The sequence below is a fragment of the Cupressus sempervirens genome, chromosome 3 (genome assembly GCF_028749045.1).
Source record: "Cupressus sempervirens isolate cs-2001-9-10 chromosome 3, ASM2874904v1, whole genome shotgun sequence".
Classification (NCBI taxonomy): Eukaryota; Viridiplantae; Streptophyta; class Pinopsida; order Cupressales; family Cupressaceae; genus Cupressus; species Cupressus sempervirens.
Window position 1 is genome coordinate 87,402,893 of NC_143120.1, and position 72,089 is coordinate 87,474,981.

The following is a 72,089-nucleotide window of genomic DNA, read 5'->3' on the forward strand; positions in this document are numbered from 1 at the left end:
ATAAGGTTGAATATGTTGCAACAACAACTAATAGTTCAAACATTGTGTGTATCAAGTAATTGTTGAAAGGTATTAAGGAAGATATTACTAAAATTGTAGTGATATATTGTGATAACACAAGTGGTATAAACATATCCAAGAATCTTGTGATGTACACATAGATAAAACACATTGTAATAAGGTATCATTACTTGAGGGAGTTATTACAAGACAAAGAAGTGAGATTGGAACATGTGAACACAAAGGAGAAATTATTGTTGGAAATTTTTTTAGCACTCCCCTTGGGATTTGTGACAAGTTTTTAATCACTTCCTATGTACTATAAGTTGAGTGGTTGTATCAAGCATTGATAAATCAATCTTTTGGTGCAATGACAATGTCACTCTAACAATTGGTACCATAATAGAGTTACTCAAAAGAGACTTACTAGGTTGAGTAAACTCCATATGGATTTGGAATAGCTGATGAAGAACCTTGAAGGGGCACTTGAACAAATTTATATCCTTACTAAATAAAGAGATAAGTTGAAGGATAGATATGAAGAATCCAAAGTATACATTAGACAAATGAAGGAAAAGATCAAACATCTCAAATCCAAGCCTGAGTCTACTGAATCTTAAACTAGTGATGATGAATATTCAAAGTTGAAAATAGAGTACAAGATCTTGAAACATGAGTTGAAGATTACTAAACTAAAGTTTGTAATCACCTAAAAATGGTCATCTAGACTATTAGCCCCCTTCTTAGCATTTTGGCTAATTTAATTTAATCACTTACCTAGGCCAAATTGCTAATAATCAATTTATTTTATTATAACCTTTAGTTTGACTATGTTATCCTAAGTTCATTATTATATTAAAAGAACATGTCCCCTTTTAATTAAATAAAACACCCCATTCTTCTAACCCACTTAAAGTGCACACATAAAGTCCTTTTTCTATTTTACAATTAAAAGAAAAGGCTTGTGAGACTTTTGTCTTATATGACAAGTCAACTTATATTCTATTGGTTGACTTGTGTGCGCACATGGATCACACCTATTTTTGAATTCCACCATTGATCATCCACCATCTTCATCTTGATCTCTACCGTTCGTATGACTTTAAAATGGAGAGAGCTTTCTCCCTCAAAGGATCCATCCATCATTTGAATATTGTTATACTGCAGGTTTTCTAACAGGTTTCTTTGGAGCTTTGTGGAGAACTTCTCTTTCTTGTCTACATTCTCTCATCCATGGCATTCTAGCTTAGCTTAGCTTTAATTTTTACATTTAGCTTAAATCATATAGTCTAATAGTTGGATTGCAACACTCTCATACATGCTTAGCATAGCTACACTTTACATTTCATTCTAGCTTAATCTTCATTTGCATTGCATCCTTGAGGAACTCCTTGGGACATTTTCATTCTTACATCTTGTCTTTGAAACCTCCCATTGCATCGTTTACTAGCAAGAAGAGTATCTCTAAGGCTCATCTGAGAGCCCTTGAACTTGAAATACACTCTCTTGCACTCTGTGGATAGGGAGCTCTAAGCCGGCATCCAAGCATTCCGAAATCATGGAATCATTTGGATAGAATGGTTTAGAGTGGGACACTTTCGAGTGTACATTTTTGGCACCCACCATATCACACGGGCTCAGAAAAACTGTCGCGCGACACTTTTTTCAAAAAAAGTGTTGCACCGTTCAAAAAAATATGTTGCCCTGACGATACCCAAATGTCGCACGACATAAAAATGTCACACTCATATGTAAAAAGTGTTGCACGACTTTTTTTCAAAAAACTTAAAAGCATGCGAAAAAGCTCACAAAAAGCTCGAAAAAGTGACAAAAAGGTAGTTACTTACCGGTGCCCCATATCGCTCTTGCTGGTTGTGCAATCAACTGTGCTCGAAATGGTGTCGATGAAGAGGAATGTTCGCCTGAGCCATGATGCTATGTGGACCACACAAAATCTCTCAAATCACAAAAAGAAAAATGAATAGTGAAAATGTTACTTGGACCCCTTTTATAGCCTCCAACCTCATTTTGTCCTAATTTTCAAACTCCTTGGAATTGCGCAAAAATTACACCCCTAGCTAATTTTGAGTCTTGGATCCATTTTTGGGATCAAAATCAAAATCTGAGTTCATCTTGATGGTCAAAATTGCATTTTAAATTTTTACCTTCTTCTGAGCAGTTAGCTGACCGTTTGAGGTCTAATCTTTGAATTATCGCTAGGGCATCTTCATTTCTTCATGTCTTCATCATTTCTATGCTTCATATCTACTTCTAGTCACATTTTCACATCTAAATCATCTCTCTACTAGATTTGACCTAATTTTTATGCTATATCCTTCAAGGTCAACTCTAGTCAAACTGGGGCATTTTATCAATTTCTTATAGTCATTCTTGGGTTCTAATCATTTATCTGTCATATCAAACATTTCTATATCTCAATTTTCTCATATCTAGCTAGTTTCTGCTTCCTCTTACCTCATTTCAATTTTGATCCCGAGGGGGCAGAAATACTCTATTGCTGATTGTTACAGCTATCTATTTTCTTTGCTAGGTGTTAGAATTCTTTTTGGATCCTAACATCATCTTCCTAGTGTTTAGTACTACCACTGTCAGGTTGTGCATTCAGGACTTGCTATCTATTTTTACATTTCATTCTTTGGAATTAGACATCTATATCTACTACTGCCTACTTGGCTTCGATCTTCTTTGACATAATGTGTTCCCAGATCGATCACGCATTAGTCAAAGAGGGGCAAATGTAATCACCTAAAAATGGTCATCTAGACTATTAGCCCCCTTCTTAGCATTTTGGCTAATTTAATTTAATCACTTACCTAGGCCAAATTGCTAATAATCAATTTATTTTATTATAACCTATAGTTTGACTATGCTATCCTAAGTTCATTATTTGATTAAAAGAACATGTCCCCTTTTAATTAAATAAAACACCCCATTCTTCTAACCCACTTAAAGTGCACACATAAAGTCCTTTTTCTATTTTACAATTAAAAGAAAAGGCTTGTGAGACTTTTGTCTTATATGACAAGACAACTTATATTCTATTGGTTGACTTGTGTGTGCACATGGATCACACCTATTTTTGAATTCCACCGTTGATTATCCACCATCTTCATCTTGATCTCTACCATCTGTATGACTTTAAAAGGGAGAGAGCTTTCTCCCTCAAAGGATCCATCCTCATTTTGAATATTGTTATGCTGCAGGTTTTCTAACAGGTTTCTTTAGAGCTTTGTGGAGAACTTCTATTTCTTGTCTACATTCTCTCATCCATGGCATCATGGCATTCTAGCTTAGCTTAGCTTTCATTTTTACATGTAGCTTAATCTCACATAGCTTAATAATGGTATTGTAACACTCTCATACATGTTTTAGAATAGCTCCACTTTGCATCTCATTCTAGCTTAATTTTCATTTGCATTGCATTCTTGAGGAACTCCTTGGGACATTTGCATTCTTGCATCTTGTCTTTGGAACCTCCCATTGCATGGTTTACTAGCAAGAAGAGTATCTCTAAGGCTCATTTGAGAGCCCTTGAACTTGAAATACACTCTCTTGCACTCCGTGGATAGGGAGCTCTAAGTCGGCATCCAAGTATTCCGAACTCATGGAATCATTTGGATAGAATGGTTTAGAGTGGGACACTTTCAAGTGTATAAAGTTAAGTTTGAAGAGTGATCCTAACAAAATTGAATTTGAATTGAGGATTAAAAATTCAGATCTTAGAGCCAATCTAGCAAAGTTGAAATTTGATCTTGAAGCATTAAGACTAGATCATGAAGAACATCAAAAGTACAACATTATTGTAAGAGGTGAACTAACTCAAAGTAAGGTGTAGCTTGAAAATCTTTATTCTAGCAGAGAAAAGCTTGATGAATCTATACCAATACAAAGACATACCTATAATACTTGACTAGTCTTGGTTACCTATTTAATATATCCACAAAGAAACATGAAAGTGGATCAGATATAAAAGAAAAATATAAATCTAATGATAAGATTGAATCCAATCAATTTTACGATAAATCTAAAGAAGTTGAACCAGAGAAGGAAATTAAGAAATTGGATGAACCTAAGAAACTGCAATCTCCTAAGGAAACCTGGTATGAATTTAGAGGTAAGTGTTTTACATGTAATGAAATAGGTCATATGAAAATAAGTTGTACAAATAAGTCATTTAATCATGTTAGAAATTTTTATTGTCATAATTTTCATGGTATAGGTCATAAAGAAATTGATTGTAAGAAGCCTAAATATGATAATGATATAATTAATAGTAGAATGCCTAGAAAGACTAGCCATACAAATAGAAGAAGATCTAATGAGAGAATATCAAGAGAAAGAAGACCTTTTGATGATAGCAAGCAGATCATGTGTTATAAGTGTAACAATTTTGGACACATATCCTAGAATTGTCAAACACCTATTGATCAATAGAATTCAAGACATAGAGCTTGAGTATGTCAATTATGCAACAAATTCGGACATACAACAAAGTACTATTGAATGGATAGAAGCAACAATGGAAGAATATTTAGAAATGATAGAGGGAATCATGAAAGAAACTTTGGGAATAGAGGCAACAATGAAAGAAACCTCAAAAATGATAGAAGGAATCATGAAAGAAAGTCCAGAACTAAGAAAGACAATAAAGATCAAACAAATGTTGTTAGTGAACTTCAAGATGAACTTGATGAGGGATTTGTAAAAGGACTAAATATTTTTGATAAAAAGTTAGATGATGCAGAGATAGAAAGATAGAAAGAACTAAGTTGAATTAGGCTTGCACCTAAACTCAAAACTCTAGGTATAGATAGAACTGTGAGTAGCAAGGTTAGGAAAAGGTTTATGTAGATGAGTCTAGACTATGGCTAAGCTCACTTGGAATTTAGAGATTTTAGTAACAAGTTATGAAAGAAATAAGAGTTATTGTTGTGAATAAAGAAGGTTGATTCTATAATAGTAGATGGAATCTATGGTTATACAATAAATTTCATGAAGAAAGGTTTTGTGAAGCATTGTTATGATGGATGGAAGCTACAATTATCCTTAGGTAGCATTTAAATATTAGCTAGATGATCTTGAGTAGATATCTTGCTTTGAAATGTAATTAATAGCTTTTTTGAGTTAGCAAAGTACACAATTAATGCAAGTTCAAGTTGGATAAAATAAGTACAAAACATAATTATTTCCACATTGTGAATCATTTCAAAAAATAAGTGCATAGAAAAACAATTTGTGAAGGTGATCTTTAGCAAAACCTTACTTTTGAAAAGATATTTTAATCATTTCTCACAAAAAAATTGTTGGATAAATCTCTATTTGGTGTAATTATGGATATGTCAATAGTTTAGAATGTTGAGAATGTTAATATGCCCAAAGTGAATATTTTTCTTGTGAAAACATTAGAGGAAAACCTTAATTCAACTATATCTATTACTATAAACAATATAGTATATTTGGAAGATGTAGGAAGCTACCTATCTAAAAACATTGAGACTATTGGAAGTGAATTCATGAATAAGGATATGGAAATTGTTTTCAATTAGGATATGGCTATAAAGTTTGGATATGAGCATCTGAAGAATTTAGACTTAGTCATATATTACTTTTACCATAAACTTGATAATGTATAATGCTCTAAAATTATATTTAAGTAGAATTCACAGTGGAAAGATTTGGATGGGAGACGATGTAGTTGACATTTCTACTAACCTTATACATGAGGATACTAGTCTTAGAAAACTAGGAGGTGTACCTATTAGAGAGAAACAAGCTAAAACAAAGGTGGAACTTAATATTAAAGCAATTTATAATGGTAAGGCAATGGTGATCAACACCATCAGAGAACATGATGTAAGATTCTTGAGCAAAATTATTACACATTCCATTTGTGCAAGTTCCAAAAGTGATGAGTTGTCAATAGGCTTCATTTATGCAGCTTATAATATTTGCATTGAGAAGGAACACGTGAATTTAAGTGATATTCTAAGAGTGCAACTTCTTGAGAATTTGGAAAGGATTAAGAGGACTAATAATAGTGTATTTAGATTTCAATCTCTAATTAATCATATTCTCCTTCATGTACTTAAGAGAATTGCATTTCTATTAGTTGCTGATATTATGAGTAGTGAAAGATGCACTATGGACAAGATAATAGTTGTGTGTAGAAGGCATCCTGTAGAGAAAATCTTGGACAATGAAAATTTGATTATGAGGAAATTTTAGAATGAGATGAAATAGATATTTAGAATTGCACTTGTAATTGTTGATGGATTTAAAAATGATATATGTTTTATGGTGGATATAGATCTAACTTATATTTAAGTAGTAGAACCAAGGGAAACATTTCTCGGGCCCTTAGGCTATGATTTGAGTGATGATGTAGCTATTGTTTACATTGATTTAATGTTGAAATCCAAAATAGATCAAGCTACATATAGATTTGGAACTTATGAAGAGATAACTCAGTCAACCTACTAGGCATCATTAGAGAAAGCATCTCATAAGAGAGTTTAGACTACGGTGAGGAAAGCACTAAGTGAGGTCAATATGATAGAATGTGAGTGACAAGCAGTACAAAAAATGGTCTCTAGACTAAAACATAATGGAAAACAAGGTGTGATGTATGTGATACCCCTATTAGTTGGTGAAGCATCTGGTGTATCTATTGCAGAAACTCCTATAGAATAGAGCATTCCATATGTTGTTGTATCAGCAAAGCAACCTAGTGAACCTAAGAGGAAGTTTGATTGGTTAGTAGTAGCTAAGATTCACAAAGAAAAGAGAGTCAAGTAACAAGTTACTGGACCTAACAATTCTTGTGAAGAAGAAGTAGAAGAAGAAGAAGTCAAACAACTAGAAAAGTTTATTGTTTCCAAGTAGCTAGTAAGCAAGACACGAAAATCATGGAGACCAAAGATAGAGAAGATAGAGAACCATTTTTAATGAAGGAAACTTTTTTTAGATGAACAAGTTCTATGATTTATACAATGATATTGAGAAAAAACAGATAGATGTCTTCAATGTGAGATATATGATTCTTAATAACTTGAAACTTGAGAGTATTAAAGACATGACACATCAAAAATTCTATGATAGACTTATAGCTAAGAATGTACCAGTTCATGAAGAGGACATGGAACTTCAAAAGAATTAGTAAGTGGTGATACTATGCAGATTAATCAAACAAATGTTACTGTTAACATTGATGAAAATCCTTTCAATTAGCTTAAAACTTATTAAGAAGATATTTAGGATCAATTGAGACTAATTGAACAAGACAAAAGACAACTAGAAGAAGAAAAGAAAAAATTTGAAGAGGCCAAGTTGAAATTTCTTAAGGAGGAGAAGAAGAAAAAAGAAGAATAAAAGAGGAGAGAAAAAGAATAAGTTTTGAGAAGACTATCCAAATTTAGAGAGTCTATTTCTTTGAAGCGATCAACTATTGAGAGATAGTTGGAGGAATGTGTCAAAGCAAAAGACACTTATTCCAATTTTACATACTCCATCCTGGTTAAGATTGCATCGTATGCCTTATGTGCAATGCTCACTTCTACCAACATAGAAAAGGAAATGTGGGAGAAAGGTATGAGCAATTTGAAGATAAATTTTGATGATTGCATAAGATAATATCAACTTGAAGTAGCAAGATAGAAAGATTTGATAGTTTTGGATAGAAAACAAAACAATTTTTTTATAGTTTTTAGAATTTCTGACCTTTGTCATTGATGTCAAGGGGGAGAAGTTGTAGAAGAAAATTGTAGTAAGTTATATATCTATTAATCATATCGAAAGGGGGAGAATTTGTAGAATGGAGCATTTTTAATATGAAGCATTTGTAATAGATGATAAGTAATTTAGATTTCAAAAAAGTTTTTTTTGTTATTTAGCCAATTTTCCTTACTTTGTTGCAATCACTACCAAAGGAGGAGATTGTTGACAATTGGCTAAATGCACATATGTAAATGTTGTCATTAATGGCAACACATAATATGCATACTTGTATGAAACCTTAGAAATAAAAGTACTTAGCTTTTTGGTACTCAAAAAATTGTCTAAGTATGAAAATGATTTACAACAATGCATTGTTTTATATGTAAAATTTTGCTAACATCATATTATGACTAGAAAAGTTAGATAGACATAGTATACATGTTGATGATGATGTGTATAACCTCATACATCAGTACAAACAGTACAAAAGAAAGATAATTAAGATGTAGAGGACATCAAAATGAAAGGTAAAAGAATTATTTTATTTACAAAATAATTACTTGACCAATTAGGGCCAACAGATGTTTACTCTAAGTTGGAAAAGTATATTGTGGTCTTAGCTCACCTAGTAAAAATTTGTGAGAAGGCATGGTATTTATGCAAAGGACATCTTGTGAGGTTAAGTATGCATTTTTTATGTGAAAGTGATATGCAAATTTTTTGTGAAGTAATATATGCAAAGTTTTTGAGAACCTCATTTTGTGATCCAAGATGAAGTTGAGGTCAAAGATCATTTTAGAATAAGTTACAACATCTATACTTTTGTATTTGGGGAACTTAAAGTTCAGTTACTTTTTTTGGAAATGATCTCTTCTTGTATTTGAAAGTGCATGTTTGGGTAGTGAGCTCTTCTTGCATACATTACATGACAACTCCTAACTAGGTTGGAATATCCTAACAATGTCTCCTAATAGGGACTCTATATATTGAATTTTATTATTAACTTCTAATAGGGTCCATCCTCTAACAAGGAACATATATATCAGTATATCTTTGTGCACATCATTCCCATTGGTGTTTTCCCTTGGCCAGGGTTTCCCTACTTAACAAAATATGGTGTTATGAGTTTTCTTTGTGTATGGTTACTTTTACTATTTAGAATTTTTTATTTACTTTCTTATGCATTACCCAAAGTAATTAATAATATCCAGTTAGAAAATTTTTTTTGTAGAATAGCGATTCTCCCCCTCCCCTAAGTATTCCCTATTTTTTAACAAGTGGTATCAAAGTCTGGTCATAGGTTCAAATCCTCAGACCCTTGAGTAATGATGAGGGGGAGATTTTTGGAAATATGTTGAACACTCCCCTAGATATTCATAACAAGGGCTTAACCACCTCCTATGTACTATAAGTTGAGTGGTTGTATTTGGCATCGATAGATCCATCTTTTGGTGCAATGAAAACCCCACTCTAACAATTAGTTGATATATTCAATAATTAAGATATTACCTAAGGATGTATTTGAGTATCTAAAAGGTAAGTTGGGAGTCATTCCCCTATCTAAAGAAAACTAAAAAAATATGTAACATTAGATCAATAGTGATGATCAGAATATCTTACACATTGATGAATGAGGCCACACTTTATGAGCTTCCTAAAGCTATGAAAATATAAATGGAAGTCTGAGAAAATGAAGTTGTAATTTAAGATGATAGAGAGAGTGATATTTTAAAATCATTTAGGTAGTACCAAAGAGGATGTGATTTATGAAATGGATGATGTCTTTGGCATTTTTTTCAATGAGGGAGATGTATGACAATTACCATACAAATTATAGATAAAGAGTAAGATGTTGTGTTACCATCTAGTTTTAGGAATAGATGTTAAAGAGGGATTCATTACAAGTGATAATACTATTAGTTTCATAATGAAGAGTCTAAAATTGGTATAATAGAGGGAGAAGTGTAATAAAAGAAAAGAGGAAGCATGTTGGAGGTTTCATGGATGAGAATCTTAATGAGACTAAGAAGATGAAAATCAAAATGAAACTAAGGATGTTAATGGATATTTGATACAATTTAGAGAGGGCTCTAATAGAGTGAAAATAATGAGAATTTATTTTGCATTTGTGTCGTAACAAAGGTGTTTCCATCAATGACAAAGAGGTAGTTTTTTGGAAACTACAATTGGAATGATTGTTATGGTATCATTAATGTCAAACCTTAGAAGTGAGTAAAATATAGGACAAAATAAAGTAACAATTGGGTGTAGTGAAGACTGAGTGAGCCAATATAATCCAAGAAAGACAATATTTGAGACTGGCCTACCTAATGATGACTAAGTTGAAGAGCACATTTATGACCAAGTGTCAAAAAAGAAACAATTTTTAAAGAATAAAGTTTGAGGCTGACATAGTTAAAATTTTAAATTGGTCAAAACACATAACTGATAAGGATAGATGAGATGCAATATTTAATGCATGAATTAATTTTTTAAAGAGATATATGGTGAGGATTAAAGGAAAAGTTTCCAAAATTTTCAAGAAAGGAGAAAAGGATAAAGTAGTGGATAAATTCAATGAATCTAATCAAACCTAAAGATCTAGAGTGATGTTTAAGTGGAAATAGATAAAAGGTACCTTTTTAAAAAGGAAAGGAACAGGAGATATTTTATGGTTTTTGATTGTCAAACTTATGAAGAAAAAAGTTACAAGAGAAAATTGTGAAATTGGTGAAGAGTGGTTTCTTCAAGGGTTGCCAAGAAAATTAGAGATGGAGTATATGATGAGGTCCTATCAATGAACTAGGAATAAATCAAATTGATATATGAATTTGCAAAGTGAGTTGTATTTTAACATATCAAACTTGGTTGTGAATTTCTAGCCACTGCAGTAGTAAAATCCTTTAATCAAAGTTGACGTAAAAGTCATTTATAAATATTTTAATCAATGTGAAATTGTAATAGGATTATCCAAAATCCTCTAACTAGGATACTCCTAACAGAGTAATTAAATCCTTTAATAGGGTCACACCTAACAATATGTTTTGTAACCTTTAGCATGGTTGTCGCATAACCAAGCTCATTTTTCAAAAGTGTGAAAAAGTGGTAGCATATCACTTAGTGGCTTTTCCCAAATTGTGTTTCTATGCTAAATCCTAGTATCATGTATGTGTGAATTTTGTATTTTGATGCATGTTATTTATTGTTATTTATTTCTATTATTTGGCATATACTAGACATAGAACAATGATTTAATGAATAAGTTAAGTTATTGATAAGTTTCTATATTGGCTAAGTAGTTTTATGAGTATGAATAAATTGTTTGAATTTGTTAAAACTTGAATTGGTAGATCTTTACCTTAGGATAACTGATTAACCCTCCTCCCCATTTCAGTTATTCTATATATTCTACCACAAGGTTGATAAAGGTCTCAGTTTGAAGATGTCCATTTTTCTTTCTGGCATATAGAGTACAATTCTAAATGTAGCTCCTAATATCCTTTTTCATATTAGGCCAATAATAAAACCTTTGAACTAACTCCATGATATTATTCAAACTATAGTGTCCTCCTAGGCTTCTACTATTCTTTTATTGGATTAGATTCTCTCTCAGTGAATTTGTTGGAACACACAATTATTCACCTCTAATAGTAAACCTTCTTATAGAGGGATTGGTTTTCAAAATTCTCACATACCTTATGGGATGCAAAGAAATCTGTATCCTCTTTATATAAATCCTTGAAACTATCAGTGCCAATGCTTCTCTATTGGATTTCTTGTGCAATAAATCATTTCCTACTTAAGGAACCGACAACCTTGTTAGTTTGACCTTTCTTTTTACTTAATGGTAAAGATATAAACTTGTAAATATTCTATCCACTTCTTATACCTATGGTTAAGTTTTTCTTTGAGAGTTAAAGAAATTAAGAGCTTATTTTTTAGCATATATCATGAACTCTTAGGGAAATAGATAGTGTCTCCATTTTCTTAGGGATTAAAGAAATGTGTATAAATACAAGTCATAGTATAAGTACCTTATTTTTTCCTCATTGATATTTTCACTAAAAAGGTCACTTGTCCTCCTTTATGAGTTGAAACTACTCCTACTATAACATTTCTTATGTCATACTTAATAGTGAAGATCTTGTCAAAAGTAGGAAACACTAGGACTAACTGATTGACTACCTTCTTTTCAAAAGTTTCAAACCCAATTCTAGATACTTTATTCCACTAAAATTTGGTCTTTTCATCTCCCTTTATTGTATCCAAAATGTGAGAGCAATTCACACAAAAATTCCATATATGTATTTTATGAAAAATGAGCCAACCCATGGAAGTTGTTGACTTGCAGATTTAGGAGTAGGCCACTTTAGGATTGCCTCTACTTTGGAGGAATCCATCATTAAATCATCCTTTAAAACCACAAAACCAAGGTAAACTAGCTCATGCTTCATTAATTCACACTTATCCAAATTGATGGTTATCACTTCATCATAAAATTTCTTCAACACAAATTCTATGTGCTTAATTTTTTCTTCCTTAGTTTTACTGAAAATCAATATGTCCTCTATAAAACAACCATAAATTTCCATACAGAGTACTTCAAGACCTCATTCATTAACCTTATAAATATGCTAAGGAAACATTTTATCCAAAATGGCATACAAAACCATTCATATAATCCTCTTTTATTTTGAGTATTATCTTCCACTCATGTCCCTGCTTAATTCTTATCTAGTAGTATTTACTTTTGAAACTAATCTATGTTAAATACTTTTCTCCTCCTAAACAATCCATGAGATGCTCAATTTGTTACGAGCTAGAGTTATTGTTGCACTAAAAGATTGAATTATTAATGCCTAATACAACCACTAGACTTATAGAACATAAGAGGCAGTTAAGCCATGTCATGAATCCTAAAGGGGAACATTGGTGGTTAGTCCAACAACCCCCCCTTAACATTCTTTGATGAGATTTGAACCTGTAACCAAACTCTAATACTGCAAAAAATTGCTATGTTGACATCAATGACAAACTCAGTCATGAATGTAACATATCATCATAGTAACATATCATGATAGTAACATATCTCCAATACTCCCTCATAGGAATATTATCAAAAATTCATGCTTCCAACAATCTCCCCCTTTGGAATTGATCAAAACATATATGAAAAACATCTAGTGCCATGAATACCAACAAGAGACTATTCAACTTCAAATCATCTTCATCAATCATTCTCCCCAACTGATATACCTCAATGTGCTTTTGAAAAACTAGCATTCCACATTGTTCTTACATTGAACATACTATACTCATGCCAAACATCTCCAACTATCATGCATACTACTTTACCATGCTATTTCTACTATGTTTTTTTCATGCCAAATATCTTCCCCATTGACATCAATGTTAAAGGTTTCAACAGCTAGCTTTACTGCATCAAACTTAGCAACTGATTCTTACTTAGCTTGACTGTCAAAAGAAACTATTCAAAATAACATCCAACAAGAGTCCTAGATGACTTTTTCCATCACAAATACTCCCCCATATAGTAAGCATCAACATTCAGTCCAGACAACAATGGTGCTCTATTACACTAGATTGATGCACTCTTACATCTTCTTACTCTAATTTAGGAAGGGGAGTAACCCCAAGAACACCTCACAAATACTCAAAAGACTCTTTCAAAAGAGGCTTGGTGAATATATCCAAAATCTACTCTTTAGTACTCACATACTCTAATCTAATTTCCTTTTTTGCAACTTTCTCTCTCAACATACTTAATGGAAATATGCTTGGTCATAGAATGCAACACCAGATTCTTAGGAATATTTACCTTGCTTCTATTGTCATAATGTATGACAATAGGTTCATTTATTTCTATCCTTATATCTTTTAGCATCTGCTTCATCGAAATGACTTGATTGCAATTATTTGCTACTGAAACATACTTTGCTTCCATTGTACTTTGTGATGTATAATCCTACTTCTTGCTTAACCAAGAAACCAATCTTCCTCCAAGAAAGAAGGCTCCACCAATGGTGCTTCTTTTTTCCATCCATTTTGCTTACCCAATCTACATCTATATAAGCATTTAGAGTGAAATCATTAGATCTTTCATACCATAATCCAAATTGAGATGTTTCCTTTAGATAACTAAATATCCTTTTAACTACTACATAATGTGCTTCTCTAGGATCAGCTTGGAATCTTCCAATAATTCCAACAACATTTTCTATATTTGGCCTTGTGTGAGTTAGATATTGTAATCCTCTAATCATAGATCTACACTTCTTCTGCTCAACAGTAGGTGTCTCATCCTTTATAGATAACATGTGTCCAATTACCATAGGTGTTCCAACAGGTTTGTATGTTTCGAAACCATACCTTTTTAGTAAATCCTTCAAGAACTTAGTCTGAGAAATAAAGATTTCTTCTTTATTTTGTACAATCTACAATCCTAAAAAATATTTCATCTCTCCTATCATACTCATTTCAAATTTTTTCCTCATTTCCTCAACAAACTTTTCACTTTCTTCATCATTTCCTCCAAATATGATATCATCAAAAAATATTACCAAGATCACCAAAACATCATCAATTTCTTTCCAATATAGATTATTGTTTTTTATAATTTTTCTATATCCATGTTTTGTCAAATGTTTGTCCAACCTTGAATACTAGATTTTGGGTGCTTGCTTCAATCAATACAATGCTTTCCTTAATCTACGTACAATGTCCTTGTCATCTATCAAAGGACATCCTTCAAGCTACTCAATGCATACTTCTTCTTCAAGTTCTCCATTTAGAAATGTTGAATTGATATACACTTGATATACTTTGAATTTCTTTTATTTTGCATAGGCTAAGAATAATCTTACTGCTTCTATTATAGTCATTGGAGCATAGGTCTCATCATAATCTATACCTTCTTGTTGTAAGTAACCTTTACATACCAATCTTACATTATTTCTTACAAATTCACCTTGTTCATTTAGTTTGTTTCTAAATACCCATTTAGTTCCTATCACATTCTTGTTTGCTTGTTTGGGGACCAATTCCCATATCTCATTTTTTACTATCTAATCTAGTTCCTCTTTCATGGCTTGTTTCCAATAATCATCTTTACATGCTTCATCTGCATTTTTATGCTCAACTTGAGATATCAAGAATAGTTGTTACTTTACCATACTTCTTTTCATAACACCTTTATCTTTTCTTGTGATGATCTTCTCAGATGGGTGATTATTTATCATATTGTTTCCTAAAGTAGGAGTTGCTATCTCAACTCTTGGATCTACTAAAGGTTTTGAGCTTTGTTCCTACTTTGCCTCTCCTTCATTATGCAAATTATTGATAGTCTCAAGAGATACCTCATCATTCCTTGTCTTAGTAACAACATCATCATCAACTATTCTCTCTTGTATTCTAAATTTCTCATCAATTCTCACATTTGCACTTTCCATAATAGTCTTAGTTCTCTAATTATAACATCTACAAGTCTTTATTTTCAATGACTAACCAAGAAACATACTATCATCACTTCTAGCATCAAACTTACCAATATCACCATCTCTTTTGATATAACACTTACTCCCAAAAATTATGAAATACTTAACTGAAGGTGAGTGACCAAACTATAGTTCATAAGGGGTCCTATTTGTGTCTTTCTTAACTTGCACTTTGTTCATAGTGTAGACTTTTGTATTTACAGCTTCTCTCCAAAATATTTTGGATACATCATCATCTACTAACATAAATATTGTGGCTTCTGTAACTAACATGTTCAATCATAATCTATTTTGATATAACACTTACTCCCAAAATATTTGAAATACTTAACTATAGGTGAGTGACCAAACCATAGTTCATAAGGGGTCTCATTTGTGTCTTTCCTAATTTGTACTCTATTCATAGTGTAGACTTTTTTATTCACAACTTCTCTCCAAAATATTTTGGATACATCATTATTTGCTAACATAGTTCTTGCAACTTCTGTAATTGACCTGTTCCTTTAGTCTACAATACCATTCTATGTAGGGGTCTTCAAATCAACTCTTTCTTTTTCTCTAAGATCATATCTCTACTCCTCAATCTAAATCCCATTGTGAAAATCATTGCTAATGATAACTTCCTTTGAATCAATAATAGTTACCAAAGCTATCTCTTCTACTACTTCCTTTTGCTTAACCAATTCAAGCTCATTATCATAATTACTCAAGAATCTTTCCATCCTTATTTTAAATTCTTCATCTTCATCAGAAAGAAAACTCTTTCTATATTTCCTTATTCTCTTAGGGCATGTAGATGCATAATGACCAAACTCATTACATATATCCAACAATAAAATAAATCTATACCTTCTTTTTCTCTTCTCATAACTAGATCAATACCTTCCTTACTCTTCATGTCTTCTTTGGATAACTCACTAAAATTTCTATCTTCTATGTCAAAATTTCCACTATCTGACTTAGGACTAACTTCTCTCACTATGATCTCCCAAAGTTGTTAAACTTTATCTTCAAGGACCTAACACTTTGATACCAATTGTCACAGGCTAGAGTTTTCATTGCACCAAAAGTTCAACCTATTAATGCCTAATACAACCACTACACTTATAGGTCATAGGAGTTGGTTAATCCATGTTATGAATCCCAAAGGGGAAAATTGGAAGTTAGTCTAAAAATCCCCCCTCAGCATTACCTAAGGAGATTCAAACCTATGACGAAACTTTAATACCATAGAAAATTTCTATGTTGACATCAATAAAAAATTTAGTTACAAATGTATCATATCATCATAGGAAGGTATGGAAATTTCTTCTTGTTGGATATGTAATGAGCTTTGTCATTATGCATCTACATTCCCTAAGAGAATAAGGAAATATAGAAAGATTTTTCTTTCTAATGAAGATGAATAATTTAAAGCAAGTATGGAAAGATTCTTGAGTGATTGTGCCAATAAGCCTAAATTGGTTATGGAATAGGAAGTAGTAGAAGAGATAGCTTTGGTAACTATTTTTTATTCAAAGGCTAACCATGAAAATATGGAAGTTGTCACTAACAATAATTTTCAAAATGAAGGAGAACCAAGGTAGGAACAAAACTCGAAACCTTCAGTAGAGCCAAGAGTTGAGATAGCAACTCCTACTTCAAGAAAGAATATGATAAATAATCACCCATCTGAGAAAATCATCAGAAGCAAAGATAAAGGTCTAATGAGAGTAAATCAAGAACTATGCTTGATATCTCAAGTTGAGCCTAAGAATGTAGATGAAGCATGTAAAGATGATTATTGGAAACAAGCCATAAAAGAGGAACTAGATCAAATAGTAAAAAATGAGACATGTGAATTGGTCCCCAAACCAGCAGACAAGAATGTGATAGGAACTAAATGGGTATTCATAAACAAAATGAATGAACAAGGCAAAGTTGTAAGAAACAAGTAGGGGTAGATTATGATGAGACCTATGCACTACTGGCTAGAATAGAAGCAATAACATTATTCTTAGCCTATGCAGCACAAAAGAAATTCAAAGTATATCAGATGGATGTCAAGTCAAAAATTTTGAATGGAGAACTTGAAGAAGTATACATTGAGAAAATTGAAGGATGTCCTTTGGCAGATGACAATTTCCTAGTGTGCAGATTAAGGAAAGCATTGTATGGATTGAAGAAGGCACCCAAAACCTAGTATGCAGGTTGGACAAACATTTGACAAAACTTGGATATAGAAAAGGTATGGTAGACAATAATCTATATTGGAAAGAAATTGATAATGGTTTGATGATCTTGGTAATATTTTTTGATGATATTGTACTTGGAGGAAATGATGAAGAAAGTGAAAAGTTTGTTGAGGAAATGAGGAAAGAATTTGAAATGAGTATATGATAGGAGAGATGAAATATTTCTTAGGATTGTAGATTGTATAGAATAAAGAGGGAATTATTTCTCAAAATAACTACTTGAAGGGTTTATTAAAAAGAAGGTTTGGTTTGGAAACAAGAAAACCCATTGGAACATCTATTCTTGTTACAATCTATAGAGTTTTAATTGTACCAAAAGATTGACCTATTAATGCCTAATATAACTACTAAACTTATAGAACATAGGAGGTAGTTAGGTCATGTCATGAATCCTAAAGGGGAAGGTTGCTAGTTAGTTGAACAATTTCCCCCTCAACGTTACCCAAGGGGATTCAAACCTATGACCAAGCTCTGATACCACTTGTTATGAGCTAGTGTTTTCATTTCACCAAAATTTTGACCTATTCATGCCTGATAAAACTACTATACTTATAGAACATAGGAGGCGTTTAAGCTATGTTGCAAATGCTAAAGGGGAAGGTTGTTAGTTAGTCCAACAATTTTGTTAGAGGATGGACCCTTTTAGGAGTCTATTACAAAAAATTAGTACATAGAGTCCCTATTAGGAGACTTTGAATCCTTGTTGGAAGATTCCAATCCTCTTAGGAGTTGTAGTACAATGTATGCAAGATGAGCCCATTACCCAAACATGCAATTTCAACTATAAGAAGAGCTCACTACTCAAACATGTAATTTACTATTATGTTCTTCTTTCCTTTCTTATATCAAATAAACCAATCACTATTATACCTTGTAGACTAGATCATGAACCTCGAATCCAAATGTCAAACCTCAGATCACTCAACAAAACCTTGGCAATGAAGTTTCCTTCACTTCCACACTACTCTATTCAACTTTTCATTCTGCTCTTACTATTGCTTATCATCAATTATGAAACCATATCATTTTATACCATGATTAATGGAAATTTCCTTCCTTTATACCAAATCCTCAAAAATAATTCCCTAAGTCAACTATAAGAGCTTCTCAATTAATTATTATGGGAGCACATTAAGGACACATTACACTTAGCAATAAAATTAATCTTTTTCCTTGCAACTTAATAACTTGTTGTACATGCAATATTATGATTAGGAAATTTAGAAACATCATCATAAAAATGTCTTCTTCATGTCCTCAACCTTGATTCTCAAAATATCAACTTTTCTAAGAGATATTGCATGTTTACCAGAACATGCCTCTATAAACTCTATCTTAGAACAAACATTACCAAAATTTACATATCTTTTTTCTAGTCTTATCCTTTCTTCTTCTGATATTAACTTGATATACTAGATACTCAAAATTATCTCCCATAACCTTAGATAGTTCAAATTCTCAACTAGTCATTTGTACCAATTGATCTTTCCATTGTTCTTCTATTAAATACCAGAAAAAAATTGCTATGCTGACATCAATGACAAACTCAACCATGAATGTAACATATCTACAATACTCCCCCATAGGAATATCATTAGCATTCATTCTTCCAATAATCTTCCACTTTGGCATTGATGGAAAAATAGATGAAAAACATCTAATTCCAAGAATACCATCAAATCCTCTTCATCAATCATTCTCCCCAATTGATATACCTCAATGTTCTTTCCAATGAACTATCATTCTATGTTGTTCTTATGCCAAACATCTTCAACTATCATGCATGCTACTTTACCATGTTATTTTTACCATACTATTTTTCATGTTAAATATCTCCCCCATTGAAATCAATGTCAAAGGTTTCAACAACCATCTTTACTGCATCAAACTTAAAAAAATTGATTCTTACTTCGCTCAAGTTTCAAAAGAAACTATTCAAAACAACATCTAACAAAAGTCTTACATGACTATATCCATCACAAATACTCCCCTTTGTAGGAAGCATTAGCATTCAGTCTAGACAATAATGGTGCTTTGTTACACTGGACTAATGCACTCTTACATCTTCTTACTTTGATGTAAGAAAGGGCATAACCCCAAAAATACCTTGAAAATACTCAAAAGTCTCTTTGGGAAGAGGCTTAGTTAGTATATTTGCAATTTTCTATTTAGTGTTCACATACTCCAATCTAATTTCCTTTCTATAAATTTCTCTCTCAACATATAATACTCAATAGAAATGTCTTGGTTTTAGAATACAACTTTGGATTCTTAGACTTATTTATTGTGCTTGTGTTGTCACAATGTATGACAAAAAGGTCATTGATTTCTATCCTTATATCTTTTAGCATCTGCTCCATCCAAATTACTTGATTGCAATTATTTTCTGCTACAACATACTCTACTTTTGCTATACTTTGTGATGTAGAATCTTGCTTCTTGCTTAACCAAGAAACCAATCTTCCTCCAAGAAAGAAGGCTCCATTAGTGGTGCTTTTTCTATCATGCATATTGCTTTACCATGCTACTTTTACCATGTTGTTTTTCATGCCAAAAATCTCCCCCATTGACATCAATGTTAAAGGTTTAAGCAGCTAGCTTTACTTCATCGTATTAACAACTAATTCTTACTTAGCTCAAGTGTCAAAAGACATTATTCAAAACAACGTCCAACAAGAGTCCTAGATGACTCTCTCCATCATAAATACTCCCCCATATAGGAAGCATCAAAATTTAGTTCAGAAAATAATAGTGCTTTGATACCCCTTGTTACAAGTTAGAGTTGTTTTTGTACCAAAAGATTGACCTATTAATGCTTGATACAACAACTAGACTTATAGAATATGGGAGGTGGTTAAGCCATGTCATGAATCTTGAAGGGGAAAGTTGGTGGTTAGTCCAATAATCCCCCCTAAACATTGCCCAAGGAGATTCAAACCTATGACTAAGCTCAAATACCACAAAAAAACTTCTATATTGACATCAATGACAAACTCAATCATGAATGTAATATATCATCATAGTAACATATCTACAATACTTGCACATAGGAATATCATCAGAATTCATGCTACCAACACAATTGTAGGTGGGAAACTTGTATCTTATATTGATCCTATTGATTTCTCTTATGTTAATACACAATCTTTAGATCATGCCTACCCATCTTGGGTGCTAAAACTATGGGCATTACACAACAACTTATGGTCTTCCTCATTAGGCCATTGTCTAACAATTATTTCACTTGTCTAGGCACTTTCTCATTATATTTAGGTGTTTTCTTGTTTGCATCTTTATTAGTCAAATAGTCCCCTAGTATGAAGTCTATTTTATGGCATATACATCTATGTGGAGGTAATGTAGCAGGTGTTCCACCACTCACTATGTCCTTGAACTTTTTTATGAGAAATTTCCCCTCTATAGGGACTTCTACCTTCTTTTATATATTATCCCCCCAAGGATTAAACACTAGGGAAAACACAATGATGTACCCTTCCTTTAGGTTGTTTTATGACTCATTTCCTTCAACTAATTAAATATTAGGACCTATAGACTTTGTCTATTCCCTATCTACTATGGTTTGAACCCTAAAAGTGATGCCATCCTTTTCGAATACATATAAACTATTTTTCCCATCATGTATTACTTTCATATAAAATATTTTTTGAACACATATGACCTCTCTAATAATAGTATATATGGATATATTGAGAATAAATCACAAAAATTCTTATCTTTATACCCTCATATTGTAAACTCTACTCAAGTTTTCTTTTTTACCAATACATGGTCCCCTTTGTTGAGACAAGTTAATCTATAGGGATTATTATGAGTGATTTTATTAAATTTTAACTTCCTAATTTCTCTTAAAGAATATTATAATTGGAACCAAAATAAATAACTACTTTACATACCTTTTCTAGTATCTTGCAATCGATTTGAAATAGAGATCTTCTATGTGTAGTTTCTTGCTTGTGATGTTCCTTGATCAAAAAAATTATCGTCTTTATTTTTTTCCCATCTCTATATCTAACTGAACTTTAGGTGACTTGACACTTACAACATCCTCTTGAATAATTCACTATCCTATCCCTTTCTAGGTATGAATAAGCCTTATTAGGGCCTTTAAAGGTAGGGTAATCAATCTTGTTGTAATTGTAACATTTCATACTAGAGAAATAAGATTCTCTTATTAATCCTCCATACTTTCCTTTACTTCTATTATATACATAACCTCTATAGCTACCCCTTCTACTTGACTCTACAATCTACTATGTTATGTTAAACTCTCATTGGGATATCTACCATATATTTCTCCCTCCATTACCACCTCTACAACATCTACCATCCCTAACTCTCCCTCTATGGCTTTGGTAAATTCTCTTCTTACTTTTTTCTTCAACCTTACATGCCAACTAGTAAAATATTTACACTATTGTGGGCTTCAACATATTCATATCATATCAAATGTTCCATCTTAGTTCATTCAAATACATATCCAACCTAATAATCTCACTTGATGCAATACTAGACCTCAAGCATAGATTTTAGAACTCTTTTGTATAGGAATTGAGATCAAGGACCTTTCTACCTCAAACTATGCCTCTTTCTATGTAGTTGGATTTTATAATCCTTTGGTATGTTTGTTTATCCTCTACTAGAATAAAATTATATTAGGTTACAAAAAATCATCTTAATCAAGATTTATACACTCACCTTTTGGGCTTCACCAATACCTTCACATTATGGAAGCAATTTTCTAACCCTTATATCCATTCCATTACAAAAATGGTTCTATATTTCTTTTTGAAAGAGGTATTCATTCCAAATTTTTAACATTTATTAATCTAAGGGCTATTATGAATTTATCTTCTAGTATCATTGGATCAAGTTTCAACTCTTCATACTCATCTACAACTTACTTTCCCTTTCCCTCTTTATTGGCCACCTTTACAATCACTTTTTTAATCTATAATTATATACCTCCCCAAAAATTTTCTCTAATTTTTGTAGCCTCTCTTTTAGAAATATATTATGTTCTTCTTCATCTTGGATGTTCTTGGTCCATTCTTATGTCTCCCACCAATTCTTCTACTACCATGTAGCACCCTTCTTTCCCAAATCTTTTTTCTATAATACAGCTTTGATAGAGAGCTTATAGGATTTTTTTGATCCCTTAACTTATTTATAATACTTTCTACTTGTTCACCTTAACCTAGTGGGTTCTGATGATATTTTGAAATCAATTATACTTCCAAGATTCAATCTTAGAAGTTCTTAATCAATTAGAGTTGTTTCACCTTACTCTTTAGACCTATTTGCCTCATACACAAAGAACAATATCTCATTAACACCAAAGAAAAATTATGGGTTTAATATATTCAATTATGTGTTTAATTATTATAAATAAAATAAGAGACTTTTGAGAAAGGTGGATAGTCTAGTGGAGAATGTGGAGAAGCGTTGGCTGCCAGCTGGGCTAGGGTTTTTCCCTAGCCTGTTCTTGGTGTTTGATCTTTACTATTTTTTTGTTTTGTTTGGATTGCTAGCTACTAGACATAATTTGCGTCGGTGTTTTTGGAAATCTTCTGCAGTCAATTTTGGATTGGGGTTTTATTTTTTGCATGGCAGGGCCTAGGATTTCTTCTCCGTTGGTGAGAATAGATGGTTCTTCTCCAACTATGCATGCAATGCGATCTGAATCGTTTTATTTAGTAGAGAGCTCCAAGCTGAAAAAAGTTAATGGTTGTTTTTCGTGTAGCCATGATCGCTCTGTTCTGGTTATTCCTCCAACGGCTATAATGGAGGACATTGATTATTGGACCAAGCATGCTTTGATATGCAAATTTCTTTGAATCTGGATCTCCCTATCCGCTCTTGAGGCATGGATCCGCTGCTCATGGCAGGTGAAAGGCGATATGGAGATCATGTTGGCAGGGAATAGTTATTTTTTTGTTGTATTCTCTTGCATGTCTGATCGGGATCGTGTTTTTGAAGGAGGCCCTTATTTCTACAACCATGTGGGGTTATTTGTCAAACCTTGGCATTCAGGTTTTAATTCTGCTGAGGATCTCCCTTCAACAGTGCCAGTTTGGGTTTGCTTGCCTCGTCTTCCCTTGGAATTTTGGCGTGAAGACATCCTTCAACAAATTGTTGCTTTGTTGGGGAAGCCGGCTATGATCGCACGTCAATCCCTCGATAAAAAGGTTATTTCTTATGCTAGAATTTGTGTTGAAATTAATTTGAATAACCCATTACCAGATTCTTTGGAAATTTGTATGGGGGATTTTTATTGGGTGCAGCAGTTAGATTATGAATCTCTCCCTTTTCGTTGCCAGATTTGTCATGAGTATGGACATTTATTGTGTCAGTGCCCCCGTAACTCAAGTTTCTAAGGAGTGGATGGTTCTACAACTGGCAATACTAGTGGTTTGGCAGATACTACAGGGAAAGGACAATCTCAAATGGCTAATACTACCAAGGGGATGAATCCGCAAGATGCTACAGGTAAGGGTAAGGCTCAAATGCAGGATAAGGATGGATTTACCCCTGTTCGCCCTCATGCTAAGGGTTGTAGTCAAAAGAGGCCTTTGAAAGAAAGATTATCTGATTCAAGTTTTAACCGCTTTGAGGTGCTGGATAGTATGGTTCTAGAGGAGGGTATTCCTCCTCCTATCTCTTCTAATCCAGTTTTCCCAGATGAGAGATCTGTTCCTAATGATGCTTGTGGGGCATCCCAAGTTGTAGTATATCAGAACTATGAAGTCCCTGTACCTCCTGTGATAGAGCCTCTGGTGACTCCTGCAGTGTTGGAGGATAATGATGTTGTTTTAGCTAATTTGGTTAAGGATGTGCTACCATCAGGTAAGGGCAAGGGTTCTCCTCTCCCCTTGGGGTTGATGTCTCGACCCTTTAAGTGGTCTTCTTCTACTCCCCCTCTAAGGAGTGGGTGCAAAATAGACCAAGAGAAGATTAAACTCACAGGATATATATTGATTGAGTCTGGTTCAATGAAACCTTTGGATTCTCATTTTCCCAATTCTACCCAATGATGATTATTCTCTCATGGAATTTCAAGGGGTTGAATATCATCAATAGACAAAAGGCTATTCATAACTTGGTGGTTGATCATAGCCCTGATGTTTTTTTATCCAAGAGACTAAGCTCTCTGTGGAGTCTATGGTCCAACATGCCTCTAGTATTTGGTCTCGCGGCCAATGCCAGTGTGTTGGGGCAACAGGCAGTGTGGGTGGTTTAGCTATATTTTAGGGATCCTCAAAAAATTTCTCCTCTTGGCTGGATGTCTTCTCGCTTAGCTCTCTCTATGGTAGCTTCTGCTCTAGACTCAGGAGAGGTAATCATGGTTACTAATGTGTATGCACCTTTTGATCTTGTGGGAAAGGAGGAACTTTGGGAACATATTCAATATGTTAGAAATTGTCATCCTTATCATCCTTGGGTGTTAGCAGGGGACTTCAATTCAGTTTTAAGTCTGGAGGAGAAGCATGGTGGTTTGGCTAGATTGGGGCCTTCTTCTACTCTTTTTCAGCAACATATATCTCTTTTGCATCTCTTTGATGTTAAGCCTTCTAATGGTCTCTATACCTAGAATAATTGTAGGACTGGTGTTGCTGCTATCTCAGAACGTCTGGATAGATTTCTTGTTTCTTGCTTCTGGGTTAGTGGCACCCTTACTATCTCTTCAGAAATCCTTGATTGGAAGGGTTTAGATCATTGGCCAATCAAATTTTCTGCTATAGGGGCTTATGTTCTGAAGCATCCTCTTTTTAAGTTCTAGTTGATGTGGCTTCGGGACTCCTCTCTTCATGATTGTGTTTTCTATTGGTGGAAAGATGGTGCTCTTGCATATGGTACTGCAATTTTCTCATTTTCTAAAAGGCTTCAATATGTTAAAAGGCAGCTCAAGATATGGAATAGGGAATGCTTTGGGAACCTTCACTTTATGAAGAGGCTTGCTCAAGAAGATCTTGATGTCATCACAAGGGAGATTAGAGATCGAGGTTTCTCAGAGGATCTTGGCAAGGCTGAATCCCTTGCTTCTAGAGCTCTAGAAGAATGGGAACTTTGAGAGGAAATTTTTTGGAAGCAAAAGGCTAGAGTTGATTGGCTCCAGGAAGGTGATTGTAACACTGCCTTTTTCCATAAAACAGTGCAATCTCACCGAAATCAGAGCACTATCTCTTCTTTGGTTAATTCTCAAGGTATCCAACTGAATTCCTTGCCAGCTTTGTTCCAGGAGGCTATTTGGTACTTCTCTACCTTCTTCTCTGAGGACTCTCCTCCTGCTGATAATGAAGAAGATCTTATTTTGTCATGTATTCCTTCCCTTATCACTCAGGAAATGAATGATTATCTCATGCATCCTATTTCTTTGGAAGAGCTGGAAGAGGTGGTCTTTGGCATGCCTAAAGGGAAGGCTCCTGGTCCTGATGGATTTCCAGTTGAATTCTTTCAAGAATTTTGGGACATAATTAATCATGATTTGTTGGAGGTGGTTAAAGAATCCTATGCTAGCAAGCAGATGCTTCAAGCTTTGAACTCTACATTCTTGACTCTTATTCCTAAGAGAGAGGGTGCTAATCAATTGGAGTTTTTTAGACCAATTGCCTTATGTAATGTGGTTTACAAAGTTATTACTAAGTTGAGTGCTGAGAGATTGAAAAGGTGGCTTCCCATTATTATCTCAGAAGAACAAGGTGGTTTTGTTGCTGGCAGACAAATTTTGGATGGGGTGGTTATTGCTACCGAGGCTATTCACTCTATGGCTACTTCAAGGGAGAGAGCCATGTTTGTTAAGTTGGATATGGCTAAGGCCTACGATAGAGTTAAATGGAGCTTCCTAAGGAGTATTCTTCTTTCTTTTGGATTTAGCTCTGACTGGGTGAGTTGGATTATGAGTTGTGTTACTTCTGCCTCTTTTTCTGTTCTTATTAATGGTCAACCTTCTCAACTATTTGGTGCTTCTAAAGGCCTCCACCAAGGTGAACCTCTCTCCCCATATCTATTCATCATCATGGCTGAAGGCTTGGATAGATTCATTAAGCATCAGGTGTCCCAGAATTCTATTCAAGGCTGGCGGTGGGGTAATGGCTTACCTTCTCTTTCCCATCTTCAATTTGTTGATGATTCTACTCTTGTTGGTCTTGCTAGGATCAAGGAAGCTGAAGCCTTTCAACATGCTTTGGATGTTTATTTGGCAAATTTAGGCCAGAAAGTTAATGAGCACAAATCTTTCATTTACTTTTTTAACACTCCTGATTCTATTCAGCACAGGATTGTTGGTATCCTACGGTTCCAGATAGGATCACTTCCTTTGACTTATCTTGGCATCTCTATTGCTGTTTCCAGGCAGCCACATCTCTTCTGGAAAAATTTGATTACCAAGCTTCAGGATAAGGTAAATCATTGGACTCATAGATGGCTTTCTACTGCTCCCTAGGTTACTCTTCTTCAAGCTGTTATCCAAGCTCTTCCTACTTATCGAAGCATGGTTCACGCTGCACCTATTTACTTTCTCAAGGAGTTTGATGCTCTTTCTTGACAATTCCTTTGGAGTGGTAATTTGCATAGTACTAAATGGAGCTTGGTTAATTGGGCAATTGTTTGTAGGCCTAAAAAGGAGGGTGGTCTTGGTCTTCGATCTGCTCTATTGAGTAGTCAAGCTTTGGCTGCTAAACTTTATTGGCGATGGTGCTATGGACAACATCAACTTTGGGCTCATATTATTACTCATAAATATTTTCATGGTGCTAATCCTTGCTCTATTTCTACACTTCCTCTTGAAGGTCGTGGCTCAATGGTTTGGCATACTTTGAAGACAGGTGTGATGTTGGTAAAGAGGGGTCTGTTTTGGATATGTAAAGGAGGTTCTCAAGCTTTGTTTTGGTCTGATGCTTGGGATGGATTCCCTTCCATTTTATCCATATACCCTCATCTTCAGCCTCTTTGTGACTCTTTTCTTGCCACTGGATGGGATAAAGTGGCTCATTACAAGACTCCTTATCAATTGGGACCTGTTGTTGGTTACAGATGGAAGTATTCTTCTGATTGGCCTCCTGGAGGTATAGACATGGATTGTCAAGAGCTTTCTCAAATTTTTGCCTCTAGAGAGTGTTCTTCTTTGCTTGGTCTAGATGTTTTGGCTTGGGGTGGTACCTTGTCTGGTAAATATCATGTCTCTGTTAGGTATTAGGAGATAACTAGACAATTATTTGGGGATGCTAAGGTCCCTTGGTGGAAGCAAGTTTGGAATAAAGTTTCTTGGTCCAAGTGCAATTTTTCCATGTGGCTAGTGGCTCACAACTATTGTCTTGCCTAGGATAATCTTTGTAAATGTGGATTTCAGGGCCCCTCTTATTGTGTTTTGTGTGGTAATGGAGAGGAGTCTGCCTCCCATCTATTCTTCCATTGCTCCTATTCTACTCAGATATGGCACCTTTGGTGGCACAATTGGCGTTTCTCTTGTTGGCATGCTTCCTCTTTGCCTGAGTTCTGGGCTCGCTTAGGTACTGCTCCCTCCAAGTCTTCTTTTCTCCATGCTGCTTGGATTGTTGGCCCATCTTTCATGCTTTGGCATACCTGGTTGGAGAGGAATCGTCACATATTCCAAGATGTTTGGCTTGGTGTTTTGCATCTTTGGTGGAAAATATCACAGTCTCTTCAGGAAACTATTCTTGTGAAGTGTGAGCTTGATGGGGGTATGGATCCAATTGATCTTGCTATCTATAATCGCCTCAATTTTCATCTGCAGGATGGGGTTGCTACTCATAAGTTTCCTTCTATGTCTAGGTAGCTTCATCATCAGAGGAAGGGTCAGGTTTACCGGGATGGGCACTGGACTCCTCCTCCCTATGGAGTTCTGAAAATTAACACTGATGGTTCTTCCCATGGGAATCCTGGTCCGGCTGGTATTGGCGAAGTGGCTCGTTGTAGTTCTGGGGATGTTAAATTTTTCTTCTTAGTTCATAAGGGTTATTATACTAACAATCTCATGGAAGCTCAGGCTATTTTATATGTTGTGGAATAGTGTTTCTTGCAGGGATGGAGTAAGATTATCTGTGAGTCTGATTGCCAGGTAGTGGTGAACATGCTTTCTTCGCAAGAGCTTGAGGATGTTAGTTGGCAACTAGCTACTGTTGTTAAGCGGATTCTTTTCTTCTCTTCCTCTTTTCAGTTCATTAGGTTCACGTATATTCCTCGTGAATGGAATAGAACTACTGATTGTTTAGCCAAATGGGCATCTAGTCATGATCCGGGTTGGAATATTACAGATAGGAGGCAACTGTCCTTTGAGATGGTGCAAGAATTTGATGATCTTGTTGCTCAAGATTGAGCTCCTTGTTGAGCTCTCCTTTTTGTATTCCTTTCTATCTTAATAAATTTTTACCCCTCTTTTTTCTTATAAATAAAATAAGATAGGATCTTTAAAATTAAACCCATTTCTTAAAAGTATTGGCAAAATAGGGCTACTAGGACAAGGTCTTAATTAGGCCTTTGTGTCTTCTTTCTGGGCCCTTAATCTTAATTTTACTAAACTTCCTTCAAATATTATGGAAAATAAAGATATTTATTTTGATTTTCTAAAATATTTAAGGGGTTTCAAATCTTCAACTATTGTACAATACGCTAAGCCCAAATTATGCCTAAATAAGCCTTTCTTGGCCTAAAACTGGTTATTCTCCTCAAAACATCATGAAATGGATTCAATAGGGTTTTCTTTCTTTTAAATGGATTATCTTATCCTCTCTTCTCATTCCTAATTTATTACTTTACTCAATTCTATTACTTTACTCCATTCTATATACCCCTACAATTTATAGTGCTTGTTCCTATAAAGAACCTAGTTAGATAATCAAATTTTTCTCTTAGAGATTGTTGTAAAGATTCACATACATAAATTTTTGGCATGAAAATTTTTGGAACATAATTTAAAAGGCCTCTACTTTGATACCTCCAATTACCAAGAAATTTTCACAATGGATTTCTAAGGTAGAGTCATTTTTGTAACAAAACTATCACTTGGCTAGAGAATGACAACTTATAGTTTGACTGTTATTGAAAACTCAAAAAAAAAAATATATTAAAATTATTGTATAAGAGTAAATAAAGAAATAGCATAACTATTTACATAGTAAAATAAAAACATTCAATCCAAAAGATATAACTTTTTTGAGTTGTAGAGATACTCTACAACAATGACCAAAATTGAGATTATGAATTGTACTACAAAAAGTGGTAAATACCTTATAACCCTTACATTAATTATATAAGAATTAAATATACTTCCTAGAAATTATTCAACCAATCTTATGTGTCATAACTATTTCTTTCTTGAGTTACAAAATTTTCAAAAATGTAGTCAAGACACTTTGCAAAAAATGCAAAGTTGTTAATGCAAATTTTTGCCAACATGAGCAATTTTTTTTTTATTAACTTCTAAAATGCTTTCCTCTTGATGCATAATGTTTTACTTTTATCCCTAGATCATTTTAACTCTCTAATATAGATAATATACACCTTTTTTTAATGAATTGCACAACATTCCCACTATGCCTCAATTGACAAGTCTTGGTCAATTTGATAATAAATTGTCAATCTTGAAGAAACTAGGTGAAAAATTCATAAATCTCAATTCTAACCTCCTAATGGACTATAAAATCCTCCTTATTCATTCTAGCTCCCATACAAGAGATTTCCAAAATAATATTTGAGGGTTTTATCCCCTAATCCCTAGATTCTCCTACACTAGAGAGAGAGAGAGAGAGAGAGAGAGAGAGAGAGAGAGAGAGAGAGAGAGAGAGAGAGAGAGAGAGAGAGAGAGAGAGAGATTTTCAACTAATAGGGTTTTGTGTTCCTGATTGTAAACAAAATAAAGAAGTTACGCTAGATGAAGAAAAAAAACTTTAAAAGATCTAGAAAATGTATATGGAATTATAGTCAATCTTTAAAAGATTCAACTTAAAGAACTTGGTTTTCAAAAAGTGGAATTTTATGGAAAAAGAGAAAGTGCCAACATAAGACTTCATATATTTTTTGGACAATTTAAGGAAGGATGAAAAATATAAGGATCCATATTTCCAAAATCTATGGTGGTCTTAAGAGGGATTCAAAAATGCAGGGGATCAAGCCTTATAGATTCTTAAGGGATCCAAATATGTGAATAATCAAGTGGGTGTGCACACGCGCACACGCGCCAATAATCAAAGTGGAGTGTATGTATAAGGTCTCATCATTTTTATGGGAAAAATGTGAATAATTATGTTCCATACTAGGATTAGGGTCATTAGGAGGCGTAGTCATATTAAGGATCCTACAAAAGATAGAAGAGTTGGGATCAAAGTAACACAGGAGTATATGACTTCCTCTAATATAAATATTATAGTTTTGATTCAATTCAATCAAGACTAAAGAGGAGATCAAATTAAAAAAATTATGATGACATCCAACCATAAGAATGCAAAATAATATCTATATACCACTAATTTAAACAAAAGTATACAAATTAGAGATAATGTCACAAAGAAGAAATCAAAATACACAAAAAAATATAAAGAAGTTCAATACAAAAGAAAGATGACAAATAAGTGTTGACAATTGGATAATAGTGATATGTAACTACTATCATTTATGGAAAAACATGATGTACATGCTTATAAGAAACCTTAGAAATAAAGATACTTAGCTTTTGGTTATCAAAAAATTGTCCAAGTATGGAATTTGGGTACAACAATATATTGTTTTGTTTATAACTTGTTGCTGACATCATATTATGACTAGTGAAATTGGATGGAGGTAGTATACATGTTGGTGATGACATGTATAACCTTAGAAGTTAGTATGGACTATAAAGAATAGAGATACTCGTTTTTGAAGAAAAATAAGATAGCTGAATTGAAGGAAAGAATTGTTTCATTTATAAAGTAGCTAGTTGTCCAATTAGGGCCTACATCCTAGATGTTTACTCTAAGTTGAAAAAGTGGATTGTGATCTTAGCTGACCCAATAGAAATTTGTGTAAAGGCATGATATTTATGTGAATTTTTGTACAAGCTATTTTGTGATATGAGATCGAGCTAAAGATTAGAGATCAATCAAGGAAGAAGATAAGTCTGATTACTTGTTTGGATAGTGAGCTCTTCTTGTAATTAGAAGTGCATATTTGGGGAATGGGATCATCTTACATTATCTATAATACAACTTCTAATAGGGATTCAAAATCTCCTAATATAGACTCCTTATACTAAATTTTCTCAATGACTCATAATAGGGTCCATCCTCTAAAAAGAAACTTATATATTAGCATATTTTCTAGTGGGTATCATCCCCACTGGGGTTTCCCCTTGGCCAGGGTTTCCCCAGTTAATGAAATATGGTGTTATGAGTTATCTTTGTGCTCAATTACTTTGAAGAGGCTTAATAGCTTTAGTAAGATCCCTATGGATATGGAAAAATTAATGAAGAACCTTGAAGAAGATCTTGAACAAATTGATCTCCTTACTAAAGAAAGAGATAAGATGAAGGACATATATGAAGACTCCAAAGTGTACATTGGACAATTGAAGGAAAAGATTGAACATCTCAAATCCAAGCCTGAATCTACTAAATCTAAAACTAGTGATGAAGATTATTCAAAGCTAAAGAAAATACAAAATCTTGAAGAATGAATTGAAAATTATGAATCTAAAGTTGACCTTGATGAATGATCCCAACAAAGTTGAATCTAATTTGAAGACTAAAAATGTAGATCTTAGAGAAAGTCTAGCAATAAAAACATCTGAGTTTGAAACATTGAAAGAAGTTCATGAAGGACTCCATAAGTATAACACTATTGTGAAAGGTGAATTAACTTAGTGCAAGTAGTAGCTTGAGAAGCTTTATTCTAGTAGAGAAAAACTTGTTGATTCAATGTCAATATAAAGACCTACTTAGGATAAGATTGGTCTTGGTTATCTAATTAACATGTATATGAAGAAACCTGAGATGATCAGATTAGGGATAACTTTAAGGAATCCCCCTCTCCCAAAATTTATAAAATTGTGGTGAATCACATGTCATTTGGGTGAAAAAAAATTAATAGTGTTGGCGAATTATACGTCAATAGATGGATATTTGGTGGTGAAATTTTTAATACTTTAGACAATTTTTATAAAATAATGGTGATTATAATTTTTGTTTTTAATAAAATTATTAATATTGATGGCAAATTATGTTTTGAGATATGGATATTGGTTGGCAAATATTTTAATAACCGCTACCTTTTTAATAAAAAAAATGGCAAAATTATTTTCTAAATAATTGAATTAATTTATTTGTTATGGCGAATGGTTTTCAGAAAGTTATAGTTGGTATGACTATTTTCAAAAGATGGGAAATAATTAGCCTAACCTAACATACCAACTTACATAAATTATTGGCAACTGACAAGTGGAAAGTGGCAAGTGATGGTTTAAATACATGGTTGTTTGACTGTACATTATAGAAACACAATCTTTTCCACTACCACTATAATTATGTTAAATGTATTATTTGAGAAATCAGACCGTCTGATGATCCAATATCAATGGTTGAGGTTTAATTTTAGCCAACGTTTCTTGAAGGAAGAAGAATTGTCGAGATAGCCACTGGAATGTTGATACATATCAAGGTAAGTTGTCTGTAGAGTATAGTGTACCTGGAAAGAATTAAATTTCATGTAAGTGATAGTGAAATTCTCTCGCTAGTACACTACCACTAACCACACACCAGTTCCCAAATTGTACAGTCAATTTTTGATAGTTGTTTATCGACAGTTACCAATACCATTGTAGTTTAATTTATCTATAACTATATATAATAAGCTGAAAGATATCTTATTATTATTACCAATACAAAATGAACAAAGCTCATATATCTTAAATATACAACTACAAATAAACCATTTTTATTTTGGTGAATGGGCCGACCATTACATATGATAAGAACTAATATTTGGTGAACCCTGCATAATTTCAAGTAATCGAATGGGTGAATAGGGTAGGAATTTGGGACCCCATTGTGTGTGATGCATGGCGAATTGGGTCCTAAGACAAATAAAAATTTCACATAAGAAAATGGGAATTTGGCAAATGATGATCGTTGAAAGAGACACTCAATTAATTCTGTGGCGAATAAGAGTAAACATTAAAGAGAAATATGGGTGAAGAACCCAACTAGAAAATTGAAATTATGTAATAATAGCAGTGAATGTTCCGACCACTATATGAGTATTTTATAAAATTTGGGTGAACCGGTCAACTAGTATACAACATTTTTTTCACCAATTTCTATAGCCCGATCAGGACATATTTGCCAATGGCGAATAATTGCCACTAAAAAAAATCCCTGGATGAGATTCAAAAGAATAAGTCAAATCTGATGATAAGATTGAATCTACTAAATATTTTTATAAACCTAAAGAAGTTGAGCAAAAAAAGGAAGATGAAATTTTGAATGAACTAAAGCAAGTGGAATCTCCTAAGGAGATTAGGTATGAATTTAGAGGTAAGTGTTTTTCATGTAATAAAATAGGCCATATGAAAATAGATTGTACTAATAAGTCATTTAATCATATTAAGGATTTATATTGTCATAAATGTCATGGTAGGGTCATAAGGCAATTGATTGTAAGAAGCCTACGTATCATAATGATAGAAGGATTAGTAGAATGTCTAGAAATACTAACCCTATAGAAAGAAGAAGATCTAATGAAAGGACATCAAAAGAGGGAAGATCTTATGAAGATAGAAGACAGATCATGTGTTATAAGTGTAACAACTTAGGACACATTAGTTAGAATTGTCATGGACCTGATGATCAATGGAATCCTAGAAGTAGAGCACCAGTATGTTAGTAATGCAACAACTCTAGACATATAGTGAAATACTACAGAATGGATAAAAACTTTGGAGATAGAATGAATAATGGAGTAAATTTTGGGAATAGAAGGAATGATGGAATAAATGTCAGAAATGATAGAAGGAACCATGAGAGGAACTCCAAAAACTAATAGAGACAATGAGGAGCAAAGAAACATTGTTAGTGAACTTCTAGAAGAACATAATTAGGTATTTGTAAAAGGAGTAGATATCTCAAAGGAGAAGCTAGATGATGATGAGATAGGAAGATCAAAGTTAGTTGTCAATTTTGATTCAATTAAGTTGAATTAAGCATAAGAATTTGAAAACTTCATCTAGAGATGAAACTAGAGGTAGCAAAGTTGCGAAAAGGTATAATGAGATATGTTTAGATGGTAACTAAGCTCACTTCTAATTTGGAGCTTATCTAAATAAGTTATGAATAAATTTAGAGTTACTAGTATTATAGAAAAGGTTAATTTTGTAGCAAAATTTGAAAAGTATGTTCTTCCAGAGAATTTTGTGAAGTGAAATTCAGTAGTGTCTTGTCATGATGGAAAATAACTATGACAAACCTTGGGTGGCATTTGAAGATTGGATAAATGATCTTGACTAGTTATTTAATTACAAAATGTAATTGATAGCTTTTAAGAGTTTACAAAGCGTGAAATTAATGCAAGTTCAAGTTGATGGAATAAATGAGGTACAGAGTTGATTTTGACTTCATTGTGAATACATCTAAAGTTAAGAGCACTAAGAAGCAACTTGTTAGAGCTATTTAAAAGAAAACCCTATTTTTGGAAAGATTCATAGACATAATGAGCAGTGATAGATGTACAATGGAGAAGATCATAGAGGTATGCATAAGGCATCCTAGAGATAAGATATTGGATAGTGACAACTTGATAATGAGAACATTTCATAGAGAAATGAAATAGAGATTTAGAATTGCACCTGCAATTGTAGATAGATTTAAGGAAGATATTTGCATTATGGTTGATACAAAATTTACCTATATCCAAGTAGTTGAACCTTGGGAAACATTTGGGCAAGAGCAAGGAGTTTGATCTCAATTCTACAAAAGTCCATGGATTGAGATTGTGCTCCTTTAGAAATGGGTACCCATTTTAGGCTCGGGCACCCAATCCTAAATTTAAAAATTGGGCACCCATTTTTTCTAATATTGGGTACCCATTTTTTATTTTCGCAAAATAGGTACCCATATTTTATTTTCAAAAAATGGGTACCGATTTTTAAAAACATAAAAAAATTGCATCTTTTAGAAATGGGTACCCATTTTTGAAAAGTAAAAAATTGGTACCCATTTTAAAATTTTAAAAAAGTGTACTCATTTCTAAAAATTTAAAATTTTGTTTTTGGGCGAATTTTGTATGCCAATTTGACATTTTCAAAATGGGTACCCATTTTTTGAATTTCAAATAGCAGATGCCCATTTCTTACAACATTGGGCATGATTTTTTTCTCCCAACTTAGATTTTTGTTTAGGATAGGCTTGAGGAGACCAAACCTATGCCTTGATCTCTCAGGATTTGGCTAAGGCATTGAACTAACAAATTCATGCCTTGCCATAATTTTTAGAGGGTCTTCTTGATCAAACTTTTTTATGAAACAAAAACCCATTAGAGCTCTCACTATCCCAATTTTAGAAATATAAATTTTATAGTGTTATGACTTTATTTGCTATTTTTGCATTATTTTTTAATGAAAGGTGGTACTTAAATGCAAAATAGTGCAGTTCACTAAAAATTTAATAAATTTTTTATTTTATAAGTTTTCTTAAATTAATTTATATGTCATCAATTTAGATACAATTCTTTTGATGTTAAAGAAAATAATTTTTGAAAAAAGTGAAATTTTGATCAAATTATGGTGTCTGTACATGAGAGGTTTTAAAATTTCCCTTTATATCTAGTTAATAATTAATAATAATAAAATTATTTAATAAAATATTATGAAAAAATATTGTCATCAATCTTAGGTGTATAACATAACTCCCTTTAAAAGGATTTATTAAAATTCAAATTTTTGTTTCAAATTATGGTGTTCATACACGAGTGTGGTATGGTTCTAAAATAAGAATTTTGAAAAAGTGGTTTTTAAAGATCCATACCAAAAAAAAAAATCTGTCATATGGGTACACAAATAAATTACATATTCAAAAACTAGATTTTGAACACTAAATTTTATTTCTAATTTTATTTCTAATTTTTTTTTATATTCAATCTCTAAATGCCTCAAATTTTGACATAAATTAACAAAATACTCAAAAATAGGAAAAGAATTTACACTTTTTTCCTAAAAGTGAGACCCAACTTCTTGCACTTACCCATTTCTTGATCCCTTTGGTTATGAATTGAATGATGATATAGTAGCTAGTTATATTGATTTATTATTGAAGTTATAAAAGGACAAAGTAGAATACATATTTGGAACATATGATGAGATTACTCAGTTAGCTCATTAGGCATCTATGGTGAAAGAATCACACAAAAAGATAGAATTTATTATGAAGAAAGATTTATCTAAAGCCAAAATGATCGAGAGTGAGTCACAAGCTATAAGGCAAGCAATGAAACAAGGCATACTAAATATACAACCTTTATCAGTATCTATTGCAAAGACATCTTCAAAGAAAAGCATCCCATATGTAGTAGTGTTAGATGTACAACCTAGTGAGATAAAGAAAAATTTGGAAGATTGGTGGAACCAATGACCACTAAAACAAAAAATGTAAAGCAACAAGCAACCAAACTAGGAAAAAGATAGAATTTTTTTTGACAATTGTTGACACCTGTGATGAAGAGGAAGAAGAATAGGAGGATAAGAAAGAAGAGAAGCTCATATCATCAAAGCAAATAGCAAGAAAATATTAGCAACCCTAGAATCTAAATATAGAAAAGATTAACATAGCTATTGCTAATGAAGGTAACTTTGTTCAGATGAATAGATTCTATCATTTGTATAATAGTTTTGAGAAGGACTAGATCGATATCTCCACTGTGAGATACATCATAGAAAATAATCTAAAATTTAATGGTATTGAGGGTGTAGTGAACCAAAAGGTCTCTAAAAGACTCATAGATAAGAAGGCTCTTGTAAGAGAAGAAGGTTTAGAACTTCATAACTCTATGTTTAGAACTATTTGCAAGACTAGCAATGAAGAAGAGATTAAAAGATTGTTGAAAAATCTTCCACCTTATTTGAAAAATAAAGTAAGACCATTCCTATTTATGGTTGGTGACAAAGATAAATTAAGAAGTGAAAGTACAATAAAAATAAGTTAGATGTTGACAAAACCAAAGGCAACATCTCCTCCAACACCTAGAACCTCAGATGTGTTAGTGAGTGATGACACTATGCAGATTGATTCGACCAATGTTACCATTAACATTGATGATACTAATCCATTTGAAGGTTTTGAACTAAATGAACCTAATACTGAGGACATTAAAGACAAACTGAGATAGATTGCATAGGAGAAGAGTTTACTTGAAGAAGAGAAGAAGAAAATAGAAGAGGCCAAGCCAAAATTACTTGAGGATGAGAAGAAAAGAATAAAAGAGGAGGAAAAGAAAAATATTAGTAGAAGAAGAAATAAGAAAGAAAATAGAAGAAGATAAGAAGAAGAGATTGGAAGAAAAAGAGAAGAGTCAAAATGATAGGAAAGAAAAAGAAAAGAAAGAAGAAGAAGAGAAAATAATGAAAGAAGTAGCTAAGAAACAAAGGGAGGATGACACTAAACCATCCAGTTCATATACTTCACTCTCTCTTGCTAGCTTAACAAGTGATGATGACAATCAAACTCATTTGATCTCATCCCTATCAAAGCTTATATAGAAAAATAGGATAGTGAAAAGCTTATAGAAGACCTTGATGGAGGTTACTAATAGACTGCATAGTACTTTGGCAATGTAGCATATAGGATTAGATCCTAAATAGAGGGCACAAGTAGTGCTAGAATCATTTCATGAAGAGTTTACTAACTTATTAAATTTTTTAGAAGAAAAGAAATAGATTTAACATGATGTTAACTTGTTTGGCACCATCTATCAAAACATTAAGAACGATCTGGTTAGTCTTGATACTTGTGTCAAGGAACTTTGAAAATTTCAATAGGATGGGAAAATGTTGTACATTAAATGTACTTTATCGTATAGACTAAAAGAGACATTGATAGCCAGATAGAAGGAAAGGTGAGTGAGCTAGAGGCTCTATCCAACTAGATCCATCATCTATCTTGTAAAGTTGATGATCTTAAAGGACAAGTAGCCAGTATTCATAGTGATATTAGGAAACTAGAACTTCAAAAAGAACAAATTTGGAAGAGGATATTAGATTTCAAAGAATATATTGCTTTGACATTATCTTCTTTTTTGAGAAATAGTTGGAAGAATGTGTCAAGTCCAAGGACACCTATTCTAACTTTTTATATTCAGATGTTAATATAGTTGAGATTGCATCATTGGCTCTATGTGTAATTCTCGCCTCAGTTGAATCCACCAAGGAGACATGGATTAAAGGTATGAACAATCTTAATGAAAACTTTGATGATTGCATGAAGATCATATCAGCATACGGACAACATTTTTGGACTTTTTTTTTAACAGTTTCTAACATTTTGACCTTTGGCATTGATGTCAAAGAGGGAGTAGTTGCAAAAAATTGGAAAGTGCTTTAATTGTAAAAAGAGGGAGAATATTGTAAAGTATATTGTAAGGGGGAGCATATGTAAACATGGACAAAATAAACAACACATTACTTTATTTATTTTTGTTGGGTTAAGTTTTCATCACATAGCTAATTTTCCCTATTTTGTTGTCATCAATGTCAAAGGGGGAGATTGTTGACAATTGGCTAATAGTGAAATGTAACTATTGTAATTTGTGGCAACACATGATGTACATGCTTACAAGAAACCTAAGAAATAAAGATACATAACTTTTGGTTATCAAAAAATTGTCTAAGTATGGAATTTGGGTACAATGGTGTATTGTTTTGTTTATAACTTGTTTTTGATGTCATATTATGACTAGAAAAGTTAGATGGAGATAGTATACATTTTGAAGATGATGTGTATAATTTTGGAAGTCATTATAGAATGTATGGAATAGATATACTTGTCTTAGAAGCTAAATAAGACAACAAAATTTAAGGAAGGAATTATTTTGTTTACAAAGTAATTACTTGTCCAATTAGAGCCAACATCCTAGATGTTTACTCTAAGTTGGAAAAGTGGATTTTGGTCTTACCTAACCCAACAACAATTTGTGTAAAGGTGTGATATTTATGCAAAGGAATTTTTGAGATAAGAAGTGTGCTATCATGTAATTATGATGTTGAGCAATTATATGAGAACTTTTAAGAAAGCAATATAAGCAATGTTTTCTACAAGCTATTTTGTGAGGTGAGATTGAGCTAAAGATCATAGACCAATCAAAGAAGAAGATAAGTCTAATTACTTGTTTGGGTAGTGAACTCTTCTTGTAATTAGAAGTGCATGTTTGGGTAGTGGGCTCATCTTGCATTCTCTATAGTACAACTCTTAGCAGGGTTGGAATCTCCTAAAAGGGATTCAAAGTCTCCTAATAGGGACTCCTTATACTAAATTTTCTCATTGAATCTTAATAGGGTCCATCCTCTAATAAGGAACTTATATATCAGTATATTATCTAGTGGGCATAATCCCCACTAGGGTTTTCCCTTGGCCAGGCTTTCCCTAGTTAACAAAATATGGTGTTATGAGTTATTTTTGGACATTTCTACTATTACTATTTAGCATTACTTTATTTCTTTGTTATGCATGGTTTAAAGGAAGAAATAATATCCAGTTGACGACTAAAGTTTGTAGATTACTGATTCACTCCCCCCTTAGTAATCCCTATTTCTAAGAATAAGATTTCAACTTAACCAAAATAGTTAGGGGATAAATGGAAGTACTCAACATCATGGGTAGAGTAAATAAAACTTAGACCCCAAAAATTCAAATATAAAAGAAAGAGGAGACTTCCAAGCATAACCCCCAATATAAATCAAGTTTGATTAGAAAGACCCAAGTATGCTGAAGTGACAATATTATAAAACTAAATTATACTAAATAAGCCTGCGAGAAATCCTTGTTTATGGTACATAAATTAATCTTAAATGTGTGACATGAAAGAGGATTTAGTAGTCTTAGTTGAAACCTAGATTGATTAACTTTCTTAGGGTTAACTAAACTCAATGAAACTCTAGATGAGAAAGAAATAAGAACTAAGATATATATATGGAAAAAAAAATAACGCAACTTACTTTTATAATGTGAAGAGGAAGATACTTTGACAGTCTGAAAATAGTATTCTAGAAATTTTAGTGATAGGACAAATACCAGATCTAAACCAAGAAGCTAAGAGAAAAAAAACTTACAAAGTGATATGTCATGGAAAGTAATCACCTTGGTTTAATATATACATAGAAAAGAAGGTATAGGTGATTTTTGAGGTAAGATTTACCTTATGCTGACATATACCTATGACTAAGACTTCTAAAAATCCCAATAACATTGCAAAAAGAGTAATCAAATGTGTATATGAAACTCTAATTCCAAACTTGCAAATAAGATAAAATGGTTTTCTTTTCTTTGGGAGTGATTGCATTTGTAAAGCCCTAGGTAAGGAATTGAATTTTAAATGAAATAGAAGAAAAAACCATGTAAGGAAGATAGATAAACTATAAACTATTTACTTCACTTGATGAAACCTTTATTAGGATGGATTTTATAGTGGTTGATATTATTGATGTCAAGTATTAAATGTGAATGTAGGAAATATCCACAAATAAAATGTATATTGTCAATACAAACTCATGGAACCAAGGATGTAGATGTTCTTGAAGGGAGAAGAAGAGATTAATGAATAAAATGGATGGAATGTATGTATCCTCCCTTGATAGATAATAATGAATACTTGATCTTGAAGGGGAAACTCCTTGAATTAATACTTGAATGCCTTGATTGATTGAAGATGTCAATTTACTTGATCATATATTTCTTATGAAGGCATTAGGTGTCTTATCATGTGTGTGTATATTGATATATGTGAAAATAAATTCCCAAGCTCTTTTAAATTTTGAGGCCAAAGCTAAAGTGAGTTGATGAGGGCATTGGAGAAACAACATGGACAACCTTACAAGACAAATGATCCAAAATTCTTTTGGTGCTAGATATAGGCCAACTTGGGTCAACCTATACTAGGTATAGGTTGACTTGGGTAAACCTATACTACGTATAGGTCTAATTTTCTTGACATATACATGAAGAGATTATGGGTTTTGTATTTACAAGGTCTTAGATACTATGCAAAAAAATTTAGGGAAATAAATATAACCGGATTAGGAAAAATAGTCTTTCAAGAACAAATAAATTCACTAAGAGGAGGGAGATAAAATCTTAGTGTTTGCATGAATTGTGATGCTATTCCTATGGCAGAGTATATTAGAATTTATTGCGACATAATTAAGAGATTATGTGTTTCATTTAGGATAGTATTTTATTATATGATTGTTTATTATATTGTGCAGTTTAGGAATGGAAGATGAGCTTATGTATACACTTGGTATTATGATCTAGAGAAATATATTCTACTATTAGGAGTGCATTAGAAAATATGGATACTAGACAGAATTATGGAGTTTTTAGTGAAGGAATATTTTAGACAATGTTTCAGGAAAGTGAGTACTATTGTTAGGATTTTATCTATTAAAGAGATGGAATATGGTTGAACAACATGTGACAAGGGTTGAAGACATGTTGAATATGACTTGGGTAAGTTAGCATGATCATATTTTCATTATATAGAAAGTTATAAAGATAATGAGTAGACAGATTGATAGTAATATTGAAAAATATAATTTTTTTGTATCAAATTGTATTATTCAAAATGAATAATACTTAAATATCTATTTGGACAGTTGGTTTAGCGGTCTTCCTTTCAACTCATAACTGGGTTTGTATGCCAATTGATCCTAATAGGGTTAGAATTTCCTAATAGGGATTCAAAGTCTTCTGATAGGGACTCATATGTACTACTTGTATTTCAGCAGCTGATAAAAGGTTTTACCCTCTAGTTAAGGAACTTTTATATTAGTACATGATTTTGTGGGCACTATCCCCATTAAGTTTTTCCCTCTGATCAAGGGTTTTCCTTTTTAATTAATCTAGTATTATAGTACATGGTTATCCTTCTATGGTTGTTGCATCTACTATTTACATGTTTTAAAATTAATAAAGATATTGAGAGTTCCTTTTAAGTGAACATTTGATTTACCTCCCCCATTCACAATTATCATGGAAAATTTTACGTTCTAATAATTGGTATTAGAGTATGAGGTTCTTGAAGTAAACTATTAACCACTTAAGGAGATCTATGATGCATTTAAGAAACGATAATCTAAAGTTTGATGGAGTTAACTATGATAGATGAAAAGGAAAATGATGGAGACATACCTACTATGCCTAGGTGTACAAAAAGTAAGAAGGATATGATTAAAGAAAACAAGCTTAAGGATGCGAGAAAACATATAAATATCTATTTGTGCATAATATACTTGATAAGTAGGAGATAATTTCCACAGTAAGTCAAATTGTGATATTGCTATCAAGATTTAACTATGTAATTTTGAGTCAAACTCATTGAGCCATGTTTCATGAGTAGTGATTCAACATGAATCCATCTCTCACAAGAATAAATAGAACACTTAGCACTCATTGGATCTAGGTGATGCTCATAGGGGTGAAGCACCGAGACTTCCTGGGAGGTCACCCATCCCAGTACTACTCCAGCTTGAGTGCACTTAACCATGGAGTTTCCTCCATGGTTAAACCCAAAGCTTGTAACTCCATTTATAAAACCTTCACCAAGTATGTGGTTAAGCATGCTCAAGCTAGAGTAGTACTGGGATGGGTAACCTCTTGGGAAGTCCCAGTGCTTCACCCCTGTGAGCATCACCTAGATCCAATGAGTGCTAAGTGTTCCATTTATTCTTAGGAGAGGTGGATTCATGTTGAATCACTACTCATGAAACATGGGTCAATGAGTTTGACTCAAAATTACACAGTTAAATCTTGATAGCAATATCACAATTTGACTTACTGTGGAAATTATCTCCTACTTATCAATTGATGAGCTTAAGGGGCTTTCTAATGAATGGTTCATAAAGCACAAAACTTGGTGAAGGTTTTTCAAATGGGGTTGCAAGCTTTTTGTTTAACCATAGAGGAAAATCCATGGTTAAGCACGCTTAGGCTGGATATGTGACCTCCTGGGAAGTCCCAGTGCTTCACCCCTATGAGCATCACCTAGATCCAATGAGTGCTAAGTGTTTCATTTATTCTCATGAGAGATGGATTCATATTGAATCACTACTCATGAAACATGGGTCAATGAGTTTGACTCAAAATTACATAGTTAAATCCTGATAGCAATATCACATAATATACTTTATATTGGAATACAAACACCATTGAGATGGGGGGAGGGGAGAATCAATTATTTAAAATACTTTTCAAAACTTGAAGTAATTACAATTTATAAATTTAACACATGAGAAAAATAGCTAATGAATAACAAAGTGACACAATATTTTAACATGGAAAACCCCTTAGAGTAAAAAACCACTTTGAATTTGAAACTTTATTGGCCTCTTCAGAAAATCTTTTAGAGCTACAACTCTCAGAAGTACCAACACCTTGTTTTAGAAACACCAATTTCCACTAACACCAACCCATTACACCTAAAGCATGAAGTTCATGAATACAAGAAACACCAACTTCCAAAATGAACAATTGAGTTATAAAATAAGAGGACCATATTTGTTACAATACAAATAAAAAATCACTAGTTTCAACTTCTTGTTGAAAACATAATGTAAGACATAATTCTATTCTCCTCAAAACATCTAGTATACAAATATATTTTCCTTCTTAAATAAAGGATCTAATAAAATAATAATATGAATGAATTATGAAGAAATATATAACCCTTCTTCAACCTCTAATAAAGTTCTACAATGAAAATAAAATTGCAAATATGAAAATAGAAACATAAAGCATTACCCTCTTCTTTGTTGTTAAAAATCTACCTGCAAACTGTTTGGTCTACAAGGAATTCCACATAAATCCATAAAATTTTGTCAAAACCACCTATTTTTCATTTTAGAAAAATATATCCTCTACTTATAAATCAAGGAAGTAAAAATTTTGGAGGTAGGTACATACCCCAAACTTCCACTAGACCAAAACTGCTTAGAACTGCTAAAACTATCATAACAATTTGGTAGTAGCTTCCAATAAATAGACTTTGTCTCTTTCCACAAATGATTTATCCAAAAGCTAAAAAAGAACCATTTTAGCTAACTCAAAGACCTTTCCATATAGGTATGATAGTTTGGGTCTAACTGATTAAAAATCTTGTCAACTTTCTAATAGACCAAAACTATTTTTTTATAACCATTTTCTTAATCAATGTGAACATTAACTATTAATTTTAAAACACTTAGCAATTATCTTGAATATGTTTTGAACAATATTTGAGGAGATAAAATAAGATAACTACATGATGTTAACCATACCATATCCTCATTATAATTTCATTATTGATATCAATGAAAACAATCAAAGACCAAATACCAAGGGTTCAACATACTCCACATTTGGCATTGATGTTAATAACAACTTCTACCTATATATCCATGTGTACTTGTACCTATATATCCATCATGTAGACATCTTCATCTTAATTTTTCTTTCCCTTTGAAATCAATGACAAAGGAGATATACCATGGTTTTAGTGTAATAAAAAAGATAAGAAATAAATGCTCCATTTGAAACCTATCACTCATTTATGACCTTAAGCAAGAGAAGAGAGGGATAAAATACCCAATCTTGCTCTTACCCTTTCAAATATTCTGAGGAAGGAACAAATTATAATTCAAGATTAATATTCAAGACATATTCCCTTATGAAATTATAGCAAACATCAATGTGCTTGGTTGATGCAGAAGCATCCTGGGTTCCCTTGTAATCCTACAACTTTTTTTCATTCTACCAATTGCTGTCAAGTTTCTAGTTACTGCCAAGTGCTAGTTTCTAGTTGGTGTTGAGTTGCTAGTTTCCAATTAATGCCAAGTTTCTAGTTTCTAGTTGATGTTGAGTTGCTATTTTCCTATTGATGCTAAGTTGCTAGTTTCCAGTTGATATCAAGTTGCCAGTTTTTAGTTGGTGTCGAGTTGCTAGTTTCTAGTTGATGCCAAGTTGCTAGTTTCTAGTTGATGTTGAGTTCCCAATTTCCAGTTGATGTCGATTTTCTAGTTTCTAGTTGATGTTGAGTTGCTAGTTTCTAGTTGATGCTGAGTTGCCAATTTCCAATTTATATTGAGTTACTAGTTTCCAGTTGATGTTCAGTTGCTAGTTTCAAATTGATGTTGAGTTACTAGTTTTCAGTTGATACTAAGTTGCTATTTTCCAATTGTTGTTGAGTTACCAGTTTCCAGTTGTTGTCAAGTGCTAGTTTTGCTTCATGTGCCAAGTTACCTAGTGTATAAAAAGTGTTAGCATTTGGACATATTTTTTGTGAGCTGACTTGTGGGATTTATTTCGATCACTACATTTATGTTAAGATCTTTTCTTAGGACATGTCCAAACTATTATTGGGTCAGCCTTACTCTTATGTAATGTTATAGAATGATCTATAAGTTGTTTTAGAAACTATAAATAGAGTACTTAGGCCTAGATTAAGGGAAGAACATAGAGGATTGAAAAAGGGGAATGCATATGTGTTTGGAAATGTGAAATTAAAGCTAGATCATGGATCTATAAGTTGTATTTTGTATTTGGCTATAACCCAAAATGCCTTATAGTTAGGCATGTATGAAGATGTTTTAATGAATCAATAAAAGTTTTTTTTTCTCTTCTTCCTCCTTTGGTTATTTTTCTTTGTGTTTGCTTCCATTATGTTAACTCTTGCAGGGTGGTTTGGGTAGCTGGGTGAGCCTTTGGCCCTAGTTATTCACCCCTCTTACCTGTGTCAAATGGTATTAGAGCTTGAGGTTCATACTTGTGGAGTGGATTAGGTTGTAGGGTGGTATATCTATGAATTTTACCTATAACTTATAGAGGGTTACGATCTTGTAGGAACCTAATTTATAAAGATGGTTCATTGTATAAGAAATGTCAATGATTGTATATTGGATCAGTTGAGACAAATTGTAGCTAGATTAGATGTTGTGGAGACAACCCAAAGGAGAGGAGCACATCTTGATGATGTAAGTGATGATGAAGTAGTGACACCAAACCATAATCCAAAACTTGAAGAAGATCAAGATGAGGAAAGATTGTTGTGAGTGTTTTCTAGGGAAAATTCAAAGCCTGCTATTGAATTTGTTCCTTATGATGGAAAATTGGATACTAATGATGTGTTGGATTGGATCTCTAATATGGAGAAGTTATTTAAGTATGAAAACACTCCTGATAATAGAAAGGTGAAGATTGTAGTCACTAGGTTGAAAGGTCATGCATCGCTATGGTGGGGATATTTGCAAACTGATAGACAAAGGAGAGGAAATGAGAAGATTAGAACTAGGCCAAAGATGGTGAAAAAGGTAAAGAAAAAATTCCTCCCTATTTATTACCAAGTTATATTTGTTGAGAAAGATGAAAATTTTGAAACAAAAAGACATGACTATGAAAGAATATATCGAGGAATTCTATAAATTGGACATCAAATCTAGACATATGGATGATGATGTTGAGAAAATTGCAAGGTATATTGATGGATTGAGATGTGGAATTCAAGATAAAATAAGTTTTGCAAAGTTGGAAAGTGTAGAAGAATCATATCAATATGCCTTGAAAGCTAAGGAGATCTTGACAAAGAAGCATGAACAAAGACAAAGAGGTAGAGGTGGTAGATTCCGGAGAGGCAGAGGTAGATCTTATGGTGAAGGTGGTAGATTTGAAAATTTTGTATAGGATAAAAGAAAATATGAATGGAAGAATAATGACAAGGGAAAGACCAAATGGAAAAGTGCTAATTCTTACTGAGGATGTACTAGTTCTTATTGAGGAAGAGGTAATTCTTATTCTAGAGGTGGATTTTGTGGTAATTGTTTTAGATGTGGTAAAGAGGGACATAGATCATTTGAATGTAGATACTCTAAAATTGGGCAAGGTAATAGAAATTTTGTGATTCAAGGAGATGATGAAGGTTCACCAAGTGGACTTGAAGCTGGAAAAAATTTGATGGTGAGAAGAACATTATGCAATAAGAGAAGTGATGAGGAACCTATTTTAAGGAGAAGTCTTTTCAAGACCATATGTAAGATGGCTGAAAAATACTACAAAGTGATCATTGATAGTAGAAGTTCTACAAATATGGCATTAGAAGAACTGGTTACAAATTTGTAGTTGTAGAGGCTAAAACATCCCAAACCTTATGATGTTTTATGGATCAAAGATGAGCATAAGATATTGATAGGTGAGCAATGCTTTATGAAGTTTAAGATTGGACATTACTTTGATGAAATTTTCTGTGATATTATGCCCATGGATTGTTCTCATATTTTGTTGGGTAGACCTTGGCAATATGATAGATATGTTGTATATGATGGAAGATTGAATCAATATACTCTTTGGGTGAATGGGAAGAAGCAAATATTGTTGCCTTTGATTGAAAGTCCAGATGAGCTTAGTTGCACTATAATAAAAGTTGGCATGGTTAATGGAAAACAATTTAAAAAGGAATTAAAGAAGAATCAAGTTTTTTTTGCTATAGTTCCTAGAGGACCAAGTGTTGGTAGTAATGACTAAACAAAAGAAGCTAGTAATGATCGAGTGACAACAGATAATGATAGCCCAGTACCAATAGAAATTATAAACTTACTAAATAAGTACAAAGATATTGTTGTTGATGATATTCCTAATGGTTTACCTCTACTAAAAAGTATAAATCATTGTATGGATCTAATTTCCAAAGCTAGTGTGCCAAAAAAAGCACCATATAGATTGACACCTACAAAGAATGAAGAACTTAACAGACAAGTGCATGAATTGTTGTAAAAAGGTTTGATCAAAGAAAGCTTGAGTCCATGTGTTGTACCTACTACATTAGCACCTAAAAAGAATGGAGAATGGAGAATGTGTATTGATTCTAGAGCCATTATCAAGATAACAGTGAAATATAGGTTACCTATGCAAAGGATGGATGACATAATGAATTGTTTGAGTGGAGCAAAGTATTTTACCAAGATTTATTTGAAGAGTGGCTATCATCATATCAAAATTAGAGAAGGTGATGAATGGAAAACTGCTTTCAAGACAAAAGATGGTTTGTATGAATGGTTGGTTATGCCGTTTGGTTTGACTAATGCACTTAGTACTTTCATGAGGTTGATGAATGAAGTTCTGAAAAGATTCTTGGGTAAGTTTGTGATTTTTTATTTGGATGATATTTTGATATTCAAAAAGACTAAGGAAGAACATGTTAAGCATATTAGACAAGTATTACAGATGTTGAAAGAGGAAAAGTTGCCGATTAATCTAAAAAAGTGTTCTTTCATGCAAGAGGAAATTGTGTATTTAGAATTTTTTATTTCAATTGATGGTTTGAAGATGGATCATGAGAAGGTTAAAGAAATTTTGGAATGGCCTACACTTGAGAATGTTGGTGAGGTAAGATCATCTCATGGTTTGGCTAGTTTTTACAAAAAGTTCATAAAGAATTTTAGCACTATTTTTAATGCTATGAATGAAACAATAAGGGGAGATAAAAATGAATTCAAGTGGACACATGGAGCTGATAAGAGTTTTGAGGCTTTGAAACAAAAGGTTGTTGAATTATTTGTATTAGCTTTACTTGATTTCAACAAAGTATTTCAAGTTGAATATGATGCAAGTCGTAATGCAATAGGAGTTGTATTAAGTCAAGAAGGTAAGCCTATTACTTTCTTTAGTGAAAAGTTGAATGATTCTAAAAAGAAATTTTCTATTATGATGAAGAATTTTATGCCATTGTTTAAGCACTAAAGAAGTGTAGACATTATTTGATTCCTAACTAGTTTGTGTTGTATGCTGATCACAAAGCTTTACAATACTTGGGAAGTCAACATAAATTGAATCAGAGACATATGAAGTGGGTTGAGTATTTGTAGATTTTTACATTTGTCATTAAGCATAAGGCTAGGTGCATGATCATGGTCAACCAAACTATGCTCTTAAGTGGCAATAAAAAATCAAAAAATTAGGGTTATGTCAACTTGACGTGCAATTTTTTAGTTGTTATTAACTTTATATCAAAAAGTTGAGAGAAAAGAATCTATAGCAAATTGAATCTAGTTTCTAAACTACTATGACTTATCTGAAAAAATAAAATTGATTGGTCAAAATTTTGAAGTTTATATTACAAAAATTTCAGAACAAAAATAAAAAGTAGATGTAGCTCTGAACACCTTAATCAAAATCAAATGATAATATTTTTTAATAATATCATAGATATAAGTAGCATGGTCATGCCTAGATGTGACACATATTTTTGGGTAGTTTTATTCTAAATAAATAATAAATAATTGATTTTTGACTTTAGTATTTTTGGACTAAAAAAAACTCTCATGTCTGATCACCTTAACTAATTCAAAACTCTGCAAAATTCAAATTTTCAATTTTTTTCCTTATAGTAGAAGAAACATAGAATGTGATGCATCTTTTGGATTTAAAAAATGTTGTACCATTTGAAAGTTATAGTTCTTTTTCAAGTAGTGTGTCAGTCAACACTTTATATGTAACTCCATCAGAAAATAAGTAATAATTACTTACTAAACTCATAATTTGACAAAACTTACATTTATGGAAAGATAAGAATATTATTAAGAAACCCTTTTCATTTCATAAAATTTTGGTGAAAAAAAAGTTGTCAGCTACATGTTTGAAGTAAAAATCACATAAAAATAGGCCAAAAGCACATTTCTTGGATGTTTTTAAAGTTGACCATATAGGTTTGGTATCAAAAGATATAGTAGACCTTATAAAGATATTAATTATTTTCATTTAGTATTAGGATGGGTGGGAAAAAAGTTGGAATAGATTTTGAAATGGTTTGAGATATTTTAGAACTATAGATTTTTTAGATCACCACTTTTTGGCACACCATGATCTTGTACATACCCATAAGAGTGGAATTACTAACAAAGTTGTTGATGAATTGAGTAGAAGACATTCCTTATTGACTGAAATGAAGGTTGAAGTTCTTGGTTTTGATGAAATGAAAGAGTTGTATGATGTTGATCTTGATTTTTCTAAGGCGTGGAGAGAGTGCAAAGCACCAAATCTGACAGATCACATCAGTAAGTATGGTGAGTATTTCATTTAGAAAGGTATGTTGTTCAAAGGTATTCAGTTTTGTATTCCTAAAAGTTCTATGAGGTTTAATTTGATTAAGGAAAAGCATAGTGGTGGATTAGCTAGACATTTTGGAATTGATAAGACATTGAGTTTGCTAAAAGAGAAGTATCATTGGCCACAAATGTATAAGGATGTTCATAAATCTATAAAGAGTTGTGGAGTTTGTCAAGTTGCAAAAGGGGTGAGTCAAAATATCGGTTTGTATATACCTATTACTATTCCTGAGACACCTTGGACTGATATCAGTATGGACTTTATTCTTGGATTGCTTAAGATAGTGAAAGGGTATAATTCCATATTTGTTGTAGTGGATAGATTTTCTAAGATGGCTCATTTCATACCATGTAAGAAGACATCTAATGTTGAGCATGTTGCTAAACTTTTCTTTAAAAAGATTGTGAGGTTGCATGGATAACCAAGAAGTATTATTTTTGACAGAGATAGTAAGTTTGTTGATTATTTTTGTAAGACTCTATGGAAGAAGATGGGTACTGAGCTGAAATTTAGTTCCACATTCCATCCACAGATAGATGGACAAACAGAGATTGTGAATAGAAGCTTGGGTAATTTGTTGAGATGTTTAGTTGGGAATAAGCCAAGTAATTGTGAGATGATATTGGTACAAGCTGAATTTGCATATAACAATTCTATTAATAGGAGTACAAGGAAAACAACTTTTGAGATTGTTACTGGAATGCATCCTAGAAGTATATCAGATTTGAGAGATGTTGCTAGTGAAGAAAAGAGAAGCACTATAGGAGAAGAATTTGTTGATTTTATGGAGTTTTTGCATAAGGAAGTGAAGTTGAGGTTGGAACAAAGTAATCAAAAGTATAAGGAGAATGTTGATTAGGCTAGAAGACACCGTGTCTTTCAAGTTGGTGATGAGGTGATGGTTCATCTAAAGAAAGGAAGATTCCTAGTTGGAACATACAACAAGCTAAAGATGAAGAAATTTTGACCTTGTAAGATACTTGAAGAAGTTTGATAGTGGTAATGCTTATCAAATTGATTTACCTGATGACATGGATATATCTCCTATATTCAATGTTGCTGATTTGTATAAGTATCATGAGTCAGATGATGAAGTTACTATACCTAATGATTATGCTAAGAAAAAAATTGAAGAGATTGAATAGATATTGGATCAGAGAGTTGGTAAAAGTACAAGAGGAAAAGACTACTATGAATATTTGGTGAAGTGGAAGAATAGACCTATTGAAGATGCTACATGGATTTCTCAATCTGAGTTGGATTCATCTAAAGTTGTGACACTTGCATGATTCAGGAGAATCATTTTCTCCAACCTCGATTGTCTGACATAGGAGTATCTTGGGTTTCCTTATAATCTTGTAACTTTTGTTCATTCTACTAGTTGCTACCGAGTTTCCAGTTACTACCAAGTGCCAGTTTTTAATTGATGTTGAGTTGCCAGTTTCCAGTTGATGTTGAGTTGCTAGTTTCTAGTTTATGCCAAACTGTCGGTTTCCAATTGATGTTGAGTTGCCAGTTTCCAATTGATGCTGAGTTGTTAGTTTCTAGTTGATGTTGAGTTGCTAGTTTCTAGTTGATGTCGAGTTGCCAGTTTCCAGTTGATGCCAAGTTGCCAGTTTCTAGTTGATGCTGAGTTGCTAATTTCTAGTTGATGTTGAGTTGCCAGTTTCTAGTTGATGTTGAGTTACCAGTTTCTAGTTGATGCCAAGTTACCAGTTTCTAGTTGATGCCAAGTTGCTAGTTTATAGTTGATTTTGAGTTGCTAGTTTCTAGTTGATGCTGAGTTACCAGCTTCCAGTTGCTATCAAGTGCCTTTTTTCCTTCATGTGTTGAGTTACCTAGTGTATGCTGAGTGTCATCATTTGGACGTGATTTTTTGCAAGTTGACTTGTGAAATTTATTTTGATCATGACATTTATGTTAACATATTTTCTTGGGATGTGTCCAAACTATTGTTGGGTTGGCCTTACTCTTATGTAATGTTCTAGAATGATTTGTAAGCCATTTTGGCAAGTATAAATAGAGTGTTTAGGCCTAGATTAAGGGAAAAAGTTAGAATATTGAAAAAGGGGAATGTATATGTGTCTAGAAATGATAATTTAAAGCTAAATCATGGATCTAGAAGTTGTATTTTGTATTTGGCCGTAACCAAGAAGGCCTTATAGTTGGGCATGTATGAAGATGTTTTTATGAATTAATAAAAGTTTTTTTTTCTCTTCTTCATCCTTTGATTATGTTCTTTGTGTTTGCTTCGATTGAGTTAACTATTGTAGGGTAGTTTGGGTAGTTGGGTCAGCCTTCAGCCCTAGGTTTTCACCCCTCTTACCTATGTCATTAGTGCATGAATGCATAATTGGATTCTTAGAAATACTAATTATAGTTTGATTATCGCAATAGATAGGAATTGGCCTTGACACTATTACTTTCACATCTGATAAAGTTTGAACCATCCAAAGAACCTATTGACAACAAGAACATGTGGCTATATATTCAACCTCCATAGTAGAAAGTATAGTAGATTCTTACTTCTTACTATGCCAACACATTATCCTGTCACCCAAGAAAAATGCTACTCCTGAAGTACTTTTTCTTTCATCAAGACAACTTGCCCAATCTGAGTCAGTATAAGTAACAAATCTGAAATCAACATGTTTAGGATACCAAATCCCATAATCCAAGGTACCTTGAATATATCTAAAAATTCTTTTAACTACTATTACATGAGATTCTTTAGGTAAAGATTGAAATCTTACAACCAAACATATAATATGCATGATATCAAGCCTTAAAGCTATGAGATATAGTAAATTTCCAATCACAAATTTATAAGTAGTTTGATCAACAACAAGAGATTCATCAATTTTAGTAAGTTTACATCTTGTTATCATTGGTGTTCCCATAGGCTTACAATATTACATGTGAAATTTATTTAACATCTATTTTTCATATTTAGTTTGGGATAAGAATATACTAGTTTCCAACTAAGAAATTTGCAACTAAAGAAAATAGGATAGTTCTGATGTAGGGACCTCTCCTTAATACCATAAACTCATAATAGAAATTAAGAAACTACAACAAATGCAAAAACAAAATATGGACTTCTTATTATCGCTACAAATGCAGAATTATAGAATTCTCAATTACAATATGCTAACCCAAATGGGAACCTTCATTATAGTGATCTACAAGATAGTATTGCGAACTATCACCTAGAGTTGTCCTGGACCATGTTTAGGCATTTCTTAAATAGTTAGTTTTATGCCACACAAGAAGGTTCTAGATGCTCAAACTTAATACCTAGGGCTAATAGACCCTTACAATACACATAGAGTTGGCCAAATACATCTTTGACAAATTATTTTAGAAATTTTAGTAGCCCAACTTCCATAGGCCATAACTCACAAGCCATTGCTCCAATTGGCTATTATAACCACTTTTCAAAAATTTTAGCTTCTAATCTATAGGATTGGAATGACACTAGCACCCTTTCATTGAGTTTTTAGACATCATCCAAGCATTCTAAGGCATCCAATGGTGAGCCTGAAGACTTTTTTACAAAAAATTTCACCAAAAATCCATGATAACTTCTCTGATACTTAAGTTGGAGCAATTATATTTTTATCATAGGATTATATCTCTAAAATAATCCTTCCTATAGAAAATGAGAACATTCTAAGCTCATATGACAAACTTATTAAAAATAGCAAGTTCCCATAAATAGTAACCACCCTATCTACTAGTTCTTATTAAAATAGAAAAGAATGAAAATAAAATATTTTTGGGTGATGTAAGATTGCCCTTACACCCAAGATGCTCTTGCATTAGACTCCTAGGGTAATTTGAGAGTTGACCTCATCACATCTTAGGTGTTCAGAGGAAAACTAAGACAATTGACCTCCTCCTGTGATAGCCATGATGAATCCTCAACTGATCTCCCTTTCCATTTGACCAAATATTCTTCATAAGTTCTATTTTTGATACTTTTTTCAATATGACTGTCTAGAATCTCCTCAATCTCCTTGGCAACTAAACTAGTTGCTAGAATGCTCCACTGCGCTTCTGCAACTTCATCTCCATTGCCTCCTTCATTTACCTCCCTCATAATACTCTATCAAAATTGAAATATTAAATACTAGTGAAATATTCAATTTAGTAGGAAACTCCACTTCATATGCATTTCTAGAATCATGACTCTTCATTACCTTTCATTGTCCAAACTTCTTCATCTTCAGCTTATTATATGTACCAACTAGAAAAAACTCATTTCTTAAATGAACCATGACTTCATCTCTAATCTAAAAAAATTTATATCTCCTTTTCACATATATCTTAGCCTTATACTATGTATTCATTTTTATGATGTGCTTCCTCATCTCCTCATGGATTTTCTTCAAATGTTTAGCAAAATCTTCTACTTCAGCACTACTTATCTCTCCCTTATCTAATTTCCTCAATTCAGAAACATTTCTGGGACTACTTTCGTATACAATCTAGAATGGTGATTTACCAATGCTCCCATTGAAAGAATTATTATATTAAAATTCTATCTATGGTAAAATCATATTCCATCCTTTTTTTTATCTCCAACCAAGCATCTCAACAAGTTTCCTGAATAGTGATTCACAACTTCTGTCTATCCATCAGTCTGTGGATGATGTGATGAACTAAACTTCAAATCTATCTTCAACTTCTTGCACAATGTATGCTAGAAATACCCAACAAATTTGGTATCTCGATCCAAAACTATACTCTTTGGCAGACCATGTAATCTCACAATTTCTCTTAAAAACAACTTTGCTACATGAACAACATCACTAGTCTTCTTGTAAAGAATAAAATGTGCCATCTTTGAAAACCTATCAACCACCACAAAAATAGAATCATGCCTGCACTGTGTCCTTGGTAATCCAAAAATAAAATCCCTGCTAACATCCTCACATGGCTTCTTTGGTATAAGTAATGGATGATACAACCCTATATTCTATTTCACTCCTTTCATCATCTGGCATACTCAGTAACTTTGTAAAAACTTTGTCACATCTTGTTGTAATTATGGCCAGTAATATTTTCAACAACCAAAGATACTCTAGCCAATCCTCCACTATGTTTCTCCTTGATGAGATTCTCTCTCATTGAACTTCTTGGAATGCACAACTAGCTTCCTTTGAATAATATATTATCTTGGATCATAAAATCCAACCAATTTTTCCCATCAAATGTAATAGATTCTATACAAGCCTTCCATGCTTCACCAAAATTAGGATCACTTGGATACAATGTACTAAGTTTCTTGAACCCAACCACCTCTATTTGCATTTTGTTACCAAAAGTTGTCTTCTACTCAGAGCATCTAAAACTTTGTTAGACTTCCCATTTATTTGTTTCAAAACAAAGGTACAACTCTACAAAAACTCAACCCACTTTAAATGACTTTGGTTCAATTTTCCTTGAATATTCAAATATTGTAAAGCTTGATGGTAAGTATACACAACAAACTCCTTGGGAAGAAGATAGTGTCTCCACTTCTTCAATCCTTGAACTATAGCATAAAATTCCTAATCATAAAAAAAATAAAAAAATCTTTTTGCATCATTCAACTTGTCATTGAAATAAGCAATTGGTCTACCTTCCTGGCTCAAAACAGCTCCTATTATAGTACTACTAGCATCATAGTCTACTTGAAACACCTTGTTAAAATTAGGAAGTGCTAAAATAGGCTGCTCAGTAACTCTCTATTTTAACAAATTGAAACTCTTATCTGCTCCTACAATCTACTTAAACTCTTTCCTATCTCCTCTCATTGTTTCTACCAAGGGTCCACAAATACTACTAAAATTTCTTATGAAATTTTTGTAAAATGTACCAAGTCCATCAAAAGATCTTACCTCTATTACACTCCTTGGAGTAGGTCATTCAAGGATAGCCTTCACTTTCTCTAGGTTTATCCCAAGTACACCAACTCATTTACAATATTGCACTTCTTAAAGTTTATCAACAACTTTTCTTCCCTCAAATTTTCAAACACCTGGCGAATATGAATCAAATGCTCAAAGACAAACTTACCTAAAAACTCCTTTAGTACCTCATTCATGAGCCTCGTGAAAGTTCTTAGTGTATTGGTTAGCCCTAAAGGTCCATGACTAACCACTCATACAGTCCTTCCCTTGCCTTGGAAGTAGTCTTTTACTCATCACCTTCTCTGATATGAATCTTATGGTACCTACTCTTCAGATCTATCTTTGTGAAATACTGAGCTACACTCAAATAGTCCATAATATCATTCATACTTGGCAAAGGAAATCTATACTTGATGGTGATCTTGTTGATAGCATGAGAATCTATACACATCCTCCATTCTCCATTCTTATTTGGTGCTAACATTGCTAGTACAACCCATGGACTTAGACTCTCTCAAATCAACCCCTTCTGCAACAACTCATGAACTTACTTTTTCAACTATTCACTTTCTATTGGTGTCATTATGTGTGCTTTCTTGTTTGGAAAATTGGCTCTTGGAACCAAATCCATCTAGTGACTGATCTTCCTTATTGGGGTAATCCATTAGGTACATTATCTGATACAATATCAGAAAACTCTTCCAACATATCTGCAACTTCTATAGATACCTCCTCTACTTCTTCTTTACTATCTTTAGGAATTATAGAAAAACACATATTCTCATGTTTCATACCTTTAATAAACTCTTTTCTATCAACAAAACATATTTTGGTAGCACTACATACCTTTTCTTCTTTATCCTTCAACGAATTCAACTTATGTTTCACTCCATCCTTAGTTAGAGTGTAGGTATTTGCATGCACATCATGTACAACATGCCAGTCAAACTATCATGGCCTACCCAAAAACATAAGACATATGTCCATAGGTATGATATCACATAGTACCTCATCCTGGTAGCTTCCAATTTTGAACTTCACTGAGCACTGCTCATTAACCATAACCTTGTGGTCATCTTGCACCCAAGCAATATGGTATGGATGCGAGTGTTTCTATCTCTTTAGCTTCAACTTGGTGACCATCATTTGTGACATTGGATTGTCAGTACTTCCATCATCAATGATCACATCAAAACATTTATCTTCACATCTACACCTTGTGTGAAAAAAACTCCTTCTTTGATCAGGTTCATTCTCACCACTTACTAGGACTCTTCTGTTAACTAGGGATTTTCCTCTTTTAGCATCTTCATCAACATGTGCAAATCTCACCTAAGCTTCTATTCTTCAATCTATCCTTTTTTGGTGTTGGGTACATTCAAATGCTTCATTCCCTTCTTCTCTATAGTGAAAACGTTGTCCATGGAAGCCTCCTCTTCCAGATCCTTGTCTTGTACATCTTCCTTTATGATCTCTATTGTTTTGATCATGGAACCAATTCAAATTGTTTTCCCTTTGATTTTGGTTGCTACTTCCAGCCTCATCCTTGTTCTTTTGATCATCATTATGACCTCCATAAGATTATTTGTTAGATCTTCCACCACAACCTCTTTCACTATTCTTATTGTCAAACTTCTTGCTTGTTCAGTTTCTCCTCAACTCTTAGGGAAAACTAGTATGCCTCCTTAATATGACTCACTCAAACAAGATTTAGCTCATCTTGAATGCTTAGCCTTAAGCCATTAAGATAATGGGTGACTTTCTCCCTATCAGCTTCTACATGGTCAATTCTAATGAGAACTCGGTAGAACTCTTCAGTATACTCTTGAATAAATTTTTCCCCTTGCTTCATTCCTTGCATCTTCTTTAACAGATCAAGTTCATAATTCATAAGAATGAATTGTTACTTCATTTTAGCTATCATCTGATCCCATCTAGTGATTTTGTCCTTTCCCTTTCTATTTCACTCGATATGATCCTCTTACCACTAGATCTTTGCATGTCCCTTCAATTTTTCCTTCACAAACTTGATCCTATCTAGATCCTCAATATCTTCATACTCAAAGTAATCCTCTAATTCGTTGATCCAATCAATTAGCTCTTCTAGGTTAAGATGTCCTAAAAATGTGGGAACCTCAAACTTAGGTCTTTTTCCAATCTTGGAGATGGCCCTAAAAATCCTCTCTTCCTTTGCATTTAGAAATGCTTCTACTTCAACATTTTCTTCTACTTCATCCTCATCTTCACTTTCATCTCTTATAGGAAGACTTATTCCTCTTTATATTTTTTGTTCCAATGCTTGAATTTTCCTTTGGAGGGCTTGGAAACTCTTAGGTGTAACATGTATATCTCTTCTACCATGCTCTCTTTGTGGAGGCATTTTCACACTTCCACTAAAACCTTAGTGAAAACTACCTCATAATCGGTGATCTATCCAAATGCTCAGCCCAAATCATAGTCTTGGTGCAAACTGCCTCACAATCAACAATCTGTCCACACACTCAATAACTCTAGCTCTGATACCACTTGATGTAGGGGACTCCCCTTAATATGATAAAATCATAACAGAAACAAAGAAACAACAACAAATTGGTGAACAAAATATGGACTTCTTATTATCACTACAAATGTGGAATTATAGAATTCTCAATTACAATATGCTAACCCAAATGGGTGCCTTCATTATAGTAATCTATAAGAAACTAATGTGAACTATCACCCAAAGTTGTCTTAGACCATGTTTAGGCCATTCTTAAATAGGCAGTTTTATGCTACTTGGGAAGGTTCTAGATGATCAAACTTAATACCTAGGGCTGACAAACCCTAATAATACACATAGAGTCGGCCAAATACATCTTTGAGAAATTATTTTAGAAATTTTGGTAGCCCAAATTTTGAATGCCATAACTCACGAACCATTGCTCCAATTGGCTATTATAACCACTTTTCAAAAATAGCAACTCCTAATCTACAAGATCAAAATGGTGCTAGTGCCCTTCTGTCAAGTTTTTGGACCCCATCTGGGCACTATAAGGCCTCCAATGGTGAGCCTAAATATTTTTCTACAAAATTTTCCACCATAAATCTACAATAACTTCTCTGATACTTAAATTGGAGCGATGAGATTTTTTATGGTAGGCTTATATCTCTAAAATGAACCTTCTTGTAGAAAATGAGAACATTCTAAGCTCATATGACAAACTTACTAAAAATAGCAAGCTCCCATAAATAGTAACCACCCTATCTACTAGTCCTTATTAAAATAGAAAAGATCGAAAATAAAATATTTTTGAGTGATGCAAGATTGCCCTTACACCCAGGATGCTCATGCATCAAGTTCCAAGCATGGACATTTCAAATTCAAATTATATAAGCTTTGAAAAACATTGACTTAAAGCATCACCATTGGATCCAGATACTATATCATCAAAGTAAACAAGAACAATGAGAACATCATCACATTTACCATATATGTACAAGTTACTATCAACACCACCTATTTTAAAGCCGTTTTTGATAAGATACTGACCCAACCTAGAATACCAAGTCCTTGAAGCTTGTTCCAAACCATAAAGAGCCTTCTTTTAGCTTGTAGACATGATTAGGATAGTCTTTTTCTTCAAATCCTTTAGGTTGATCCATATAAACCTCTTCATCAAGATAACCATTAAAAAAATGTTGTTCTAACACCCATTTGGTACATTTTAAAGCCCTTGAAAGCTGAATATGCATAAAGTTTCTAATTGCTTCAATTCTAGCCACCCATGTAAATAGTTCATCAAAATCTAGACTTTCTATTTGTGCATAACCCTTATAAACCAATCTAGCCTTGTTCCTTGATATGTTTCCATTTTCATCAAGTTTATTTCTAAAGACCCATTCAGCACCCATTACATGTTTATCTTTGGTTTAGCCACTACTTCCCAATTTTTTTTTTTAAAAAATTGATTTAGTTATTCTTTCATATAATTAATTCAAAAATCATCCATTCTAGTTTCTTTATATGATTTAGGTTCAATTTAAGATAACAAACAAACATTAGAACATTCACTAGATGTAGTTCTTGTTCCAATTTGAATACATGCATGTTTATCCCCTATAATATGTTCTTGAGGATGATACTTCTTCACTATTGTTCTTGTAGCCTTTTTACCTATGGGTTGTGGTGTTTCTATTTCATCTTTTATCTCCTCTTCACCTTCATCAACTTTATTATCTTCTTCGTTCAAGTCTTTATCACTATCTTGTACAAAAGCATTATTCATTCTTATTTCCTTTTTATCATGCATAACTTCATCCACTTTCACATGTACAGTTTTAACAAGTTTATTGAATATTTTATTAAAACATTTGTAAGCTTTACTTTGAGAAAAATATCATAAAAAGCTTCCCTCATCACATATTGAATCAAAGCTTCCAATTTTATCATCAGGATTCTTAATGAAAAATCTACTTCAAATGTTCTAAAATGCTCAATACAAGCAAGATGTCCATACCATAGCTCATAGGGGGTGTACTTAGCTTTTAATCTTAGTTGTACTCTATTTAAAATATATAATGTTGTGTGAACTACTTCTTTCCAATACTGGTTTGGTACTTTATATTCATCTAACATAGTCCTTTCCATTTCTTTCATTGTTTGGTTCTTTCTTTCAACAACTCCATTTTGTTGACGTGTCCTGGATGCTACCTATTGTCTTTCAATGCCATGGTTTTTCACAATAATCAACAAATTCATCTAAACTAAACTCACCACCTCTATCTGATTGTAAGCACTTAATCTTCATGTCTGATTCATTTTCAACTATTTTACTAAAAATCTTAAACTCGTTAAATTCCTCTTATTTATGCCCTAAGAAGGTTATCCATGACATTCTTGTATAATCATCTATAAGAAGAATGAAATAATTTTCACCATTTAATGGCATTGACCCTATAGGATCACATAAATCAATATGTACTAATTGCAAGGGTTTATAAGAAAAATGTTCTTTTGAAGGAAACTATGCCTTTTCTTGTTTACCATGTTGACAACCTTCACAAATAACATTCTCTGGCTTACTTATACATGGCATACCTCTTACTTTGTGATGTTTACTCAATTTTACCAAGTTGACAAAATTCAAGTGCCCAAGGCTTTTGTGCCATAACTAATTTTCATTCACCTATCTCATAAGAAAATCATCTTCATGATTGTTAGTATTTGTGATATATTTTAAATTGTATATATTCCCTTTGGATCTTTTACATGATGTAACCAACTATCTAGATTTTAATTTGATTTAATGACCATGATTATCAAAAACTAATTCATATCCATGATCACAAATCTGAATAACACTTAGAAGATTGTACTTTAATCCAAAACACAATACACATCATGAAAGGACATTTTGTCACTAAGCATCAAAGAATCCAAACCTTTAATTTGCCTTGAAGAATCATCACCAAAACTAACATTTTCACTTATGAGCCTCTGAAAGGCCATTATTTTGAGAAGCTTTTATCTTATTTTTAGACAGTTATCTTGTAGAAACATTTTATGACTATATAGTTTAAGAAAAGCAACTTATGTTTTTATGAATATACTATCTATATGTTAAGACATGAAGATTGAAGTATAGATAGTTTAGATATGCTATGTTTTCTTGAACCTATGGACTTTTATGGAATAATGAATAAATATTACATGTTGATAAAGGTTTCCTCATCCATGCTATGTTTGAATAGATTCCTTCCTGTATCCATAGGATTTTCAAAGAGTGATAGTTTGGACATTATACCTTTTCTAACATTGATGATGAAAGAAATATATATGTACATGGAACTTGTATGCATTCAATATTTTGTAGGTACTTGCCACACATATTCAAAGTCAACATTTCAAAACTAAGTCAAATCTAAACAAATTGATGAATCACCACAAGAAATAGATTATTGTGTGATTTCTATTATGGAAACACACAAATATAGCTCCCTCAACCTGTTATATTCTTGGAGGAGTTAAATCACAGTTAGTGATATTTCTATTGTAAACTTTATGAATCTATAATTGATCCTTGTTGATGGAGTGATCATTGAAATAGGAAGTTATTGTAGTTTTCCTTTAAAATAACAACTATTGTAGCTTTGAAAGAAGATTTTTCTAGGAGAAAGATAGAATAGATTGATTTTCATAACAACAGTGTGTGATCTTGTTTTTAATAAGATGTAATCTCTTACTATGAATGAATAGAATACAAAGTTCAAGTTTTCATCTTATGTCTTGATTTTATTTATTGTTCACTCATCCAAGGGGGGCCACTTGGTGAGTGAACTTCTTTGTTAGAATAGATTTCATTTCCTTTTTTGTTTCTTTGCAAGGTAGACTTGTGTTGTTCCTACAGCCATTGATAAAATAATCATTGAGTTTTTTCTACAACATAGGTGCATAGATATATTTACTATTTGTAGAATTACTCTAATCTCTAAGATAAGATGACATTTCAATTCCTAGCTTAAGTCTCCTTCAACATTCTCTTTCTATTTTAGTTGTAATAACTTAAAGAGAAGGCAGAGCATATAGTCTACAACCAACCTTGCAAGCTTATGCTCCTGGTTTAACAAAATAAAATTAAGTCAACATGTTATTCTTAGGAAAACGCATGATTCTATCTAATCATGAAGTCAATTTGAAATGATGTCCAATCCTATGTTATTGAGGTATTAAGCTGACCAACCATTTTTTGGTGTCATTGCCGAGGAAGGTATCAATCTAATTCAACCCTAAAGTCATTATGTTAGTTTAGATTTTACATTATTTTTCATGAATAGAAGAAGAGATATCCTTAGGAGATTTCTTCCCATAATACTCAAGTAGATATTTTTAATCCTGAACCTAAAGAACCTAACAACAAGAATGAAGAACTTTTTGAAAATCCATTCCCTATTATTCAAGAAGGAATACCCTCATCCTTTGATGAATACTTGCATTTGAATGATCTCTTAGTTGAACCTGAATACCAAGATAATCTACTTTCTCTTTTTATGTATCAAGCATCATTGCTAGTACCTCCTCTAGGAATGGCATAGCCTCAACTGACATTTCCTTTTCCTATCCCTCCTCAGTAGGGTAACCAAAATTTGAAGAACATACATGTTGTTGCACTTCCAAGATTTATGGATTGATTACTGAAGACCCTCAAAACATTCACTTTGAGTTTGACATATTATGTAGAAGTTATGACTATAAAGTTGATGCCCATAAACTGAAGTTGTTTTCTTCACCCCTCAAAGAAGCTTCTTTGAGATGGTTCATGGGGTTAGAATCCAATGTTGTAGAAAATTGCCCTACAATGAGAAATTTGTTTCTCACAAAGTATAAGGAATACTGTAGGTGTTGAGATTTGAAAAGGGGTGACATTTTCAAAATGTCCCAAAAGGATGATGAAACCTTGGAAGATTATGTTTTTCAATTCATGTTCAACCTGAACTGTAATACATAACATCAATTGAATGAGGAAACACAAAAAAAGTTTTTTTCTTCTAAGAGGTGTAAATGATGGAAGTATTTAGGCCCTAGATCTTATGGCAGGAGGAGATATCACTCAAAAGACTTAGACTAATATAAAAAGTATGTGCCTAAAATATTCTAAAGCTACTATGAAGAAAGGTAGGGGACCTGGAGATCTACCACATAAGTCCAATGGTAGTTTAGGAGTATCTAAGATGGAATTATCCAATTTAATTTCATATTTCAAGAAATAAATCATTAATGATGTAGCCACTCAGCTCAACACCATGCAAGCTAGAAGAAAGAAAGATGAAGTTGATGGCATGTTGACTGAATATTGTCCACATTGTAGAGAAAAGATAAGGTATTGTAGATGTAAGTCTGTTGCAAGTGTGGAGACACAACCAATTCTAACTAAGTTCAAAGCCATTGATGAGAATGGAGAGGTACTTTATGTTTCTCAAACAAGGCCATGGGCTTAAAGATAAGGTATGACATAAGATCCTCTTCAAAGTTATAATAATAATAATCAATGGAAAAAATCTCAAAATAGTAGTTTTAGTAGAAATAATAGTTGGAAACAACCTCATCAAGGTTGGAAACAATCTCAATAGGGTTGTTAACAACCTGATTAGGGTTGACAACAATCTCAACAAGGTTGGCAGTGGAATTAGAATTATAATACCCAATCTAGTTAGCAAACCCTATTACGGCCACCTCAATAGAAAGCTCTAATGCCTCCTCCTATAGCCACTAATACTCTTCCCAAAGAAACCCAACTACTAGTTCAACCTAATCCCAATCCAAACATACTAAAAATCAAGCTCAATAACAAAGTTATGCTATCTCATTGAATGATATTCAGTTAATGTCAAGCACCACTCATCCCACACCCAAAAATCCTATAATAAGTGAAATGGAAGATCCTTCATCTAAGCATATAGATGAGTTAAATCAGTAGATCTCTCCTATAGGAAAAGAACCTCCATTTCCCAAGAGATTGATAGAACAAAGAAAGTCCATGAATAACCATGCAATCATTGATTTTCTTAATCCGCTAAAATCGATGATAGTAAAAACACCATTGTTGGGTGCTATTAAGGAAGTCCTTTCCTATACTAAAGCTATTAAGGAAGCATGCATTGAGAAACTAGGAAGGAAGAAGAAAGATCCAAAAACCATTCATGTCCTAGGATAGTTGTCTAACTTAATGCTAGAGAAATTAACTATACCTAAATACTCTCACCTTGGGAGTCCTATAGTTATAGTCACTATTCGTGGGATCCAAGTTCAAAATTCTTTAGTTGACCTAGAAGCATCTATTAATATCATGAAAAATGTATTGTCTTAACTACATATCATTGGTCTCATAGAGACACCCACCATACTTCAACTTGCTAATAGCTCTACTATTAAACCAAATGGAATGATAGAAGATGTTATAGTCACCTTAAATTACTAGGAGTATATAGTTGATTTTGTTGTTCTCTCCCCAAAGGAAAATATGGGATGATATCCTTTGATTTAAGGAAGACCATGGTTGGCCACTATAAATGTCTATATAGCTTTCCAATTTGGAAACATGACAATATCTAATGGTATTCATACCAAGAACTTGACTTTATACTCCCTTGCTCAATCATTGTTACTAGATGACCATGTAATCTAGGAAAACTTGGGTAATGATGATCTAGAAGTCAATTTCATCCATAATTTGATGATGATAGGTAGTGAATCATTTATAGGTGCTCAAGAAGATGATGAAATAATTTCATCCACTATTATGAATGAATATGGAATAGAATCTCAAGTGTGTCCTCAAGTTGAATCTATCTTAGAGATCATTTTACCATCCTTAAATTCCCCACATCATTTAGAAGCTTCATAGTTTCTCCACTAATTATTACCTCATGACATGGATTCTTCTCCTGTTGCCCAATTATTCATGACAGATAAGGTTGTAAGATGGAAGTCGATCTAGGCAAAGAATTGAATTTAAACAATGCCTTATCACCCTCTCAATAGAAGGTTATGTTGTACTTATTGTAGGAGAACCAAAGTGAATTTTTTTGGGATTACATGGATATGAAAGGATTAGACCCTATGCTCTGTGCTCACAAGATTTACATCAGTCCTAACTTCAAACCTGTTTGATAGCCTTAGAGGAAAGTTAACACTGTCTTAAAAGATGCAGTTAAGAATGAATTGTAGAAACTATTAACTATTGGTTTTATATACCCCATCTCTAATAGCCAATGGGTCTCACCCCTAGTTATAGTATCAAAGAAAAGGGAGGAAAATGGTGAGTTTGTGTACATTAGAGGGAGCTTAATTCATCTACTAAGAAGTATAATTTTCCTTTGTCATTTATAGGCCAAGCCCTTGACAACCCAACTAGCAAAAAATATTTTTCTTTCTTGGATGGTTTCAATGGTCATAACATTATACAAATAGCCCTAAAAGATGAAGAAAAAATAACTTCCACCTACCAATGGAGAATGTTTTCCTAGTTAGTCTTTTCTTTTGGTTTTTGCAATGCCCCAACAAAATTTCAATGAGCTATCCTCGGGATCTTTTTAGATATTTTTGTTGACTATATGGAGATCTACATGGATGATTTTACTATTTATGGTACTAATTTTGAAGAAGTAAAATAAAATTTAGAAATAGTACTCAAAAGATGTCAAGGCAATAACCTTTCTTTAAATAGTGAGAAATGTTTTATGATGATAGAGGGAGGGGTGGTGCTAGTTCATTCCATTTCATCTACGGGCATCTAAGTAGATATAGTAAACATTGAAGTCATTAGAACTTTTCCTATGCTAGAGAAGTAAAAGGATGTACATAGTTTTTTCGGACATGCTAGATATTATAGAAGATTTATTAAAAACTTCAGTCAACTTACAACACCTCTCTACAACTTGCTCAAAAAGGATTATGAATTTGCTTGGGAATTTGATTGTGCAACATTCTTCCTACAACTTAAGGAAGTTCTTAGCATGATGTCTATTTTGAGAGGACCTAATTGGGACCTACCTTTTCACATTCATACAAATGCCTCAAACTATGTTATTAGTATTTTCCTAGGATAAAAAGTAGACTTAGTTGAACATGTCATTTATTTCATTAGTAAGAATTTGGAAGGTGCAAAATTTAATTACATAGTCACTAAAAAGGAATTACATGTAGTCATCTATGCCATCAATAAGTTTAGGCACTACATTACTGGATATGAAATATTTTAGGCACTACATTATTAGATATGCAATATTTGTTCACACTGAACATTTTGCTATAAAATATTTGGTGAACAAGCCTGCAATCTGAGGAAGATTGGATCACTAGTTGTTACTCATGCAAGAATTTGACATCACCATAGTTAATAAACCTGGTAAGGCCAATATGGTATCTTTCTCTCTCACTTACATGTCTCTGATGATCTTGTAGTCATTGATTATAGTTTTCTAGATTATAACCTTTTTCTATTGTCTACAGAAAACCCATGGTATGTAGATATTACTAAATACCTCACCATAGGTAATATGCGAGTTCACTTCTCTATCCAAGCAAGAAAGGTACTTGTAGAGAAAAGCTTTAATTATTCATGGATTGCTAGATTTGTGTTCTATACTAGACCTAATCAAGTCATGTGGATGAAATATATGATGTCTTGAAGAATTATCATGATGAGCCCTATGGAGGTAATTTTGTGGCCAAAAGAACAACTTCAAAATATTAACAACTGGGTATTATTGGGCAAGCTTGCCCAAGGATGCAACCAGATATATGAAGAAATGTGACAAGTATCAATGAATGGGAAGGCCCACTAAATCAGATGAAATGACCCTAGAGCCTCAATTAGTTGTCACACCCTTTGACAATTTGAGGATTGAATTTGTAGGACCTATTGAATCTACTTCATAAGGCAAATCCTACATTTTGGCCTACACTGACTATGTAAACAAATGAGTAGAAGCCAAACCCATAAAACACCCAAGGGATATCAATGTAGAAAAGTTTTTGTATGAATCCATCATTACATGGTTTGGTGTTCCTAGGGAATTGACATCTAATCAAGGGACTCAGTTTACATCAAATTTGATAATTGCTCTTATGAAGTAGTATATTATCAATCATGGTAATTGTAGAAATTTGATTGAAAAGATCATTATTGAAAAAGGGAGACTATTTGATAAGAGGGATATTATTGATAAAGAATGATTTCAATCATTGTTTTGTCACTAATGTCAAACCTACTATTTGTTGTAATGATAATTTCTTATAAGATCAAAGTACTATCACTTAGTTGATTGATGAAGATGATTTAATCGATAAGATGTAAGAAAAGTACCTAAGGGAAAGGTTTAGTTATGATTTTGTAATGAAGTACAAGGATTAGTTAAGACAATGGTAAAATGATATATTGATAATACACTTGAAGATATAGAGGTTCACCACACTTAGAAACTTTGGAAGGATAAGTTGTAACAAAGCTATCTACAAAGCTTGACTAAGTTCATCAGTGGGTGTCAAGAAAGCTAGTTCATGCCAAGCAATTTTTTAGTAAATATCAAGCAAATGCAAAATCTAGTGTGTAGCGAGTGAAATAGAAGGAGCCTAGCAAGTAATAGGTGTTGAACATCAGAAAAATAATTAGTTCATGCTGATTGAATCCACAATAAGTGTCAAGCATTAGTAAAATGTAGTTGGTGCTCAGTAATACAGTATGTGTTGAGCACTAGGATTTCAATAGTGTTGAGCTACTACATTATTGGAAAAGTCAAAGATTCACTAGATTTGAGCTAACAAGTTTGTTACCTTGAATTTTGTGAACTAGAGGGAGGATAAGTATGATGAGCTCATGGCACAAAATTTTAGGTAAACCATTTTTGAGTGAATATAGGAGGATTCTTTATGATGTTTCTAGAAGGAAACAAGATAAGGGGTAGATTCATTGAATCCTGCCTAATCCATTTGATCTAAAATTAAAAGCATGAAGATTAAGAGAAGGAAAAGTATTCCAGACTTCTATTTAAGGACTCATAGGTCAAGAAGAAAGAGTTGTTGAGTTGCCAAGTTTTGAAGTTGTTGTAGGGTGTCAAGGAGAAGGCATTGAGAAGGAAGAATAGAGCACAAAGACTCTACTTTGATAGGTGGCCATATAGGAGATTGCACTGGTACATTGAGCATGGAGACTCAAGGAGACAAAGCTTGAAAGGAGGACAAGTTGTTAGAACCATAGAGATTGAAAACTAGGTAAACTAGAGAACTAAACTGAGATCCAAAATCTGCAACTTAAGTTGTGAGTTGTATTAGGTCAAAAGCCATTGTTGTTACTCTCTAACAATTGTATCAATTAGGGTAAAATCCTATGGACTTAGGTTGGCTTAATAGCCATTTATAAATCCTTTAACATGATGGAATTCCAAGTGAATGTTTTAAAGTCCTCTAACCAGGCCCACTTCCAACAAGGTGATTGAAATCCTTTAACTAGGTCACATTTAATAGTGTGTTGTAGCCTTTAATAGGGCAAGGCTTTCTTAGGGCATCACTTAAGAAGAGTTAGAATTGAGTAGCATGTTAGTGCTGGTTTTTTTCACATTGTGTTTGCACATAAATCACTATGTGATGTGTTGATTCTTAATGTTTTATTCTTGCATGTTAGTTTTACAATAACTTGCTAAGATAAATGTTTAGATTAGATACATCATTAGTCAAATGGGCTCACTATATTTAGTTAAAAAATTGTTTTATTAGGACATTTGGACCTTGAATAACTAATTCACCCCCTCTCTTAGTTATGCTATAGAATTTCTAGCAAGTGGTATTAAATCCATATGTTGATTTAGTTTAAAGGTAATAGAAGCAGGAAGATCAAGATGTCCAAGAGAGAAGTTCCCAAGCTCAAAAAGGATAACTTCACTGTATGGAAAAGTTTAATGAAGCTAAATCTTGGGTCAATAGGTGATCATGCAAAATCCTCAATCGAAGTGGAACATGTTGATCCAACTAGAGCCCCTACTGTAGAAGATTTGAATAAAAAGAAGGAGCACAATCAAGCAATGTTGGAGATTGCCTCTACCCTCAACTATGTTGAATTTGATGATATCAAGGGATGTGACTCAACATTCAAAATGTGGAAATCCCTGATAGATATCTATGGAGGAGACCAAAATGTCCAAAGAAAAAAGATAGAAAGCCTTAGAGAAAAGTTTGATGACATGAGCATGGAGGAAAGAGAGAACGTTGCTTAATATACCTCTAGAATGAAAGAAGTAGTAAGTGCAATAAGAAGTTTGGGTGAACATTTGGAAGATGATATTGTCAATAAAAAATTCTTAATAACCTTGCTCCCCAACTATGCTGTTAGAGTTTCAACCATCCAAGAGTTAAGATGTGTACTAGGAAACAAGCTAACTTTTGAAGGAATAGTGGGAAGATTTACTGCATTTGAGTTATCTAACTTTGATAACTATAGACATAAGAATCTTGAATCTACTTTTAAGGCCAAGCTATCAATGAAAGACACTAGAGAGGTAAAACCAAAGAAGAAGAAGAAAAAGGTAAAATATGCATCTAGTGACAAAAACACATATGAAGAAGATGTGGAACAACTGGAAGTACTAATAGCTAGAAGATTTCATAGAGACAAAGGTAAATTCAAAGGTAAGCTACCTATAATATATTTTTATTGCAATGAATTAGGCCATATTTCTGCAAGATGCACATAGAAGAAAAAACTATAAAGAAGGTAACAAGAACAAGAGCATAAGAGAAGATGATAACAAAGGTTACAAAGATAAAGGAAAAAAGTGCTACATTGTTGGAGAAGAGGATTCTGATGAAAATGATGTTGAAGTAGTCTATGTAGCCATGAAGGATTAGTTAGATGAATATGAGGCAACAACATTGGTAACTTGTGTGAACAAAAATGACAAGTGGATCATAGACAATGGATGCTCACATCACATGACAAGAGATAAAGGTAAGTTTTTAACCTTTACTCAGTATGATGGGAATAGTGTTAGATTTGGAAATGATGCTCCATGTCTAATCAAAGGAAAAGGTTCTATTAAACTTATAGAGAAAATTTCATGTGATAATGCACATTGCATTGAAGGATTGAACTACAATCTTTTGAGTGTATCACAATTAGGCAATATAGGTTGCAAAGTAGAATTTCTATGACAATGATGGAAATCTGTTAGGAAAAGGAGACCAAACTAGGAGTAATTTGTTTTACCTAGATATGGAAGATGTAGCCTGTCTTATTGTAAAACTTGATGATTTGTGGCTATGGTATAAAAGGCTATGTCATGTCAACTTTGATAATCTGATTAGCATCAACAAAATAGAGAAAGTCAGAGGTTTGCCTAAATTGAAGAAGCCTAAAAATACAATATGCAAATAGTTTCAACTAGGAAAGATGACCAAGTCGAGTTTCAAAAGAAAAACCTACACTTCCAAAGAAGTATTAGAGTTAGTCCATATAGATTTATGTGGGCCAATAGAAGTACAAAGCTACAAAGTAGACATATACATAATGCTATTTGTAGATGACTATTCTAGGATGATGACTTTCATGTTCTTAAAGAAAAAATCTGATGCATTTCAAATGTTTAAATGGTATTTGGCTAGGGTTGATAAGGAAATAGGAAAGAGTCTGAAGTGCCTAAGATTAGACAGAGGAGGAGAGTTCACATCAAAACAATTTGAGACATTTTACAATGAAAAAGAAATTAGAAGACAAACATCAACACTAAAAACTCCACCATAGAATGACATTGCAGAGAGGAGGAATAGATCAATGATAGACTATGTCAAGACATTAATGATGGAGAAAAATTTTGCTCTAAAGTACTAGAGAAAAGTTGTAAGTATTGCTATCT